The following is a 72089-nucleotide window of genomic DNA, read 5'->3' as shown; positions in this document are numbered from 1 at the left end:
GTGGGGAATTGCGAGGAATGAGCTGGGTATAGTAGGTGAGATGTGGCCCTGCGGTTTTGGCATTTTGTCTATGTTTATCGTGTTCCCACGCTGTTCCTCCTCATTGCCTCTCTGTAAGGCTCTCCCTGGTGGCCTTGTCACTCTAATTAGGTGACAGACGGCAGCAAACAATATCCCTCATTACTGCTGACATGGGCAACGCACAGTCACACACAATTGTTTTCCCTTCTTATATACACAAACACAGAAACACATACACATACACAGAAGAGGCTAAAACAAAGATATGCACAGTGACAAGCATCAATCTTGCGTAATGTCTCTCTCGTTCTCATCCTCAAACAATTGCCCAAGAAGCTGAGACCTGTCCTTAGCCAGGGTTAAGTAGATGTTGCAAAAGCTGCCTATTATTTTAGTGCGCGCACCAAAATAAATGTGAGAGGAAGGCTGTTCGTTCTCTTGTCACTATGCTGATTTGCAGCATCACAGCTACTGTGGTGCCTGTGGTATTTCAGGAAGCTACTTTTAACGTCACGTACATTAAAGGAATAGGTAAAATAATGAAAGTAATTATATAATATAATAATAATAATAATAATTGTTCTTCCAAACCTGAAGGATTAGTTTTTATCAATGCTCTTTGACATACAATGAAACTGACAGTGACAGTAACAGTGAAACCAAAAAATGTAAAGAAAAAATATAACACACACAAACGTAAGCTATTTTAAAGGATTTGTTTTCTTCCAGAATAAAAATGTCCTGATAATTTACTCACCTCCATGTCATCCAAGATCGTATCTAACCTTCTTCAGTCGAAGAAAATAAATAAAATTAAAACAAGGTTTTAAAGGAAAACATTCCAGGATTTTTCTCCAAATTGTGGACTTCAGTGTACTGTATATTATTTTTAACCACAAATGCTCATCTTGCACTAGCTCTGCGATGTGTGTCCATGACTTTACACATAGTAGTCAAATTGGAAAGGTCATGCATGATGCAGGCAGTAGTAGTAGTATCGAACTCTGATTTTCTATTCAAACTTCAAAGTCTTTATAAAGATTTTTTTTATTCATTCATTGCATGCTCGCTTTGTAAAAACTCATCGGTACTTCTGCCTATGTCATGTGTGACCAGTTTCCAACATGACTACGTAATGCATGAAGTTGCATGGCATGCAAAAGAAGCATTTGTGGTTAAAAAAAGTGTATACTTTTATTTTTAGAAAATGACAGATTGTTTCACTAGATAATATCGTTATTGCTCGGCTGGGATCATGTAGAGCCCTTTGAAGCTGCGTGGAATTTGCAATTTGGACCTTGAGCCCATTGGTCCCTGTTAAAGTCCACAATATTGAGAATTTATTTATTTTATTTATTTATTTTTTTGACTGAAGGAAGAAAGACATGAGGGTGAATAAATTGTCAGAAAAATTTTATTCTGGAAGTCTTTTGAAGACACAAAATAACTCTGTGTGAGGAAAAGAATCTCACCTCTCAAATGTTATTTGCACTTGCATTTAAATAAATACATTCAAGAGTCCCACGTCGCGTCATGTCAAAAGATATCCTATGCATCACAATGATGTTTAGTGTTAAACATGATACGTCAGTACAAGTGTGAATCAAATGGTTATTTTAAGGTGTGTATACAGCAGATAAGTTATGGTAAGCTTAACTAAACTAAAATATTATTAGCCTTGTTCTTGCCATTGCACAGTCTGTCAAAATAAAACAGAAAATACCATAATAACAACAAAAATAACCAAAATCATTTAATTTGAAAACAATGGTTATTATTAACATAATAACATCAGTAACAATAACAATAATAATGTTGTTGTTTTTACAATAGCATGCAGTCACTTTTTCTTCATGTGTCCGTCACACTCGTGCATTGAGGTATAATATGCTCTGACAGGCGATGCTTTTCCAGTCAGTCTGTCTCCTGTGCACACACACACATATCACATATGATAATAATCATCATCATATTTTCTTCCATGCAATTTGCAACTATTAACCTTGTGACAGAGAGTTGTCTGTTTATGAAAAGTGGCATAATTATAACCTATGCAAACAATCCTTTCCTATTGTTGCTGCCAATATTGCCCTTCCAGGAGTCCCTAACATGGGATACAGGGCATCCGTCATCGATGGTCATTTTGTCTTTTAAATTTATCCCATTTTTGTTCTGCGACAGATTGTACAATGTCAAGGTCATTTGTTTTGCCGTTTTACATGTAACATACATTCATTTTTCAGTTTATTAAAGAAAATTGGCAGTTGCTTCATAACACCTGGGTTTCCAAAGTCCACAGTGGATTTGGGAAAAAAAAGAGGCAGCATTCACAAAAGCCTCAGAAGATCAATACACTGAAAACACATTATCTTGCATTTCAGACCATAAAGATCAGGGAATGTGATTCATTTTTGTTTCATGCTGACTGACAATATGTCAATCATTTCAATCAGCCACAATAAGCTATATAAGAAGATTGTGAGTGTAGAATTTCTTCATTTCCCCTTTTGCATTGGCACATCGATTCGTTGATCAGAAGGCTCACAGACAACCACATTACAATAGATGAGACATTCATGTCATTCTACTTTAATAGGCAGACGGCTGGCTGGGAATCTGGAAAGTCGGAGCAAAGAAACACTGTAATCTAATAAAAGAACACTTCACCTTTTTTCCTAGTGAAACTACACGTCTGAGGAAAGAAAAGGAAGCATATCTCAGTCTCATGCTGCAATGCTTGTCCTTGCTCTTTGAATTCCTTTATTTTGGCCATGAAAGGAAAGTTGCAGAAAAGGTTTAGAAAGGAAGAATTGAAAGCCTCCAAAATCACAACCTCACCTGCTAAAAAAGATCTGTTATGAATTGGGTTCAGGGGCGGTTTGCTCCACAGACTGCATGTTTTGTTGAGGGTTGATAGTTGTGCCTTATAAGATGAAAAAAAAAAAAATGTCCTTCAGGGTTGTTATATCAGGTTGTTCTTATGGATCTGACATTAGTCTCCTTTGAAAAAACTCCATGAACAGAACAGCAGAATGTGTTAATTACAGGTACTAAATGCTTTTTGACATTGTCATCAAATGATTGTGTTGCCTCCTAAACCTTCAATGTATTTACGCATTTATGCAAATGTACACTACAGTTATAAATTTTGGGGTCGGACTTGGTATGATTTTTTTTTATTGTTTCTAAAGAAGTCTCACATATTTATATATATTTATATATATATATATATATATATATATATATATATATATATATATATATATATATATATATATATATATAATTGCATATATTTATACTAAATTGTGTGTGAGAGAGAGAGAGTGTGGGTGGGTCAAAGATGAAAAAGGGTTTAAGCATAAAAAGTGTAATACTGCTTTAAATTGTTGTTACCCATTTTCTGTTCGATTGCCATTTTGTTTTTGTTTTTCTGAGCAAAAATAAATATCATACACGTTCCCTGATTTACAGAGAAGACCCACTAAATTGTCATTCAATATAACAGTTTTGTCAGGCATATTTACAACAACAACAGAAAAAATTTATGACACATTAAAACTCTGATTACTTTCACCCCAAATACTCATTTTAAAATAGTAAAATTGAAATCATATCACTCCGCATGCAGTATTTCTTATAGCGAGTGTCATGGCGGATGCCCAAATCCAGTATAATTTTTTTGTATCAGTATCAGATTTTGTGTCACGGAATGCAGTTTTAAGAGGTTTTCAGGTGAGAATGTACTTGTTTTACAGTTCAGCTATGCAGTTTGTTAATAAATATAATGTCTATTTAAAAATTTGCATCACCGTTTTCAGATATGTGCGCTCCAGATGTCCCTGTAGTGGTTACAAATGAGGTATAATTTTCTTTTAGTGTAAATCTTGTCTTTGGTCTCAGTAATTTATTATTTGTTCCAGAGAATACAGTTTTGGCATAATTCGGCCAATATACAGCCAAAACTCACGTCTACTCAAAACACATTTCTTACCATCATTGTTGAAACTATTGTGCTTTCTTTTTTTTTTTTTTTTTAGAAATATTTGGGTAATATAAAGTTTTTTGTAACATTTTAAATGTCCTCTCTTCATGGTTACTTCTGATCAGTTTAATGCACCCCCTTTGAATGCACAGTCTGAGTAATGTTTTGGTAATGTACTACTCGCCATGAGATTATGCACATTATACACAGACCAAAAAAAAAAACACTTCCAGGCAGCTTCCTAGTCATGCCACAAAGCTTCTTATTCAGCTGCCAGGCCACACAAATCTTAATCTCAAAACTCTTATCCACCGGCATTATGAGTAAAACCTAGTCCTGTTAGACAAAACAAGGACTTACAACCAGAGAATATAATTCTTTTTTATCTTTTCTTCCTTCATAAAACTTTGTCTCAGCAGTATGATGTAAATCAAGGAGTGTAACGCTTTTCTGATTGACTGAACATGCTCAAGCAGATGGGAGGATGTGTGCTCTTGTGTGTGTGTGTGTGTGTGTGTGTGTGTGTGTGTGCACTTGTTCTCCAGACGGCTGTTCTGGTGGCATACGGGCCCTCAGGCCATGTGTGTGACCTTAATGGCTGCAGCATATGTCATCAGTAATCTGATTTGGAGATTGTGAAAGAAGAAATGGAAGGAAAAGCAGAAAGAGAGAGGAAGGGATAGAATGAAAGCTATTACTCTGAATCCTTCTCTCAAGGGATTTCCACATGTAGCATTCAGATCTAGGTCATGCTGAAGTCTAAAGTTTGTGCATTACATGAAGTAAATATGATGAGGGTATGCAGAAGGTCCGTTGTTTTATATCAACAATATTAGTTAAATGGGAGGTATAATGCTATTTCAGGCATTCAGACTTATTTACACTGTTTAACAGTTGGATTCTCATGCTAAACATGGCTAAAGTTTAAAAAAATGAGCTGGACATATAAGAGTATTTCTGTACCAAAAACCCTCCTTCAGGGTTTATATACATTTCGGGAAATATATATACTGTTGTGCTTAAAATTATTCATACTCTTGGTAAATATGATCAGAGAAGTTTGTGAAAATAAATCTGCATTGTTTATTCACTTGATCTTTTATTCAGTAATAATAATAATAATAATAATAATAAACAAACCTTTAATAAAATAAAAACAAAATTAAAAAAAATAAAAAGTGAAAGTGGGGGAAAATCACATTATGTTGTCCTAATGCATGGTGAGGAGGAGCGTTTGAGTGGCCAAAGACTCCAAGGATCAGAGCTGGAGAACTGCAGAAAATAGTTGAGACTTAAAAAAAATAAAAAAAATAAAAATAAATACTCCTCATCCAAAACCAGAGTCCAGCATATTTATTTGCCAGACAAAACCGGAATTTTATACGGATATTTGGTCAAATGGTCAAATGAAAAAAAAAGAAAAAAGACTGGTTTGGTGAATACAGGGATATAAAGAACCACAGTGTACAATGAAATATACTGCTGGATCTTTAATGTTGTGGGCCTATTTTCTGCCTGAGATCCTGGATATCTTGTTTAGATAGATGGCACAATGGATTCTATAAAATACCAATGTTTAAAAAATTTAAAACTGACTGTCCATGATAGAAATCTAATAATGGGCCATGGTTGGATCTTCAAATAGTGATCCACAAGCAAACATCAAAATCAAAACAAAAATGGGTCAATGAGAACAAAACCAAGCTTCTGCCCCGGCCAGCCCAGTTCCCTGAGCTGAACCCAATAGAAAATGAGTTTGGTGAACTGAAGAGGAGAAGAGTCAACATGCAGCTGTAAATCTGAAGGATCTGGAGTGATTCTGTATGAATGAATGGCCTCTGATCTCCTGTCAGATGTTCTCTAAACTCTTCAGGCATTATAGGTGAAGACTCCGAGCTGTTCTCTTGGCCAAATAAGATTGCAAAAAGTACTGGATAAAAGGATATGATTAATTGTGACCAATGTGTTAGAGAAAAAATATTTATTTCATATTGAGATTTCTCTCTCAATTTATATTCATATTTTCAAATGAAAGGTTATTTTTTTTTAATATATATATATATATATATATATATTTTTTTTTTTTAAATATCTAAAGGATTGATGATACGGATTAATTATCACAACCTTCTTTGATCATATTTACCAAAGATATAAGATATGAATAATTTTGAGCACAACTGCACAACACACATACATACAGTATAACATTAACAGTACTAATGGCATTGGCGTTGGATGCCACATATATTAGCCTATGAATATGCATTTTTAAACTATGATTCTCCCACTATTCTCAAAACAAGACAGACAGCCAAACAAAATATGTAATTTACTTGAGTTTCTGACTAAATGTTTTATTAATGTTATAAATAAGTCTATTAAATAAATAAATTTATATATATATATATACATAAATGTATATGCCGTGCAAACATTTTGGATCAGTAAAACATATATATATATATAAACAGCATTTATTCAACATAGAAATCTCAGTTTCCAAAAAAAAAGAAAAAAAGAAGGCAGCACAACTGTTTCCAGCGCTGATAATAAATCAGCATATTAGAATGATTTCTGAAGGATCATGTGACATATCATGTGACATATCATGTGATATATATATATTTATATATATATATTTATTTATTAAATGGGAGGTGCTCAAATTGGTTTCATAATCAATAGAAAACTGAGTGCTGAATGCAGTGCTGAATGAAAGTATCATACCTACACTAAAATGAGCATGTGTATAATTATTTATTTATTTAGCTTTTTTGAGGGTAAACATGATATGAATTTAATCTTTCTTGCCCATCAGCTTGTTTGAGTCCCTCTCTTTCTAACACTTACAATAAAATGTTGGTATTTGGCTTCTGATCAGCATGGCTCTGCCACCATGCAGCTTTGAATCCCACAGTGGAGAAGAAAAACGTAGGGTTTGCAATGAAGTCTTAGAAGCTCAAAGCTGTATTGTGAATATAATGATTATAAATAAAACATGAAAAAATAGAAATGTATTACTGAAAATTGCCATAGTTGTATCATGTGTATCGTAAAAAACATATATTTTTTGTTTTGTTAAGTTTAGTCATACACATACAGTGTTATATCATTATCCCCCGCTGCCTGTTGACCCATCAAAAGCGAGATTAAACTATGTACAAACAGAAAATCTAAAGAAAATCCCGCACATTAGATAGCATTCACCACCCCTTTCCCTTAAGCTAGCATTCAGTCACTGTACATAATAGCATCCTGTGGATTAAGAAGGCTAGCATTAAGCCATTTATTTCTTTTAAGACCATGTGACTGAAAAACAGCAAGTAAAGACCTACAAAAACACATGGTTGCAAGCAATGCAAGTTTAATGCAACATGATGAAAATATAGACATAAACAGCTAATAAACAAAAAACTGGAGCACACTAATGCTGCTGCCGTTATCTGTTAAAAGCAGAATGTGAACAGGAAGAAAGTGGCTTAACTAGACAAAGTGTTAACCATAAAAGCAACTTTTATCAAAGAACATATGGGCTAATACAATATCAAAACAACTGTTCACACATCTAACTGACCTTTGAGTGACATCTGCGACCCTGACAACTTCTCAAATCATCACAATTACAGAGGTCATGAAGACAGGCACCTCAATACCGTGCTGTTGCCTTGTGTGTGACTTCTGACACAGACACACCTGAGGCTGCTGGCACTGGAGTTGGGGTCAAGGCCAACTGCAAACAATCAGCAGCTGCCTTGAGTCCACTCCAGGCAATTTCCATCTGGGTATTGTAGTCTTAACAACTTGACCTCTGTAGTCCCGGGAAAGGAAGAGAAGTAAATGCATCTCATTAGTGGACCTGGATCACTGGTTTTCAATCCTGTTTCTCAGGGCACCCTTAACAGAATGTTTTTGTTCCAATCCTGGCCTTCCATGCCTCACTCAATTAATCAAGTGCTGACTGAAGACTACAGATTGAACCAATTGATTTAACTCTGTTAGTTTAACATCAGAGCTGAAAGCGATCTGTCGGGCTGGGCTTTCAATTTAAAAACCACAAAAAGCACTTCCTTCAAATGCCTACAAGTGGATATGTAAGAGTATTCTTAGGGCAACATGAAATCAGAATTGATCCAATTTACTCTCTTAATGTGAGTTCCTGTAGCTCAGGCAGTAAAGAATGGTGTTAGCAGAGCCAAGGTCATAGGTTATTTAGATAAAAGTTTAGCCAAATGCATAAACATAAAACAATTCTTAATGAAATATCTGAGATCAAATTTAAATTAATATATCACACTTAGACTTTAACTTCTACAAAATAAAAATCTGGTAAGATATCTGTAATTTTACTTGAGTGTCGCTTTCTGGTACTTGATACACATTTGCTAATTAGTGATCTCGTTTCAAATCATGAAACAGGTTTGGATTGCCTCATTTTGATGATGAGTATCTTCAGCAATGTTGAAGTACAGGCTGCAGTATTAATAATATTACTTAAAAAAAATATAATAATAATAATAATATATATAGTCTCTTAGAAATGCACATTTGACAGTGGCTTGAGTTAACAGTAGTAGCTTGACTTATTTAGGATACTGTAAATTTATATTCATTATCAAAAACAGTAAACATTTTAACAACCTCTTTATTATATAGTGAAATTTTAATTATTCTGAGTGTTTGAGTTTTATTAAAATTAGCCATTGGTCTCCCATAGTAGAATACATTTAGATCATATGTTTTTGTTTTGTTTTGTTTGTTTGTTTTTAAATCATACCGGCTGCGTAACCGGTATATCGCCCAGCACTAAATCAATCCCTGCTCTATATTCTATCCTGTTTCACAGGGAAATTACATTAATTAGATAGAATGTTAAAAGCTATTCACCTTGACTTTAAAAATTTCTAGTTCCTTTATGATGTCCTTGATTTTAAATGTGACTACACATATATGGTGCAAAAGCTTTGTCTGCTTTGAGCTGGCAACCCATTGTGCAACTCTCTGACACTGTAAACACTTACAGCAACTCATTTAAATCTCTGAGAAGTTTGTTTATGTCATGCCTTGCCCTCAACTTGTTAGGAATGTAACGTACTGAAAACATGCACTGAGGTCAGACAGTGACGCTTTAAGGACATCTCCATTTCCTCTCTTTCTCTTTCTCTCAATCCATCTGTCTCTCTAACTCACTTGGGCTTGCTCTTCCTCCCTCTCTGTCTTCGTATGTCTTGGACCCAAATATATATTGACAGCCTACAAATTGCTTCAGGACTAGGCAGTGAGGTGTTTTAGAAAGTCCTTTTATGAAGAACCACTGAAATTACTGCTGTGTGCAGATGACTGGTTTAGACCGTATTAAGACTTTCAGAAAAAAAAAAAAAAAAAATAAGAACACGTTATCCCCAGGACAAGCAGGATTAAGTGTGTGTGAGGGGGTCTTATTGTCATAATTGGCTTATTTCCATGCAATTTGCTGTTTTATTACTTGAATAGGTTGGTGAGAAACACGTCCCATACCCCTGGATTTCACCAGCTTTATTTGGAATTCAGCATTTGGGAGTTTAAAATCAAAGCTTACTCAAGGCTACAGTTCAATTGGCACTACTGATTTGATTTTATTGAAATCACAGATGCATCTGCTGCTCATTTATGACAACGTGGCACAGTTGGACCAGAATTTTCAACATTCTCTGAAGAAAAAATTGGATACCTAAATGAAAGCCCCGCCCCCCCGCCCCGCCGGTATTCAAACAGTTAAAACATTAACCTAACCTCTGAATACAAAATAAGAAAATGATCATCACAATACAGTGATGCAGTATTGCAGAGATGCATTGTTTCATTTTAATAACCTGTCATGAATGATTTTCAAGCTGAAAATTCAGACATTGTGTGTGAACAAATCTTTATCCTGTGAAAATGTGGGCGATTTGAGCTGCTGTTGAGATTTGTTCCATGTTCAATACAAGATAAACTTAAATGACTGTGTTTGTATAATAATGATTTCCAAACTGTATATAATGATAATAACATTAATTATAATGATAATGTACAACTTGACTATTGCTTGTATTATTGTATTAGCTTTGATAGCCAGATTTACACCGGTTTACATGTGACTGTAATGGATACAATGATAGAATCACTTACTTAACTATTTAAACTTACTGATACTTAAATATATATATATATATATATATATATATAATAATGACAATAACAAGCTTCATATTTCACAGCCACTGTTTACCTCCATTTTAAGTGCATTACTATAGTTATAAAAATAAAATAAGAATTAGAATTTAAATGATTTGTTGTGTATTCATTTCTCAACAAATGCTGCTGATTGAGCTTAATTTATATAGAACCTAGAAAGTCCAGATATTCAAATACATACATTAATAGGAAATATATAGGTAAAAGATATCATCTTCACGCAGGTGTAATTTCACATTTTCATTCAGTTAAGAACCACTGCACCCTTAGTACTACTTTTAAAAAACTAGATTTAGAATATATAAGCTTTTATCTGAGAATGTGAACTAATTATATACATTAAATCAGAATATGTGTGCTCAGTAGTGTAAAGCTGATATGTCACTGACACTGTCTAACTCTTTTTTGTCTTTCATCTTTACAACATGCCAGTTACTGGAACTGGGGAGGATCAAATTAGCCACTGAAAATCCTTTTGAAGTAGCTCTATCAAATATGAGGAGATTAAAGGAAAACAATTAAGTGTTTTTTTCCTCTCTCTCTTATGACATTTCGCATTGCCACAAGCCATTTATAGGAAAATGGACATAAAAGCCAGCAGAGATACTCCATCTAATATCACACAAGCCTGGACTGAATGGACAGAATAATGTGAAAAACTAAGAGGTGGGGAGATAAGAGGTGGGATGGATGGGCAGAATGCCCAAATTACAATAAATGGGAATATCTCATTTCCTGTGTTAAATTGAATTAGTGTGCCTAAGGTGTACACATTGCCAGACCACCTGTTTATGTCTTGTGTTTTACAAAGTTGGTTACTCTTCATAATAGGGCTGAAACGATTCCTTGAGTAACTCGATAACAAAAAATGATCGAGGCAAATTCCTCTGCTTCGAAGCCTCTTTTAATTTGTTTTAAATCTCACGTCAGGTTCTTTCGCAATGATTTTTTTTAATGTGACACAACGCGTTTACGTCACCCACAAAGCGGGAGGAGACACAATCGGCAATCCGCAATCGCATACTACAAGGAGTAAGCAGTGTTTTGATTTGAGGGCGCGGGCAAATGTAAAGAGAACGTCGTGGCATGTGTCCATTGCAAGATAGAGCCACTGATCTATAATATAGAACTGGATTGCTCATGACGTCATGAAAGTGAAGCTGCCGCACCACCATATTGGTAATCCCTAGTATGCGTAAACTTTCCATTGAATTAATAGGAATTTGTATGATTTTAATGAAAAAACATCACCAAACAAGTCAGCATTTATAAATATGAAGTAATCCTGTACATCATTACAATGCAAACACCCTAGGCATGTACGTAAACGGTTATTTAAATGTCGGGAATTTCCCCTACTTATTAAAAAGCTACGTTCATTATAGTAGTGGGCTTCATGAAAATGATAAACATCAGACGGACACGACCTCAACACATATAACAAACGACAAAGTGTTCGTTCTGAAATCTGATTTTATTCAGATAAATAACTGACTATATACATACAGTACGGATTTAAAAACATAAAGCTTTATTTCCCAGATTGTAATTTAAGCTTTTCATTTCATGATTGAGCAATATTATAAACATAATTGTATCATTCATTGTAATATATTAAAATCCATTTGTGTTTAATAATTCCAGAATAATTATGTTTATAAAGAAATAAGGAATATTTTCTGTTGGGATTCTGTTACCTGTCTCATCAGTGCGCAGCAGACACACCCACCTAAACGATTTAAATATATCGCTTATCCTGTCCCAAAAGACCATAAACACTCTAAACAGTCTATTTAAATATGAATCCTGCATGTTCTGCGTGTCTCTGTTAATGAATGGAGCAGAAGCGCAAGTTCCTTTATCACACAAACTGAAGCGCCCGTGACGCTCCGGTGATTTCAGCATTTTTACTCTCACTCAATAAAGACGTAAACACGAGGAACATCTCCAGAACTGCTCTGACAGTCCCTTCATGAGCATTTGACCGTTTGATTTGAGTAAAACTAGTGTCACATCACATACACAGCACTGTAAAGGTACGCCAACCCCTCAAAATAAAAGTACGGTTAAAGACTATTGTTCAGCAGAATGTACATAGCCTACTACTAAAAAAAAAAAAAAAAGAAAAAAAAAATCAAACATTTTTTTAAGGTTTAATCACACAACATTTCTTCCATGTTTTATTTTTAATAGTAAATCTCCTTTGTTTACCGAAAAGTTAAGTTAATTTTCAATAATTAAAAGATACATTAAATTAATGTTTTATGTGTTTAATGTTTAATGTGCATCTCAGAAAATGCTTTATTTAAAACCCCTACTGAATGGCACTTAAATGCACTTAATTCATCTGTAAATTGTATTGTCATTGTTCACAGTACAAGTACAGACTGAGAAACAATGGGTAATAATTTAATAATAATAATGATATAATAATAATAGTAATAATAATAAACAAAAATGTTTATTTTTGATGTATGCATTGCATTCTATGCATTGAATGTTTTTTTTTTCTAAAAACAGAAACTTAGTTGTTAATTTTAAGAGACCCAGGAGTCTTATTTTCTCTTGCATAATTAATATTGCACTTTAATTAAGCAAAAACACATTTTATCCGATTACTCGATTAATCTATGGAATTTTTGGTAGAATACTCGATAACTAAAATATTCGATAGCTACAGCCCTACTTCATAATAATTAAACAAAAACATATTTTGATAAGGCTGCAATAAGGACGTTGTCTTTGTGTGTAATTAATTAGTTAAAGGTAGTGTAAGTGATTTCTGGTAGCCAGTGTTGCTATTTCAAATAAAAAACAAACAAACATGCCCCTAACCCCAAAGGATCGCGCCCCATTTTGATAGCTCCGCCCCACACATACGTATGCAACCCAGGCAACGATTATGACACACGAGCATATTCAAGCAAAAGCCAGCATATTTTAGTTCTGTAATACAAAGCAAAGCCAATGTTACTCACTTATCAAAAAGAAACAAAGCAACCTCGACGTCCGATGGCAGAACTTCCGCTCCTTGAGTTCTCTCCAGAACTGGAAAGCTGATCCGATATTTATACGAGTCCTACTTCTTGCCTTATCGTAAGCCATTTTTTGTTCGGCAGACATTTTCATCTTTTGTTTTTTTATTCACTTTCTCTATCTTTCTGTTGTCGCAAAACTCGCCTCACGCCTAACGTGAGTAGACACGCCCCTTACTGCTGATTGGCTACAAGTTTGTTTTAGTACTCGGCCCAACTCAGTTTTCTAAAGCGTTAAACAAAACAAAACAAAAATATAAAAATACATACCCCACCTTTAATTGTGATTACTTTTTGCCACACTGTTTATAGAGCTTTATTATTGTTATTATTTAAATTAAAATAACTAATATTGGTATGTGTTTGTGTTGTTGCTGATCGATCTTTTATAAACAACATTTTCTAGCCTCCTTGTCTATCTTATCCTCCGTTTTTCATATGGTTCTCTTCATGACACATACACACAAAAAAAATAATAATAAAAATAATAATACAAAAAAAATTAAATAAAAAAAAAATACGAAGAAAGCATTTTTCTTTCATTTCAGCAAGAAGAAAAGCCTAGCATGCACGTCTTATAAACACTGAATCGAGAGGCACAGTATTCCCCTTCCCCACTAGCTCTCAGTTCACAGTTTACACTCATTACCCTTGACAACCTTGACATGGCTTCAGGACATATTAAACTCTGACATCTCACTGTAATCTTAATAACACAGGTTTTTTTTTTTTTTTTTTTTGTACTTTCCTTGTCTGGTGAGTAAAAACAAGGAGTCCCTCAACAGCTGAACATACAAGTTAATATCCCTTGAGGCTTAAACAAAGAGCTAGTACTTGAGGTGGGGCAGCACAAAGATGAAAACATAAACTCTTTCCTTTTATTGATGAACACAATGGGGGTCATTCTAGTTTACCTCAGGGCCCTCTATTGGGTTTATTTTTATTTTTTTTTTTTTTTTATTTTTTTTTTTTGTGAAATGGGATGAAAACACTTAAGGGACTCAGAAATCCACAAAACAGCCTTCTTATTCATTACTGAATTGCAGTGCTGCAGTGCAGCTAGGTAGTGATGACAGACTGAGAATTTTGTTTAAAGCTTTGACACCTGAAAGAATAATGAAGCATATCTTTCTAAAAACAAGAAAATTGCATATTACATTCAATGTGTCATCATTTGCTTAAATTAGAAAGCTTTAAATTTAAGTTTTAATATCAATCATTCTGCAACCTTGACTCTGTTATGGACCGTTCACAGAGCCCTCAACTGTAACTACAGTATGAGCTGTAAACTGCTCTTTATAATTTATATATTATAACATTATGCTAATCCCTACCATCCTCTTTAAAGTCTCCAGAGCCTATCACAGAATAATCAGTCATAACTAGCTCTTACAGCTAATCCTTCCCAGTGTATGAGCAACTGCCACTTACAATTAGCATGTTAGTTTAGCGTGTGTCCTTTGCCGTGGAATAAATATCCACCTCTTAGCATCTATACTCACAGTCTCGCAGCAATAGACATCCCATGCCAGTGTTATTTTAATAATTATAGTATTCATTAGTACTGTAAAATAAGAAAAATATTTGTTATGTTTTAAATTAAAGAAGTGTATTTTATAAGGTTTGTAAGGTGTAAGGTTTTATCTTTATTTACATTTTTTTTTTCTTGATACTGACTCATCCCTAGAATGGATATTTGTTGGGAAACATTTGGACACTGCATTTTGTTCATGTAAATTTGAAATCTAACCCTAAATCTAACCCATAACATTCAGGGAAAAAAATACATACACAATAGCTACTCAGACCCCCATCCCTTCTTATACGTTCACTTCCCTAGTCATCTTTGAGTAAACATTTCAACTGTGTCCTTAAGAGCCATCAACCATCATTATCTGCCTTCATCCTATCCAAGCCCTTTGCACCTGATTTGCTTTTAAGAGACACCAGACCACAAGAACAGATCAAAGCTCTAATATTATAAACCCTGCATATTCATATCTGACCATTACCATTGGAAGTAGAATAGAAGTAGAGAAAAAAATAAATAAAAAAAAATAAAAAAAATATTATATTTTATATATTATATATTATATTATATTATATTATATTATAATATAATATAATTATTGTATAACCTGTAACATGTCTCTGCTCTACCCAAATTATTCTTGAAACAAAATTAATGCTCAAGGTTGATTCAATATTACTCTTAATGAAACACACACACACACACACACACACACACACACTCACTCACACACACACACACACAACATCAGCAATGCAACAATGACAAAGTCGCTTATATTAAATGAAACTTTTATGAACATAACAAATAAAACTGATGTACCCATGTTGTAAAACAGATTGCAAGGTTTTTGGATTTTCCCTTTACTTTAAATGAATGCTTACGACTCATTATTATTGATCGAGAAAAAATGCTAATGGCTATACAGTAAAATAGCTCAACAACAAATTCACCTATATTAAACTTTGAACATATAATAACAAAATAAATAAGGATGTTTCATAAAAACAGATCAGCCATAAAACAGTACAATGTCAAATTCACAAAACCATTAAACATCTACCTTGTATTAACAAAATTAATAAGATGGATATAGCCATTGTAACCCGAATAAATAAGGTATTTTCCCTTATTTAAAATTAATGCTTAGTTTGGGGTTCATTGTTATTTTATTTAATGAAAACTCACAGCAACAAAGACACTCACTTATAGGCTATTACGTAAACAAAGAAATGAAAGTTTAATTAATAAAAGTTGCGCTTTGGATCCGCCATAATAGTGTCCATCTTCTCGCATTACTCTTGTAATGTGACCCCAACATACCCCCCCCCCCTTTTTTATTTCTCAGCCCCCCCAGCTCAAAATATGTTCTCGCGGCTATGTATCTGCCAGAGGGCGGCTCTCATAGGGCCCTGAAAAGCTTTTCTTGCCCTTTCTGTTTTAAGTTCCATTTTGTTCTAGCACCAGCAAAGCGCATCACAACTCTCTCTCTCTCTCTGTAAAAAAAAAAAAAAGAACAAAAAAAATGTCCATAAAGAGGACAGTATTTCCTCCATCCATTATTGCTGATTATCCTCTCTGGGCAGAGATGTCATCTCTAAAACCATCTAGACAGCTAAAAAGACCACCTCCCTATCTGTTCTGCACCATAACTGTTATCATATAACAGGGCAGCCTAGGCCGAATGGCTCAAATTGGAAATTGTAAGCAAGCACTGGCCTAAAGATAAATCCCAGACCACATGCATTAGATACAATATTAAAATAATGTGCATTACTACTGTGATGATATATTGTTTTGGGAAGAAGATGAACAATTCCCCTTTCCCTTTAGCCACAAATAGGAAAACAATAATGTATTATAAAAAAAAAAAAAAAAAAAAATCCTCTGTAAGCAACCTGAAATTACAAGGTCATTAAAGTGTTTTCCTCTGGTACATTTTTATGATTCACACTAAAATTAGCATGCTGCTAACAGTGAATTACTCATTAGCGCACTGTCTCACACCCTTGGTCAGTCAGACGGAGGTAGATTAGAGGGGGTCAAAGAGCAGTCTGATGTCCAGTCCTGGCTCTTCATCAAACGCTTAGCGTGGCCAGAGCAGTTTGACACCAACCAGCTGCTGTGTGTCATCTTTTCCTCTCTCTCTCACCATCTCCACTCATGGACATAGAAGGCTCCACTCAGATTACATTTACTTTGGCAAAACTTCATCCATCCAGAGCTGTTTAATATTTTCCAGTAGTGAATCTCCTGCAGCAGCTGCCTGTCCTGCACTACTTTGATCACTGGCGTGCACAGTGTCTGTCTCTCTCCCATTGCCTGATCACAGCTGTCTCTGCTGGATGTGTTCTCCAGCACTGTTGAAGAGCTTGGTCCTTAAAGACTGTCAAGTATACTCCATTCCAAATTCACACGACCTTTGGTGCGCTGTGTGCTGAACTTCATAAGGTGTGGACCTCACACCTTACTGTAACCTCTCAAACTTCAGTAGTGGACAAACATATATTTATTTTGTCTCATTTTCCAGTAAACAAAAAACAAAAAACAAAACAAAACAAAAAACATATATATATATATATATATATATATATATATATATATATATATATATATATATTTTTTTTTTTTTTTTTTTTTTTAAGTAATCTTTTTTGTATGATATAAAGAAGAGTATAAAGGTAAACTGTTTTAATTGATTTGTTTTCAAGAAATAGTTATTTTCCTGTTATGGGCATTAACTGTTGAATGGCTGATAATACACTTTAAAACTATGTTGCATAAATAATTGAGTAATTGAGTACAATTTTAAATGTTACAAATTATATTTTTTTAGTAAAAAAAAAATTGTTGATGTAACTGATATTAATTTTGAGACTTAAAAGATAATATTTTAATGTAATAAACTGTAATTACATTATAGTCTTGTTAAATTAATAATATTTTAGAGAGAAAACTCTTAATAATAATTATAATTAATAATTATAAAAAAAAAAGAATAATTATTATGGTGTCAATATATTGTACATCGCTAGTTTTGAGAAAATATACACTGCCAGTGGGGATCATTAAAAAAATTTCAGACAGAAATTAAGACTTTAAATAAACATGGATGCATTAAAATAATCAAAAGTGGCAGTAAATAATTACACATCATGGTTTGCTTGAAAAATTTAAATATTGATAGAAATCTTTTTATAAAATTAGCATATTACAATGATTTATGAATCATCATGTGACACTGCCAAAAATCCAGCTTTGTTATCAATGAATAAATAATAATAAGGTTAATTATATATATATAGATAAGATATTTTTACAAGAAAAAAAATGCTGTTAAGGAACAGAGATTTTTGCACTGGAAGTTGTTGGGGATTCTTTCCTAGAAGCAATATATCCACTCCTCAGCCTTCAAAGCCCTGGCTCAAAAGGGACTGACTTAGAGAGGAAAGCTATCGTGTGAGAATAGTCAGCTCAAAAGTATTACCTCTATCTGCTAAAGGCTCTCTTTATGTCTCCCCAAAGCCTTTTCCTGTCTCCCTGCACTGACCGTTGTGTCCAAACTAATCAGGCTACCTGTCGTCAGCTTGGCCAGTCTCGGTCTGTTCATTTGGCAGATACAGAGACTCCTCTGTCAGCCAAGTGACAAAAAAAAAAAAAAAAAAAAAGAAACAAACCCACCTCTTTCTCACTGACATCTGGCTCCTTGGCCCATTGCAAAGATAGAGCACCATGTCTGGTTTTCTGTCAATGAGGAAAGCAAGCAGAAAATCTGTAGTAAATAGTCATAAAAATACCAGGAATTAAATATTTATTTATTATTTATTTATTATTTTCCAGTTCTTATTTGTGCAGGTGTAACCAGCACTGAAATGATAAATGCTGCAAATATTTCTAATTGGAGAGACACCTGCATTGGCATCCAGTTGACTGCTAATTACTTTTTAAAAACAATTAAATAAATAAATGAGAAAACAGGCATTCTTTCCCCTATCTCATTTCCCAAAAATCACAGTTGCTAAAAGGCCACAGTATTATACACAAGCAGCACAGTGATCAGTCAGTGTCTGAGATCAAAACCAGGAACCCACATTTGTACATCTCCATATAAAGGTCAGCTGATGATTCATGGGAGCTATGTGATGGGAAGGACAGTTGTCTTGCCAAGAAGGCACAAACTACTGCCCAAAATATCCCCTATGTACTTCCAGTTTAGGATAAATCCATTATGAATGAAACACTGAGTTGAGAAACCATACTAGAAGAATTAATGAACCAAACCACTCAAATAAATACTTTTATGTAATTCCAAACCTTTATGCCTATCTTTTGTGGAACATAAAATATATTCTGAAGAATGTTGGTGATCGAATAGTTTTGGTTCCCATTTTTACTTTCAATGAAAATCAGTGGAGACCAAAACTATTTGATTACCAGGCTTATTAAAAATATCTTATTCTTTGTTCCACAAGGGAAAAGAAATGCATAAAAGTTTGAAATGATATAAGAGAAAGTAAATGAAGACTTTAGGGTGGACTATCCTTTTAAATATGGCAATACACTGACTAAGGACTACTGGAACTATTTATTTAATTTAATAAATAATATACAAATTAAAATTAAAATGATACATTACAAGTAGAAGCATGTTGGCTTTGAATACGCTTTAATTAAAGACTTTTTTTTAAAGCTTGAGAGAAAAGTTAGTAATAATGAAGAAAGATGTCACGTAAAAGAACAAGTAACAAGTCTATTCTTTTAGTCCCATCCATTGCTATAGTTATCAGTGCCAATCAGTGTCATTTTTCTCCCTTTGGATTCAGTCCCACATTTAAAAACAGTTCAATCATGACAACTCTCAGAAGATTTTAGCATTGTGATGGATATGACAGTATTAATGTATTTGGTCTTGGCGGAACAGATCTGCTACACTGCTGCTGAATTGCTGCTGTTGGTTATTGCTGTAGTTGTCGATTATTGTTGCTGCTGCAAGCAATTACAGGAACTTGCTACCGCCAATGCATATGGTGATACATTTCCATGAGTATTTAAGACATACTGCTGCTGTACAAATAGCTTATAAAATAACCCGTAGCAGATCTATACAGTTGGAGCTGGGGAAGGTGAAGGGTTTCAGAGAAACTCTGAAAGTGTGCTGTAGGAATCCCAAGTGTAAATCTCCTACTGTAAATATATCAAAATGTAATTTTTGATTAGTAGTTTGCAATGCCAAGAACTTCATTTGGAGTTCTTTAAAGGTGATTTTCTCAATATTTAGATTTTTTTGCACCCTCAGATTCCAGATTTTCAAATAGTTGTATCTCACATTATGTATAAATCTAAATTTCGAAAAATTTACAATTAAGACTGGTTTAGTGGTCCAGGGACACATATTTGTAATACTCAAAAAAAAAAAAAAAAAGAAACATGAGGTTAATAGGATATTCACAGATGCAATGGAGCAGGCCAAACAGCACAACTAATCCCTTTATTAAATAGTGTTTATATTTTGTTGGTTATATTGAATGAAAAAAAAAATGTAAATAGAAAGCCATGACACACACACAGTGGTCACACAAATACAAGAGTGTGAAAGAAGCCACCTATAAGCGGGTATCAAATTACAAGGAACATGATACTACTGGTGCTGCAGAAGGTATCATTTTTACATTTCAATATTAACTTTGTACCAAAGCACCAGTACTTTTGAAAACCCTGCTAGAATATATTAATAACATACAATACAGTTCTATAAAACTTATCCTAGTCTAGTCAAAAGTTTGCTATGACACGAGGGTGAGCAAATTACAGAATTTTCAACTGGCAGTGAATGATAGTGAGGAACCACTTTGTGTGAAAGGCCTTCAGTGTCTTTTATTTCATATTAAATATATGTTACTAGATTGCTTCTGTATCTTTCAGTCTCGCTCCTCCTTTCTTTCTTGTTCACTTGCTCTCTGAAATGAGGGATGGGTCACTTCCATTTATTTCGTTTTTCCAATGTTGCCCCTTCACACATTCCCCAACACTCCAAAGCAATTATATTAAAGACAGTCGATAAACTCGAGTAAGGTGTCCATTTGGGTCACAAATATATAAAAAAAAACAGCTGTAATTAGTTTTGAAATAATGAACGTTTGGCCCCTATGGCACTCCATAATTAACATTCACTTTGCATATCTTACTGTTTGCCAGCCAACCCTGACACTTCAAGCACTTCATGCTCCTTTCTGTGTGTGTGTGTGTTTAACAGGGTTTAAGAAGTTCTTCCTGAGCTTTAGAGCATTTGTCTCCACTTCCACTTCTCCCAGTGAGACCAGAGGGTCTGTGGAGGGTCTCCTTCCCCCTAAAATGCTGTCCAAGTGTCACAACCACTCATCAGGACAAGCTCCACCTGACATGTGAAATCAATTCAACTGATCATGCCTGTGTGCTAGTGTGCTGTTGATTCCTCTTCAGCTAGATATGGTTTTGCAAATTCATAAGTGTCTTTCTTTTTTTTTTTTTTTTTTTGGTATTCTTTCATAGTAAACAGTGAAGCAACTATGAAACACAGTGGTGGGGTACATACACAAATCATCACAGACTGTAGAAACTTAACACTGGACTTCAAGCAACTTGGGCTATGAGCTTCACCATCCTTCATCCAGACTCTAGGACCTTGGTTTCCAAATGAAATAAAAAAACTTGCTATCATCTGAAAAAAGACCACTGGCAACAGTCCATTTCTACTTCTCCTTAGCCCAGGTAAGATGCCTCTGACGTTGTCTGTGGTACAGTAGTGGCTTAACAAGAGGAATACGACAACTGTAGCAAAATTCCTTGACACTTCTGTGTGTGGTGGCTCTTGATGCCTTGACCCCAGCCTCAGTGCATTCCTTGTGAAGTTCTCTAAAATTCTTGGATCTAGTTTGCTTGACAAGCCTCATAATGCTGTGGTTCTCTCGGTTGGTTGTGCATCTTTTTCTTCCACAGTTTTTTGTTCCACTCAACTTTCTGTTAACATGGTTGGATACAGCACGCTGTGAACAGCCAGCTTATTGGCAATTAATTTTTGTGACTTACACTCCTTGTGAAGGGTGTCAATGATTGTCAGAGAATATTTTGAAGGCCAGAAAACCTTTGAAGGTGTTTTGAGTTGATTAGCTGATTGGCATGTCATCATATTCTAATTTGTTAAGAACGTGAATTGGTGGGTTTTTGTTAAATGTGAGCCAAAATCATCACACTTAAAAGAACCAAAGACTTAAACTACTTCAATCTGTGTGCATTGAATTTATTTAATTAATGAGTTTCACAATTTGAGTTGAATTACTGAAATGAACCTTTACACGACATTCTAATATATTGAGAAACACCTGTAGGTACAATCATTAAAAAGTTCTGGTATATACATAAACACACACACATACACAGATATTATATATTCTACAGTATGTATCTTTGTACCAATTAGCCCCAGTCTGCTACCAAAATGGAAAGAACATGTTTTATTCTTGCACAGACCGTTTGCATGTGTATCATCTAGCTATATTCCATTAGTTACATGGGAGTCATTAGCAGTCCATCAGTCTTGCATGCTATCCACAGTCATAACAATTCCAAATAACCATTATCATTTTGAATATGATCTTTACACGATTATTCTCTAAATGATTGCAGCCCCCTCCACCCCTCCCTCTTCTGTAGTTGTTGGAGTGACAATTCAATAAAAAGCAGCGCAAGTTATAAGAAATGCCACTCAATGCAAATAACACACACATAAAAAAAATAAATGGATCACTGTGGCGGGGGAGGCGTGGTTTAGCGGAGTCTGCAACGGGAGAGCGAGTGAGGAGACGAGCGGTGGTAAGTGGATCAGGTGAAAGACAATTAACACCTGGGTCTCGTTACAGTGATTGGCGTGGGGAACCGGCATTTAAGCCGGCGGAGGACCAGCAGAGAACGAGAGAGATGGGGACTCGTGGGAGTGACGAGCTGGAGAGCAGCCCAGCGCGAGAAACGAAGACTGCCAAAGTGAAACGTCGAAAGAGACTGTGAAGTGAGCGCACCTGCCGCATTTGTTTATTTTTGTATTATTAGAGTTTAAATAAAATATCCCACGAGCCCCGTACCCCGTACCGCACCTCAACGAGAGGGGAGCGAGGAGCCTTCTGCTGCTTCCCCACGCCAATCCCCTGACCCACTTCCTGCTACTAGGCGTTGCAGGGATCCGGGCCATTTTGTGGATAGGTGCCCGGTTATGGAGAATTTGCTTCAGGCCCAAGACAGACAAAGCCAGCTGTGTAACCGGGGGACTAAGCTACGGGAGATAAAGTGCTCGTATTACTGCCAACCTCTAGCTCCAAATTACTGGCCAAGTGGCAAGGACCCTTTGAGGTCACACGGCGGATAGGAGATCTCAACTATGAGGTAGTACGAACAGATAGAGGCGACTCACGGCAAATCTACCACCTCAACCTCCTTAAAAAATGGAGCGCGGAGGAGTCAGTGCTGCTAGCGACGGCAGTGAGGAGGAGGATTTCGGGCCAGAAGAAATTACTAAAGAGAAATCCCTCACAGCTCACTGACATTGCGCGTTTGCCGGTAGAATTTGCGGATGTGTTTTTGCCCCTACCTGGTCGTACGGACCTGATTCAGCACCACATTGAGACAGAGCCGGGTGTTGTAGTTTGCAGCCGGCCATAGATTGCCTGAACACAAGAAGAAAGTAGTTCAGACTGAATTAGAGGCAATGCTGGGGATGGGAGTAATTGAGGAGTCACACAGTGATTAGGCGAGCCCGATAGTTTGGGTGCCTAAAGCGGACGGCTCGGTGTGGATTTGTGTAGACTATCGCAGGGTGAATGCAGTTTCCAAGTTTGATGCTTATTCAATGCAGCGGATTGACGAGTTGCTCGATCGGTTAGGTACGGCTCGCTTTTACTCTACATTGGACTTGAAAAAGGGATATTGGCAGATCCCCTTATCTCCCATGTCCAAAGAAAAAACAGCCTTCACCACGCCGTTTGGATTACACCAATTTGTTACGCTTCCTTTCGGCTTGTTCGGGGCCCCAGCTACGTTTCAGCGCCTCATGGATCGAGTGCTGCGGCCCCATGCTGAATATGCCGCGGCCTACCTGGATGATATTTTCATCTATAGTGGGGACTGGCAGCGGCATATGGAGCATGTGAGGGCGGTCCTCAGGGCGCAGACACGGGCGGGACTAACGGCCAACCCGAAGAAGTGCACAGTTGGGCGGGTGGAGGTAAAGTATCTGGGCTTCCACTTGGGCCACGGGCAGGTGCGTCCCCAAATTGATAAGACGGCAGCAATTGCGACCTGCCCTAGGCCCAAGACCAAAAAGGAGGTGAGGCAGTTCTTGGGGCTGGCGGGATATTACAGGAGGTTTATTCCTCGTTATTCGGACCTCACCTGCCTGTTGACTGACCACACTAAAAGGCGGTCCAGGATACGGTTCAGTGGACGGAGCAGTGCCAACAGGCCTTTACCCGAGTTAAGGCTGCCCTGTGTGGTGGGCCACTCCTGCACTCTCCTAATTTTTCTCTCCCTTTTTTTTTGCAGACTGACGCGTCGGACAGGGGGCTGGGCACGGTCCTGTCCCAGGAGGTGGAGGGGGAGGACCGCCCGGTGCTGTACATTAGTCGGAAGCTCTCAAAGAGAGAGACTAAGTACAGCACCATAGAGAAGGAGTGTTTGGCCATCAGGTGGGCGGTTCTCACCCTTTGCTATTACCTCCTGGTCTGGGAGTTCACCCTCTGCTCGGACCACGCGCCCCTCCAGTGGCTCCACCGCATGAAGGATACCAACGCACGAATCACCCGTTGGTATCTAGCCTTACAGCCATTCACAGCCATTCACAGGTGATTCACATGCCGGGGGCGCAGATGGCTGTGGCCGACCTCTTCTCCAGGAATGGGGGGGGGGGCAGCAGGCCGGATGGCTCCCCGGCCTGAGTCGGGCGGTGGGGGTATGTGGCAGGGGAGGCGCGGTTTAGCGGAGTCTGCAACGGGAGAGCGAGTGAGGAGACGAGCGGTGGTAAGTGGATCAGGTGAAAGACAATTAACACCTGGGTCTCATTCCAGTGATTGGCATGGGGATCCGGCATTTAAGCCGGCGGAGGACCAGCAGAGGATGAGAGAGACGGGGACTCGTGGGAGTGACGAGCTGGAGAGCAGCCGAGCGCGAGAAACAAAGACTGCCAAAGTGAAACGTCGAAAGAGACTGTGAAGTGCGCGCACCTGCCGCGTTTGTTTATTTTTTTATTATTAGAGTTTAAATAAAATATCCCACGAGCCCCGTACGCCGACCCCGGTCTCCTTCCTCGTTATTGAACTGAACTCACTACAATCAAAGTGAAAGGAAAACCTTATTTCAGTGCCAGTAGTGGTAATACAGTACAACCGGTTAACAGGATATTATGGTACTGGTGGATGGGCTTTAGGCTTAATGGCAGTAGCAAGGTACATAGGAGAGCGAGACAGAGAGGAAAAGTTGGTTTTAATCTTGATGCTGAAGTGGTTTTGTGGTTTGTCTTGTAGGGCCTTTGGGCCAAAGATAGGCATTGTGGCATCTGCAGCATTGGAAATGTGTCGCAAGGTTCAAAGCTCTCTGCAGCTCATTAGATGAACACCTGGTTTCAAGCACAAAGCAGGTCACATTTAGGTGAACAAAGCACCGCTTTCACATTAAGTTTTTTGTTGTTTTTGTTGTTGTTGTTTAGTGATGAACTCAAACTGGCAAGTCTTTTCAGTTCATGCTACAGTCTGGGAAGAAATATGATTACGTTGTGACAGAACAACCTCCTCACATCAGCGTCACCCCATCCCTTCATTCCCCTACCTGGACAAAACTCCTCACTGACCTTCAACATTTCCAAGCATGGAGATCACACCCTTTTCAGATCTTCAGGCTCACTTATTTCCTACTTTTTAATATTTTAATTGTTAATTTGAATTCAAAATAAATGGCTCTCTAAAAAGTCTGTTTTTTGTTCATCACAGCACAACATTTAGCTCAGAACCTGGAGAAAGGAGTATCTGGATCTCAAGCAGATTTTTTTAGAAGAATCCCCATGCTGTTAAGTAAGTCCTCTTCTTGGCCTGTGGAAATGGGGAAATGATAGAGAGCAGGAGAGAGACAAAGAAATAAACAGAAATGCATGGTTACCATTTTAACTGGCTTCATTTGGTGTCATAAACAGTTTAAATGGGAAGTAAAACCGAACCAATGTGTGCCTTCTGGGCTCTGGCCAGCTAATAGCACATTACAGCTTCTAATTTAAAGAAAACTCCTCTGCTTTCTATAACATTAAAATAAATAAAAATAAATAAAAACCTATGGTTCATCGAGGGAGAGATAGTTTGAAAGAATATCTGTTGTTTTCATTTGTAGATTTTCTTTCTATACAAAAGGCAAAGAAGACTGTTGATCAAATGGGAAGACTGCTGAAGCTGGAACATCATTAAGGCCCATCCGGCATTCCATTGATCATCGGGGGCCTGGGAAAAATGAAATGCAAATTATGTGTTCATTACCAAAAGACTTCCTCATCACAACAGTGGCTAGCAGGTGAACGGGTAAAGGGGTGCAGGGAAAAAGGGAAGAGAGGTGGAAGCAAAATGACTGAAGTCATTGGTCTTTGATCCGTGACAATAATTAGCATACCATTAGTGTGGCATGTAAATATTAAAAATGGCAGAATGTGCCATATTCTTTTCGTCAATGCTCTAATGACTGTAATCCCGGCTACAAAACAAGCGCAAATGTGACTCGTAAAAAACACAAATCAAAGTGCCGATAAATCATAATTTCATTAGCCGGCTGCCAGACTCCGGCTTCATTGTGGAGGACGGCAGGCCACAAGAATCCTAATTAAAAGAATGTGCTGTGTTGCGTTAACGACATGGACTTTCGTTCATCATATTTTGCAGGCTAAAGTCATAAGTCTTCAGCCCCAAGCAAAGAGTAAATAAAGTTTGGAAAACTTCCTATGTTAGAAAAATGTCCTTCATAAAAACACATCTAGAGGCAGCCTGTCAGTTGTGTTGCTTATAAATATCTATTTGTGTGTGTGTGTGTGTGTGTGTGTGAAAGATATGAGCTGCAAAACAAGGGCACATAAAACCCCCAACAACTGATAAATAGGTTTACAAAACAAAATACTTCTACAACATTTCCACAATTCTATTGTGTACACATGCGAGAAAGTCGTCATTAATATTACAATTCTGGCTGATACCAATAAATATACTGATTAAATATACACGAAAGGCTACAAGTTAATTTATTCATCACAACATTATAATGTCCAATATCAAAAACTTATATATTTTTTGAGATTTGCAAAGGATTACATTTAACTGTGTTTTTAAAGTACTAGAATTTTAAAGAGTAAACAACAAAGATAATCTGAATTTTAAAAAGTGAAGTGATACATCAGAACTGTTAGAACACTATTTGAACAATCAGATTTAAGTACTTATTACAATATGTTTGTTGTTGTTTTGTTTTTTTGGTTTTTTTTTTTGCATATGTGTCTTTATGCAAGCTTACGCACTGCACTTGCCAAGCCCATGGTTGCCTTGTCACTTCTGCATACGTGCTCTAAAGCAAATCAGCTGTGTTCTTCTCATCCAAAACGCTCTGCATCTGTTAAGGCCAGCAATCTGTTACTACTACATGGATGGTTTGGCTACATGAACCAACAAGACAGATTAACTTACACATGGTTGCAAGTCATTTCTTTCAAGCTGTAATCAGGGTTAACTGGGGTTGTGTTTGACTCAGTCTCAGTATGCCAAAGGCCTGTATTTAATACAGCATGTAAAATAAATTCAGTCAAATAATACGATGTAAACACAATGCTGCGGTTTATATAACATTTAATCTCAGACATAAGCTTTGTCCAGAATGGAATAGTACTGCACTGTACTGTACTACTACTGCCTTCTATACTATGTATATTGCCGAAATGGTACATATAATGATACACATTAACAAAGTATTTTAAACAGTGATGACATACAACTACAATATTTACACCCCCCCCCCCACACACACACACAAAAAATGTATTTGTAATTTTGTATGTATACATGTATTTGCCCTTAGGCCAATATGTAGATGAGTTTATTTCTTTATCAGAATACATTTTGAGAAATTTAGAATTATTTCACTTGCTCACAGTGGATCCTCTGCAGTGAATAGGAAACATCAAAATAAGAGTCCTAACAGCTGATAAAAACAGCAACATGATTGCAGTCTAGCAATTAATGTCTTATGAAGTAAAAAGTTGTGTGTTTATAACAATAAATTAATTAATTAACAAATTATTAGTTAAGATGTTTTTAACTTTAAACTTTAAACCAGCTAAAATAAAAGTTCTCCATCGACAATACTGCTTTCACCAGTGTAAAATAAATAAATAAATAATCAGAAAAGAAATAAGCAAAAGGAAAAGTCCTTGTAAAAAAAAAAAAAAAAAAAAAAAAAAAAAAAAAAATATATATATATATATATATATATATATATATTGTTTAAAGTTAAACCACCTTAATAATTAGTTTTTTACAAACATGCATCTTTTCACTTCACAAGGTAATTGATGGATTGGAGTCATGATTACTATGATGTTTGGACTTATTATAACAGCACCCATTCACTGCAGAGGATCCATTGGTGAACTAGTGATATAATGCTAAATGTATCTAAATTTATATAAAGAAACAAACTCATTTGGCCTTAGGACGAGTAAATAAAAATTTTCTACAAATGTGTATTTTTGGGGGAACTATTATTTTAATATCTTTTTATATAAGGCTAAAATAACTTATTCCAGTCCTTAAAAATAACTTACTATTTGTCACTTTTAATATAGAAGTGCATTGTGGGATACTGTTTTCCACACAGTGTTCTCTTCAGTCTGCTGTAAATTTTAGGAAATGTCCTACAGGTATACAGAAAATTTGCATACGGCACTGTACAACCCTGCATATTTCTTAAATAGTAACGAGTAGTACTGTAATGTGCTATAGCAGCAGAAAATGCAGTGGACTGAACCAGGGTACCACAGCATGGGCTGAGAGCATTCAGCTGGTTGTGTTAGAGCAGAGAATATTAATGCCTGATTACTGTATGGGCACAGACAGAGAGCCCATGTTCTGTCTGATATCTGTCATGCTTAGCATCTGCCTGTCACACCTCTGTGATTGACATAAATAGTATCCGCTGCTTTGATGCCTGCTTGCTGTTGCCACGGAAACATGTCAAGCTGTTCGGATGGTTCTCAAGAGGTTTGTGAACCGCAGCAGATTGCAAGTGCAAACCTGGTGCTTAAGCTTTATTCTTCTTCACATTTCCATCCCATGTGTCTCTCTACCCATCTGTCTTGCTTCTGTATTTCTGTCAGTTTCCTGCATTTGGTTTTGTTTACGCCTGATCCTAAGATTTGCTTGGGGTGATTTGACAACAAGTGTAAAAACACAGTCCAAAACATTCAGTCAAACCATATTCAGTGTGATCACATTGCATTGCATTTGTAGTGTAAACTCCAGTCCAGTCACATATTTGAGACGCAACTATCAAGGGTGAACGATCACCTGAGACAGATGTAAAAATATGTTAAATATAACATCATCACTTGTGAAATGGTAGAAAAACACCCAGGGCTCCTAGCTTAACCTCTCAATACAACACATCACACAGGCTGCCATTCACAGTACCACATTATGTCAAAAAAAAAAAAAAAATATGTATGTATATATATATATATATATATATATATGTGTGTGTGTGTGTGTGTGTATATATATGCGCGTATATATAAATATGTTAAATATTATATTATATTATATTATATTATATTATATTATATTATATTATATTATATTATATTATATTATATTATATTATACACAATAAAAGTTCTGGAAAAACTATGTATGTTATTCTTTATACATGGTATGTACTGAGGTATAATTTAAACAACTTTAGGTAGATACAGTTTTTTGATTGTTGGCTAGTTTGTGTTTAAAAGTCTAGAAAAGTTTTCAGTTTTAAAATACACTTACCCTTTCTAGTTGAATATGCATAGACTACTATGAGTCATCAATCAATAGGCAGGGTCTCCAAGAAAATGCCAGATTCCTGTAATTTTGGGCAACATACACTTTCTGCCAGGATGGCACTGGTCAAGAATCCAATCAAGAATCCAATTCACTCAACCCTATCTATTCTCTGAAGTATGTTTTTGTTTTTTTCTCTCAATACACTAGCAGACAAGACACAATAGTAACTGTCACCTGCAGAGAAAATGATCTAAATCCTAACAAGCACTAATGACAAAACTTTTCTCTTGAACCACATTGTGCAGAATTGCACCATTTTGTTGCCTTGCTGTTCTTTAAATTACATAGACGGCAGGCAGAAAACACACACCCACACAGACGTCCACAAAAAGCGCTTGTCTGTGTCTGTTTCGTGGCAATTGAAGACAGGGCACTATCATTAGTCATTCTGTAACAGCGAGGTAATGGAATTTTCCATGGATGAGCAAGAGTTGTCACAGTATTCACAGTACAGCAGCCTATGAGAATCAATGGACAGCTAACTTAACGGAGACTGACAGTGCCGAGAGTCCTCAATCCACTCAGATTTCTAGTCTCTTTCTCCCTCTGCCTCTCACAACCCCTTCCCCTCAATGTAAAAAAAAAAAAATCTGAATGAATGTGTTCCTTCACACCAGCATCACTTCAATTATTATTTGACTATTTTATAACCTGTTTTATATGTCTCATTATGCTGCGGTGAACAGATGGTCTCTTGGGTGAATCTAGTCATTAACATGACTGTAACTAATTATTGGCAATCGACAGAAGTCATAAATTCACAGGAATGAAGGCCACGGTTTTGTGAAAGCCCTTTGCATTACCAAAGCTGTTAAAAGCAAGCTTATATATTTTATTGAACTCCTTTTTGTGTAGTGAGTCAGTCTAGAGGTCACGCGAAATGTCCCAAGCTTCTTAAAGACAGCATAGAATTGCTTTACTCGACTTACAGCAAACCACAGTTCCAATTAGCGTGGCTTCTGAGAAGCATGTGGAATATGTATGTGTGTGAGCGGGCACAGTCTGGTGGGTTCATCTCCCACCATGTGCAGGGTTAAAATTATCCAGAGCTTGTTAGCTAAAGTCTCCCAAGAGTTGGTTAATTATCACATAATAAGAAGTGGGCTGGGCTTCCACCCAGAGACTGTTATTTAAGAATAAAGTTCATTTGGCCACTCCAGTCATTCCTCGTCATAGAAATCAACCCCTAGCAATTAGCCACATTCATTAAAATGCTTAATTAAAAAGAAAGATTGGCCACTGCATACATATGTAGATTACCAATTATTATAGTTGGTCTATTATTTAAGTGGAATTCCTTAAATAAAAAGTTACTTTGTGTGTGTGTTTGTGTGTGTGTGTGTGTGTGCTCTTGTTTTTGTGACATATCAGGACACAACTCTGTATAATGACATGGGTATGACACAGGTATTACAGGGAGAGGGTGACTTATGAGGACATAACCCAAGAAAGTAAAAATGCACAAAGTTTCCTGTGAGGGTTAGGTTTAGGTGTTGGGTTGGGTTGGTGAAGGGGGATAGAATATAAAGTTTGTACAGTATAAAAACCATTACGCCTTTGGGATGTCCCCACTTTTCACAAAAACAAACGTGTGTGTGTATGTGTGTGTGTGGTGTGTTTGTCTATTTGAACCTTTGATTTCACCATAAAAGACCTCCTGTATACGCATTACCATGTCTTTTCTCGGAAAACTGCTTCTGTCTTTTCATTCTCACCTTTCCATGTCACTAAAGCCCAGTCTTCTTTCTTGGAAAAGCTTTCTTTGATTGTCCACTATGTAATGATAAGTCACAATGTTTAAGTAGTGCTCTTTTAAATAGCCCCAGGCTATTAAAAAAAAAATAATAATCTTCTTTTTGTGTTCAGTAGCAAAAAGAAACTTGTACAGATTTGGAACAAATTGAGGGTGAGTAAATGATGACAGAATTATAATTTTTGAGTGAACTAACCCTTTATCAGCAAAGTATGCAAAGTACATATACAGGTTTTGATATGTTTAGTGGTGGTGCTTTAGTCATCGTGCTGACATTTGCAAACTGTAGGTAAAGCTATAAACTTATGCATGCAATTTATTGAAATTTAATATACTGCACAACTTCACTCTCATCTTTTCTTTCATTGGTCTTCATTTCATTGTCTGTGTGCTATTTTTAGTATTTTGATTTTATCAAAAGTTTGAATATGTGCGCTTGCTCTCATAAAGAAAGAGCTGCTAGTTCACTTTGTATTCATTTCAGTGGGCTTAAATACCAGATGGTATCTTTAACAGGGCTCTACTCAATCGATAGAGCCGAATGTCAGGCATGAAAGCTAGGATTTCCATGGTTTTAACCTTTTGGCTCAGGATGTCATAGACAGTGATCATAAAGCTTCCCAGGGGTTGCCAATCTCTTATTCATTAATCTATAACCTAATGGGTAATACATGTAAATTGAAGAGAACAAAGCTTTTATGGACATGTGGACACACTGCCTCCTGTTCACCCATCAGCTCCTGTATACATACAATTTTCCTCCAGTGGCATTTTACCATAAATGTTTGTGAAACATATGACTGGGTCATGTCAAGTAATTGAATAGTTATTGATTTTGAGCCAGGCTTATTGATTGTGTGTGTGGCTGGGTAAAGTTAGGCTCTCCAAGGCCTATTACTTTGCACTATTCCATTTACAAAACCTATAAGTGCTTACTGTGACTTCAGAGCTCCTTAGACACCCAGGCCTCTTGTGCATTTTTCAGTGACAGCCCAAAAATGCACAAATAAATACAATTTATAACAATAATGTAACGGCTAATGCAACTCTGATTCAGCTTCAGCATTTCCAGGCCTTCCTTTCTTTTTAACTGGCTCTTACTGGCTAGACAAGTGCATCAATCACTTTTGATGGATAGGCGAATAAGCCAGTCATCTCCAGATCAATGCAATTGATTTTAACATTCTTTAGTGGATATGACATTTTCCAGTAAGATGTTGGTTGTTCATTGGTTAGAACACCTCTTCCCTGTTGGAAGACATGCAAGAAATCAATCATCCATCTATTCCTTTTCTTTTCTTTTTCTATTCTATCATAATTCTGTACTTTTCTTTTTAGTTTCTGTATAGCAAGATCATAATTAATAAGAAAGGTTAAGAATTTGCCAACATTAAAAATATTCCCCTTCTGCAGTTGTCTCGCTAGCAGTTAATAATAAATGTTGTTTTCAGTTAATTCTTAACACGAACAAGCTAAATGTTTAATGAACAACCACCAGCTTTACAACTAAACTGGTGGAGTGTCTGGATATACATTTTTTAAATCACTACTTTTATATAGTAAGGCCATGTTACATTGATTAAATATGACAGTAAAGACATTTATAATGTTATCAAAGGGTTCTGTTTCAAATTAATGCTTTTCTTTTAATCTTGCAATTCACCAAGGGAACCTGAAAAAAAATAAAAAATAAAACAAAATAAAAATCCTGCCAGTGTTTTTCTTTTAATCTCGTTAAATCATTTCCCTTTTCTCAAATAGAGCTGATCTCAGATGACATCACACAGACAGGCCCCTCCCACGATAGTTTTATTGACAGTAGTGTTTCAGCACATACCTGACTGGTGTCTTACCATAGACCTGCCCAAAGTGAGCTGTCATCATCAGTCCGTCATTATTTCACTGCCAGAGCAAATGTAGACAAGAATGTCTTCTAAGCGATTGTGGTGCTTGTTTGTTGGATGTAATAATGAAAATATAAGTCATCATTTACTCCTGACATCTGAGCCACTGAAGAAGCAGTGGATTACATTTGTTTTTGAAGGGAATGCTCCTCCGGTCTACTTAAATGCATTTATCTTCGGTGAATCATTCATGGTCCAGCTTCACCTACAGAAGACTTGAGTATATGGTTTTTTAATGAATATTTGCAAATCACCTTTCCTAATAATGTGCTAATTAGCAAGTTTCATGGCTAAATTTTACCATCTCTCAGAGAGTGACTTGGAAGCTAGGGGCAGGGTAAGTGGAGCTCATTTGGATTTAAAGTGATAAACAGTTTGCTGTTGATAGAACTGTTTTTGACAGGGTAAAAGCAGTGTTGTTTTACAGTACCATTGACAAATTATAATCAAACTATGATACAGACTTTTCATTAAGACCCTAAACAATCATATCACCTTGTGGAAAATAGGCATCTGATTACCCCTTTAAAATGGTTCCTCTTCAGGAACTAGAGCTGCGTCGGAGGAGGCTTTGGGAACACCATTCAGCGTGACCGACTCTGAACCACATGTGTAATCAGTCCAGTGGATGTGCGAGACATCACAGGCAGGTGACGTCAGACATCTTCTTCCTCAACCACCAGCTATGATGTGAATCTATCTACACTAGGACGTGTTTACTCGTCTGATTGTTTGACTACATTTAATTCTGAGGAATAAAATTAAATATTTATATGACAATGGGGCTCTTGGGATAAAAAGTTCTTGAGTGAGAGTACATGTTTACCTCTCTTCCTCTGAAAAGCAAGGGCTGCTGGGTGGGAGCAGTCCCAACCCTGCCGTGTTCCAGCCTGGTTCTGCAGACCGCCATTCTTGCTGGATACTCTTCGTCATAAATGTCCTGACGCCTAAGGCCTAGGAATTTTTTAGGGCCAGCTCCCTCTGGGGAAGAGTGGTGTACACTGCATTACACAGTAATACGGGCATGCAATAAGCCACACTTACTGTATGTAAGTATTACAATGGACATCATTCTTCCCAGACACTATCATTCAGACTTGTAGAGGAAATTTAGCAACATCTGATGATGTTTATTAATGATGCTGGCATGCAAAAGAATGTCTGGGATCCGTTAATGTTATGCAAAACTTGAACACACAGCCCTGGCCCCTACACAAAGAGAGAGTAGGCCACAAAGCAGCTGGCCGACTATCCATATTTAAATCAGCCTGCCCAAGGGCCCTCAGTTCCATTGCAATGATTTCCTTTCTATTTCCTTTTTCTTTCACTTTTTGTCATTACCTTCAGGGAAATGTCTCTACATCTCTAGATATAGCATGGAATTGTACAGATATAGACATACAGATATCGTACTGGGGACATTGGACAGGCTCATTTCACATTTTTTCCCCCCACTCTGGTGGTTTCTTTTAACAGAAAAGTGTAGAAAAGCAACACTCCAGAAAGGTGTATGATATAAATCATAAATTCCTAAAAAAAAAAAAAAAAAAAAAATATATATATATATATATATATATATATATATATATATATATATATATATTATTTTTTTATTTTTGCACATATTTATATAAATAACTGTATTTCCTTTTGAACAGTTAAATTGGTGTGCTTTCAATAGATATTATTGTAAAGAAATGAATAAGAATATATTTGTGAAAATAAAATAATAATAATAATTACAAAAAAAAAAAAAAACATTGAATTTGACTTATTTTCTGACTGGCATCACCACTGTCTCTGTATTTCTATGGTACTTTTCAAGAATTCACAAATTCAGCAGTGGCAACAAAATAATTAATAAAGCTTGTTAGAAATTATAAAGACACTCATTGAGCCAGGATATCAGAATATTTCATTATTATTCTTTGGAAATATAATTTAAAACTGATTAAAAAGTGAAAGTAATGGCAGTGTGTTATTGCTTGAAGAAAAAAAAAGGTGAAGCAACAGTAATTGGATCTTCTTTAGGTGTATCAAACTAGAACTTGTCTAGATTACGTTATCCCTTCAGGTAGCACTCACTCACAATAAGGTTGCAGACCCCTGCTATATACACAAATATCAAAGCACTGAGCTGATACTGTACCTCATTTGCATATATTTTCTATTGGCCAATTACAAGTACAAGTTCAACCTCCAGGAATAAATCCTATTTTCTTTCTATGTCTGTTTTATCTTTAACGTTTAATGAAGATTTAACATACTGAGAGCTGCAGTCAAGGTAACCACCTCGTTTTCCCTTTACAAGCAAATTGTGCTCACAGTTGCTTGAATTGTACTATGGATTTCTGCCATAAAATTTTTACAATAAAAGACAAACAGACACAAACAATGACGTTTTCAAGTCTGTACTGAACACACAGTGTAAACATTAACAGTTCAAAGTTTGCAAACTTGTGGTTTGATAACTGGTTGACCTTTTATAACCTTCATCGCAATAGCCTTCAGCAAAAATTTCCTGTAATTGTAGATCAAACCCACACAATAGTCAGGAAGAAAGCTCTATTCCTCTTACAAACAGCAATATTCTTGGGATGTGTGCCGTGAATCACTGTCTTGAGGTCGTGCCATAGCATCTCAAAAAGGTTGAGTTCTAGACTCTCACCGAAGGTGTATTTTCTTCTCAAGACATTCTGTTGTTGATTTACTCCCGAGTCTCGAGGCTTTTTTCTTTTCTTTTTTCTGAGCTTCAGTTGGTGGACAGATGTTCTTATATTCTCCTGTAAAATGCTCTGATAAACCTGATGCATGCTTCTTTTGAACAGTAAAATCAGTGGGTATTATAGGGTAGGGCAAGCCTGACCAGCACCTCTGTCTGTTGTCTTATTGATTTGACTAGAGGTTAGACTCCTGACACCAATTAGCTTCTGGAGAGGTCACTGGCCTAGGGGTTCGCATATTTTTTCCACCCTAGAATTTGAATGATTACAAGGTGTGTTCAGTAAAGGCAAGAACATTTGTTTTTGTGTGTGTGTATTGTTACGATGAGATAAAATTGTATGTCCGCTTATATATATATATATATTTATATATTTATTTTTTCTTTTTTTTTTTTTTTTTCTTTTAGTGGGATAAGACCACTTCAAACTATTGCCATTTCTGTATGTAACGCCACGGGAGAGTCACCTCTGTCACAGCTACAGCACTCTCACCTCATTATCAGTGACAGCAAGTATAACAGAAGAGGAAAGAACGGAAAAGTGTAAAATAAGATAACTATAATTGCATTTTTTTTTCCTCCCACAATCACCTGACACTGATTACTTCAGTTATTGCTTGCTCTTCACACTGCTTTGAGTCCTGAAATATTCAAAGGTGTTTGAATTTGCTTGGTTTATGTTTCATCTCAGAAAGCTAGTAAAAAGTTCATAGGCTCTTGTGGTTATGCATTTATATGTTATTCTGGGGTAAAACTGTGTTTTGTATCAAATATAGGTTTTTAAGTGCTTCAAGAATGTATGCATTTCATTATGTAAACTTATTGACATTGTAAATTAATTGATAATTGCTTTTTTTGTGTGCGTTAGTTCATATTGTAGACTTTCAGATGAACGTTTTGCTAGTCTTTAAAGCATCCAAGTACACTCTTGGGTACATTTCGCACTCTCTAATACATTTTTGGTGGTGGTGAACTTTGTTTTAGATGTGCTAGAACATATTGGGAGCTCTGGCAGCCAGAAACTCGTTGGAAAAACAGTGGAAAATACAGTTACATTATTTAGAGCATTACTATAGATAGCTTTTATTTGAACATTTAGATATACTGATATATCTCATTAACTGGTAATATTCTAATTCTAATCTTACAGTCTTATCATCATATAGATAGTAAAATAAGGCCACGTTATGACTTCATGAAAAAAATAAAATAAAATAAAAATAAAGACAAAATAAAATATTTCAGATAACACATATGAAACTAGAATGAATAATAAACAGTAAATAAACAACATAAAATATCACAATTACAAAAATCTTAATAAATGTTACTATTTACTATTTACTTTATATTTAAAAAATTTAATACAACTATTTTGTCACAAAAATCAGAATTTTAACAATTCTAATTTGCACTCACAACTGTAAGTTTTTTTCATACATTTTAAAAACACATTACTGCCTCTATAAAAAATGAAAAAAAAAAATTAATAAAAAGAATTAAGGTTTTCAGTCTAGCACTTAGTGTTTAAGTGTGTACTCTATAACAGTTTAGACTTGCTTTATTTGGTTTTAGCCCTTCTGAAAATTAAAGAAAGTAAAGATATTATGTGAAGACAGGAGGTCAAAAAGGGCTACATGTTGTGCTGAGACTTAAATAGCCATGGAGAGTGAACATAAGCTGAACAAATCTTCTCTTTGCAAACAAGAAAAAGAAAAAAAACAAAAAAAAACAAGCATAAGTCGCAGGTCATAAAAACCTGTTGGCTTTCTCTACCCCTCCTGCAGATGTTATTCCTGCACATCAACAAACCTGAGCAACAACAAACTAACAAATGGAACATAACTTATCCTAACAAACGTGGATGAATGGAAATTTAACAGGTGGTTGAATACAAAAGTGAACATATGTCTAGTGACAACAAATTAGACCTCAAAATGCGGACAATGTGCGGACAGTTAGATATGTTTTATTAGATCATTATGAGCTACACAGCTCCAACAGATAAAAAATATATTCCTATCCAGTTTATTCTTATTTTGTTCCAGTAGATGCATCCATGACAGGAGGTTAGGATGGATGAATGCTGGGTCATAGAAGCTGGGCGGGGCTTCATCTACTGTACAGCACCATCCTTTAGCCCACACGCTCTATCCTTTCACATAATGAGGCCCACGGGCTGGTAAAATGTAAATACAGCAATTACAACATTGGAGCTCTGGCCCAAGGGGTTGCCCTCTACACAAATCGCTGAACGGTGGGTGAGTTTGAGTCAGACTCTGAACCCTCTGACCTCACAGAGGATATAAACTAGTCACAGTTAGAATCAGAGGTTGGATGCAAACTTTAGCCATGGCTGTTTTTCAGTGCTATAGGGTATGCATAATTATACTAACTGTATTTGTTCGGTTTTATTTTGTTCTAGTTTAAACTCACTTTTCATATTGGACTATAGTATTTTTCCATGCACTTAAGCTGTTGATAATAAGGACAGTAGCTTGTTGTTAAATAATGTATATAAAATTATAATAATAAAGTTATTCTACAAATTTTCCCTGTTAATATTTTACTATACTTGCAATCAAGTCAGTGCTGTTTAGAATCAGATCAATGTCATTTTCCAAGTAGATAATTTGCCAACGCGAACAACAATATATATATATATATATATATATATATATATATATATATATATATATATATATATATAAATTAAATTTATTCCTGTAAAAAAAAAACTTTTTTTTTTTTCCTATTTAGTGCTCAACTCTGTAGATAAATTCATTCATTCATTCATAAAATGACTGAATTGTCACATTGTACAACTGAACAAAAATTGACTGTTATACTGTCTCAGTAATTCAGTGTGTTACTTGTCATTTCTTTATAATTATTTGTGAAATTAGTCATTTCTTTTTTTCAGTGAAAAAAAAAACTAAATGCACAAAATGAATGCATGTTTTGAATATGAAGCCACTTCAGATTCTAATCTCATAGATCAAGTCACTATTGTTTAAATGAACCGATAATATGTTTGTTTGTGGCTTCAACTCACATGCACTTACACAAATATTATGCGACAGCTCCACTGTACTCATGCATGTGTGCATGTTAGTGCCCTAATTGTGCCTAAACAACGCATGTTCACTGTCAGATTCTCCGTCCGTTTAGACCACATAACATTCCGCCCACAGGAAGCTGAGGTGGATGTGGCATCAACACACTATAGCTGAGCCGACTGAAATTTAGTTTCCAAAACTTGTACCCACGGGGCAGTGGCTCCAGTTCAAACACATGCTGATGTATTATTTAGTTCAGGCGAAGTGCTTATTTGCATGCCGACGGATTTACAAGACTACTGACATGTGCATGTCTAATGTCTAATGGGAAAAAGTCTGCTGTATATGTGAAGACTCCATAGGCCTTCCCTCTACCACAGCCTGTCCAATTCCTGATCATCAGGACTAGTGTCACTGCAGAGGCACAAAATAATAAGAAATGCAGCCTGGAGAAATCAAGCACTTGCACTGTGATTTATAAACACATACCTGCTTTATTAAGTCTGAACATTTTGTTTTTATTTCCCCTAGAAATGCAGAACGTCAACACCTTGTCAAAGTAATGATATGCAGTGTTATGGTGTATTAATATATAAAGCATACACACAAAAAAAACTGTTTTGAAATGACATGATTGTACTCAAAAATGCATTTAATCTGTGATTTTCAAATATTTTCATAGCCACTACCATGTAATTTGAGGTGCTTTCATAACCACACACTGTCTATTTTCTTCAGTGACAGCTATAATTTTTTTGCACATACTGCATACCCATTAAAATATTTTTTTTATTCAAAAGTAGTAGTTGGAATTCACTGCATGCACACTCGAATGATATTTTTTCGGTGCCCTCTCTTGGCTCTGATAACACACACATACACACAAATGCACACAAACATCAGTCCTCCCACTGCCTGTCACTGACCCATGTCACCCAGTCCTCTGTGAGGATGTCAATATTCTTTCCAAGCTGAGCCACTGGGCTCTGGGACTGCTGTAGTTGGGCTGCCAGCACTGCACCTCACGCCCTTTCGTACCCAGCATCCTGCCAGTCAGTCCTGCCTGCCCTAGACCGATAGCACCAGTTCTCTTCTCCTCTCCCCATATCTGCTCTCGGCTTTTGCAGCAACACCTCCCCTTCACGCTCTTCACCATCACTGCCACAATAAGCTCTGTAACTGCAAACAGCAGTTGCTGTGGTCAAAACTTTTCTCAAACATACATCCTTCTACAACCGTTTAGAGCTGCAATTCACATAGAAGGAACTAGTGCTGAAGAAGTGATGACATACTGAGTGAAAGTTGATTGACAGACAGACAGATAGAAAGATAGACAGACAGACAGACAGACAGATAGATAGATAGATAGATAGATAGATAGATAGATAGATAGATAGATAGATAGATAGATAGATAGATAGACAGACAGATTTGTAATTTTTCCCTGAGAAACTCCTTTCTGATATTGCTCCACTATTATTTCAATGATTTTTTATGAAGTTCAGCCCAATACTCACTTTGACATACAATGACAGTTTAAAATTTTTCAGCATACGATTCAGAATATCTAAAGTTTGGTTCCCCACACAAAAGAAAGTCATACATGTTTGTAACATACATGTATTAACTATTACTTTAAGGACAAATGATGTATATAGCCTGTGAGCAGATAGACACGAGCAGGTGGTAGAAGGGGTGCCGTTATAACAAGCTGTCCCTCCTCCCACTATATCTGGCATCCCTTTTCTCCTGCTCTGTTGGCAGTGGAGTAATTACCTAAGCCAACTCACTCAGAAGTGAGAGGGCAACCCAGGCTGCACACATAAATTGTAGAGGTGGCAGCAGATTGCTACTGCGCCTTTGAGTGGGAATTGGCAAACTAGAGAGTAAATACAAATGGCAAGCAGCCCCAGCGCCTTCCTACAGCGAAATCGATGAAAGGAGATCAATAGCGCAGGTTCATTTTCAGGTGTATGGAAATCCTGATGTGTTAGGACAACATGTCACCATTTAGGGCACTAGTATACTAACACTATTGGTAATGTGTTTGATTTAAACAACCCTAAAAGTCAGTAATTGGCTCATTTGTTGCTTGCTCTTGTTCATTTGGCCGGTTAAACTCTCCATTCCTCCACTCTTGAAGGGCAGTTAGTCTTTCTTTTATTTGCTTCCTCCTTGAGCTTTTTTTTTTCAGCCTCTGCGCTCTTCTAGCCCAGCTCGATGCACCCATGTTCATTTTAATTTCCCCTTTCATTTTCTTCCCTCAACCTCCCTTTCTGTTTCATTCCTTGGCAAGCTCATTCTCTGCCATCTTCCCTATATGTCCCGGTCTTGTTTATATCCTCTGTGTAAATGTCACATAAAAGGGCACCACCAATCCGGCACAACCTTTGGGAAACGTCTGTTTAAATGCACTCAGACTCTATTATACACCATCATCACGGTGTGCAGATGGCCAATGAAAACATTCCCAGAGTTTAATGAAAGCTGTGGTTTGAAAGGTACCCCATGAGAAGTACTATTTAAGCTGTCTCTGAAGTCTCTGAAATAGGAAATGTATGGCATTTTCCTTCAATTACACATAATAAATTCAAATATTCAATATCAGAAGCAAAATTACTTTATATAGCACGGAACAAGACCATACGCTGTTGTAAGTAGGAACCAGACTTTCTGAGTAAGAGAAGAAAAAACTGAATAGAGAGAGCGAGAGAAGGGTGTTTTTCACCTTTTATGGCTGTGCTTTTGTGTACATTTGTATTATTTGATGCTTAAATTATATTGTCAATAAAAAGAAACATCAATAAAGCAACAGATAAAATGAACCCATAGAGTAGGAAAAAAAGAAAAGGAAAATGAAAAAGCACTTACCGAACAGTTTTATGAGAAATCACAGCTGAGCAGGTCAAAGCTTTACATTCCATCTTGCTGGAAAGTGACTCTCCCACACACTCACACTGACTGTGAAGCACAAAGCGCTGTAGAGAAGCAACAGAGCCTTTAATGTTTCAGAGTTCTCTTTATTGAGTCAGTACAGTTAAATACACCTTCAAAACAAAAGTCGTCTCGGGTTACTTGACTGTAACCCTGTTCCCTGAAAAAGCGGGAACGAGATGCTGCACTCAATAGTGCTAGTGAGAACATTCTTTGTTTGACCGGTTGTGAAGCATGTGTGTCAAACACGCCAAGAATTGGCTTAAATAACCTCGGCAGGTGACGTCACTGATAACGTGCACCTGCAGGTTATAAATAGACGTGAAACAGAAACATCCTCAGGTTACCCCTTTGTCTGAAGAGACGTCCGGACACGTCGATAGTGCGGCATTGAGGCGCAGCATCTCGTTCCGGCTTTTTCAGGGAACAGGGTTACAGTCAAGTAACCCAAAACGTTCCCTATCAAAAGCTACTCTCGATGCTGCACTCAATAGCGCTAATGGGAACGAGAATACCAACGCCGCCGCACTGTAAGTATCTGGACCCCCAAGGTTGTGTAGTGTGTGCGCACAAACATCGAAGAGGTCTCAGACATGACTCTGGGATGTGGACTCAAGGGCATGCAAGCCCGGAGTAGCATCGACATCCAAACTATAGAATCTGACAAATGTGTGTGGAGAGGACCAACCTGCCGCATCACACACTTGCTGCAAGGGCGCACCTCTTGCTCAAGCTATTGAAGATGCAACCCCACTGGTTGAATGGGCACTAACTCCTAGAGGCGAAGTTTGACCACGCGCCTCGTAGGCTAGGGCAATAGCAACCTTCACCCAATGTAAAACTGTTTGCCTGGTGGCAGCCGCACCCCTGACTGCGGCCCCCACGGCATATGCTGCTCTGCTCTGACTTACGCCACTGGCTAGTGCGGATGGAGTAAATCTGAAGAGCACGTACTGGACAAAGTAAGTGAAGTCTTTCCTGCTCCAGTGTTGTAAATGGCGGAGGACAGAAGTCTTTGAAAATGAGTAGTATGGACATCCAAACTATAGAACCTGACAAATGTGTGCGGAGAGGACCAACCTGCCACATCACACACTTGATCAGGAGCATCCCTCACCCAATGTGAAACTTCTTGCCTGAAACTTTTTGCTAGTGCGGTGGACGCAAGTCTGAAGAGGAACATTCAGAAGATAATTAGGGTGAGGATGCAAAATAGCTTTGACTAGCCCAGGGGCAAAATCGGAACAGGATGGCGGGACTGACAAAGCCTGTAAATCCCCAATTCTCCTTAGAGAGGTAATGGCCATAAGAAAAACCATCATTAGAGTCAGAAGCCTGGAGGCGCTGATTCTAATGGTTCAAAAGGGGTGCCAGCCAGCCTTTCAAGCACTACGGCTAAATCCCCTGAAGGGGCCATAGCTCTAGTGGGTGCCTCAACCTCTGAGCCCCATGGATGAAGTGGGCGACTAGAGGGTGCTTTCCCACAGAAACCCAGTCAATAAAAACATGGCAAGCCAAACTAGCGACCATGTAAGTTCTGAGAGGACTAGGGCATGTGCCTGAGGACAATTTCTCTTGCAGGAACTCCAGTACTGAAACAATTTGGCAGTGAGCTGGGTCTGCCTGTCTGTCATGCACCAGCCCTCAAAAACACTCCATATGAGGACATAAGTTCTTCTAGTGAAATGAGTCCTAGCACTTAGAATAGTCTCTATTACTTTGGCTGGAAGGCCAGCATCTCTTAGTTGGTCCCCCTCAGGGGCCAGACGTGAAGGTTCCAGAGCTCAGGCCGTGGATGAAATACTGTCCCCTGTGCCTGAGAGAGAAGATCTCTCCTGACTGGAATTGCCCATGGCGAGCCATCGAGGAGGGATATTAGATCTGAGAACCAAACTCTGATCGGCCAACGGGTCGCTTTCAGTAAGAGGCGAGACCCCTGTTGACGGACCTTGGCCAGGACTCCCGGGAGCAGAGTAATCGGAGGAAAAGCATAAAGACACAGTCTGGGCCACGCATGGGCCATAGCGTCCAGGCCCAGGGGAGCTGGATGAGTCAGAGAGATGTAGAGGGGACATTGTGTCATCTCCTGTGAAGCACAGAGGTCCACTTCTGCTACTTAAAATCTCTCCCAGATTTGACTCACTACTTCGGGGTGGAGTTTCCATTTCCCGTGTTTCACAGCTTGTCTGGACAGCAAGTCCGCTTCCACATTCATATGCCCAGGATTGTAAATCACCCTGAGAGACAGGAACTTGTCCTGTGCCCAAAGCAGAATCTGGTGCGCTAACTCGTTCGAGCGGCGCGTCTGCAGTCCGCCCTGGCGATTTATGTTAGAGACTACAGATGTGTTGTCCACCCGCACTAGGACATGGTAGCCTCTCAACTGCTGGAGGAAGTATTTCAGGGCCAGAAATACAGTCTTCATTTCGAAGCAATTGATGTGCCAATTCGAGAAGATGACCTCTCAAGATCCCTTGGGCTGGACAGCCAACTAAGGCCGCTCCCCAGCCCATGAGGGAAGCGTCTGTCATTAACATCTTGCGATGACAGCACGGACCTAGAGTGGGACCCAAAGTCAGAAACCGGGGTCTGAACCACATAGATAGGGTGCGAAGCCCCTGGCGCGTAACCCTTAATTGTCACTGGGGATTGGCCCTTGGATGAAATCCCCTGGCTCTGAGCCACAACTGAAACGATCTCATGTGCAGGAGGCCCAAAGGTATCACCGTGGATGCAGCTGCCATGAGACCTAAAACCTTCTGAAAGTGATAAACAGTGACTTTCCGGCCTAGTTTGATGTTCTTTAGGGTGTTTAGAATGGATTCAACTAATGCAGGAGACAGCTGTGCCTGCATTGTGATCGAATCCCATACCACAACCAAATATGTTGTCCTCTGAGCCGGAGAGAGAACGCTTTTCTTGGCGTTGAGTCTCAACCCCAGAGATTTGAGATGAGCTAGGACGACATGCTGATGTCGAAGCGCAAGCTCTTGAGACTGGGTCAGATTCAGCCAGTCGTTTATATACATTTTAAATCTGGATGCCCTTGAGTCGTAGAGGAGCCAGAGCTGCATCCATGAATTTTGTGTAAGTGCGGGATAACAAAGCTAGGCCGAATGGAAGAAACTGATACTGGTAAGCTTCACCCCCGAAAGCGAACCTCAGGAATCTCCTGAGTTGTGGCAATATTTCAAAATGAAAATACACGTCCATAGATCTATGATTGGACGCAGCCCCCCGTCTTTCTTGGGAATCAAGAAATACCGACTGTAATAGCCTGACTCTCTGTCTGGCAGGGGAACACATTCTATGGCCCCTTTGACCAGCAGAGTCTTTGATTCCTGTGTCAACAGATATGCACGTGCCGGTTTCACAGAGGTGGAGACCACGCTGTTGAAACGCAGAAGACGATGTGCAAACTGAATCCTGTAGTCCTACAGTTCTACAGTTCTTTCGACTCATGGGGAGATATTTGGCAGTAGCTTCCACGCTGCCAGCTTCTCCAAAAAGGGCACTATTTGTGACACTTTGTTTGTTTTGTGGGGGGAGGGGGGTTAAGATGTCTGGTGTCCTGAAACGTGGCAGGAAGCAACAAATCATGTATCATTTCACTGGAGGCCACTGCCCCCTAAAACACCGGTGGTGGCAGAGGTTGTTCAGTGATCCCCTAAGGGTGCCAGGAAGGAGCCTTACACTTCTGATGGGCCACTTTCCAGGACCCTCCCTGAGGGGACACACCCTTTGTCCTGGGCACAGCTTAAGGCCCTTGCTTTGGTCGTGATGACCGTACTCTAGTCCAGCTCCATCTGCGGCTGCCAAGTGTTACAAGCTGCTCCCCAGTCTTATGAGGGGCTCACAACTCGCCACACTCTCTCTTTGAACCTCCTACCCCAGAGGAGCTGGATCGGGTCAGGACTGTTTATTTATTTATTTTTTGACAGCTCCGACACTTGAGCACAGTGAGTGAGAAACATATTAAAAGTCTCCTCCTGGCACTTAGATTTTTTTAGATCAGCCTGATACGCCTGCAGAACCTATGATACTTGCCATCAGTTTACATGTGCCACAGGTTCGGTGAGTAGATGTAAATTCGCTCTTTTTAATGCCTGTTATAAAATGTATTCTGTCTTCTTTATTAATCAGATTAGCGCTGTATTGTTTACTTGCTGTATTATATCAGTCATCCGAGGCTGTCTTTGAGTTTCATTGCGTTTAACTAAATGAACACACCTGCTAACTAGTGTGATTAAACTCTGTCGGTCACGTGATGTGCCATAGACTTTCAATATATTCATTTCAGGTTCAAAGATGTAAATTTGTAGTAAAATCATGGTAACCATGACACGTACAACAGTAACAAATTAAATTTGAAGTTAAAACCCAGGAACGGGCCAATTACCATGTTTTTACCACAGTAACTGTAGTTGTACTATGGTATATTAATAATCAATACAACAATACAATAATCATCAAACTAACTTTGTACAACTGTAATGGTCGTTTTTTGATGTGCTTTTATATGACAGATATCACAGTAATCACATTTACTGTACCATGCTTTTGATACCTTTTAATGTAAATCCAAAAAAAGTAAATAAATAAAAGGACACATTTTTCCCCTCTTGCAGTTCATACATATCAGTTTATATTTTAAATATTTTGCTCACAAAACATTATTAAAATTCTGTTTATAATTCTATTTTATTCTACCCCCCCCCCCTTCTTATTTTTATTATTATTATTATTATTATTATTTAGCTGAAAAGATGTAAAGGAAGCAGTCAGCCCTGTGGTGTTTTGAGGTGTTTTGAGAGGTATTCCTTCAGAAATGGAGAAGACAGAGAGTTGCGGAGGCAGACATTTGCAGCAGTAAGTCTGTGATAGTTTGACCTTTTTATCAAACTGCTGTTATAAATTGCACAGCATTTGTTGTTTCTTAAACTTTTGCACTGTCCAAATACCCACACTTGCCATCTTTGCACTTGACCACTTGATTATTTATTTGACGTATTTCCTGTGTTTAGCCCAAGTGTTCGAGTGAGCATGGTGACCAAAAGTGTGTGTCAACTTTTCATGACCTGATGACAGTGGTTCCCAATCCTGGTCCTGGAGAGCCCCAACACTGCATGGTTTTGGTGTCTCTCTTATCTGACAAACACACTTTTGAGGTCTTGGAGTCTACACTGATGAGCAGATGAGTTGAATCAGGTGTGTTTGATCAGGGAGACATATCAAATATGCAGTGTTGGGGTTCTCCAGGACCAGGATTGGGAGCCACTGCCTTATGGGACACACTTAAGTGTTTTAGTTTTTTTTTTTTTTTTTTTTCAACTTTGCATTTTAAAATAAATTCTAAATCTCTTTTTTATTAGTCCCTATTACAGAGGACAATTTAATTTTTGGTGCTTCTAATTAAGTGAAAAAAAGCAGTTGCAAATGATGTAGAAAATAAATATACTTTTCTGTGCACCAAGAAAACGTGCAACACTTTGTTTTACTACCAAAATATTCTCAATATCTTTATTATTATTATTATTATTAATATTTCACATACATTGGAAAGGTTTCTGTGACCAGATCAATTACACTACTGATAACAGTCCTTTAAGCATGTAATATTTTTTTTAAATAATTCATATGAATATAGCTTGCTATTATTGACTAGCTTTTAATAATAGATGCATTTAACATTTAATTATACAGCATCTTTACAGAGGCTGCTTTGATGGTCTAAAAAAAAGTTGCATGTAATTAAATAATATTTCCTTTCTGTCTTTCAGGATTGTTTGCAGATAATGCTGTTCTTCTCCATGATGCACAAGGACTCACCTCTTTAACTCTTTACCCCCCCCCCCCACACACACAGAAATGGTCCCTCGATCAGTGTTTAGACTTTGCAGTGGTTTGATTTTTGCAGAAAATGCAACTTTGTTTTAATTCTAAGCTTATAATGATTACATTGTGACTTTCCAGCAACCCATATACTGTATACAGAACCAGTGATCAAAACAATAGTTGAAAATAGTATTTTCATATTGATAAAGCATTGTGCTCTCTTTTTCAAGCTTCATACAGTAAACTTTGCTTTTGGTGCTTTTATCATAAAAAAAAAAAAAACATCAGTTCTCATCAGGAGTTTTCGTAAAGGACATATTCATGCACAGCCATCCCCTAGTTCCAGTCATAAAGTGAATGATGTTATTGTCGGTTTTGTTTCTGCATTTTTATGTAGCAGGTGTTTGTTTTCCTGAACACATTTTCTTTCTTCCATTGTACGGACAATCAGTGTTTATTTGATGCTGTGCTGATGGAGTTTTATAGATGATATTGCACACTTGACATGCATGTCTTCATGGTTTTTATTTTCTGAGTTTGAAACAGTGTGTTGTATCACTTTTTGGTAAATTAAATTCTCCAGTGTTCTCTGAAAGACTATCTGTTTATTTTTTTTTTTTTTTTAAATAAAAGTATTTGCAAAGTATTTTTATTCTTCATAGTGGCAAAAACAAGCTTATTGACAGAGGATGCAGTGCAGTTATATGGGCACTTTGTCTTTGAATTAGTTTTTTCTTTCTGTTTTTATTGCTAGAGTTCAAATGGTAGAGAATGGCAAATCACAGAAACACAAAAGTTAATAATTTTTATAACTTTAAAACACAACATAACATACAATGTAAATGTTAGAAGCTCATCATTTGATTAGAAAATGCACTTGTCTTTGAAAAAAAAATCTCATATTTAATGAGAGGAATCTGTTAGATAGAACTGCGAATGCTGGCCATGTGCTCATCAATATTGCCCAATTTTTGTCAAGCTGAACAACAATAATTGAGCATTTGCATTATTGTTGGAGGAAGGTGTATACGTTAATAAAACACAATCTAATAGGTAGCAAATGTTATTGATTGTTAACCAATCTATCCCTTCAGCCGAAAGACATCGGTCATAAATGGATAAGGAAGCGTGACGCCGCTGCTCAGCTTTGATATCATTGGCTGTCAATTTCCCTTGTCACCGCAGGACAGTCTGTGGTTGGACTATCTTTTAACCCATATTAAACAGCGCATCGTGTTACAAAAGTACGTTTTGCTGCTATTATCACATTAGTAATAGATTAAGTCAACAAGTAAGGGTTGCTATGTTGAGAAAAAGTTACCTCTTTAGCGAGATCCTAACCCTAAGCATAACTTCAAAGAACTACAAAAAACAGCGCCTAGTTTTCCCTTTCCATTGATAGAACGACGGAGGCTTGTGGGTAATGTAGTTTAAATAGTTTTATTGACGAAATTAAATAAATAAGATATTTAATGGAAAACTGGATTTCTAAGTATTTTCATTGTGTAAACCTCTATGATATAATTGAAAGACAGAGTGAAATTTGGTATTTTAGAGTGAGCAATATTTAAAATGCCTTTATGACACATTTCCATTCATTTCTGAAAACTGTGCCCGACATTATTTTATCAGCATAGCATAAGTAATAATCCTTCCGGTTTTCTCTTTGATTCGTTAATTGAACTCTGATTTACAGCCATTTGAAATGTACAGTTTTTGGCTCTTTCGGGGGGTGCTACTGGGCCCCTGGGGGTAGAAGGGCAGTAAAACCAACATATATGTATTCTCCTCATCATGGACAACAAACTGAGCAGAGTAACATTTATATCTGACAGTTTTCACAGTCCACACTTTTCTAATCTTAACATCATGGCTAGTAAAGCATTTGACAGGACATGGTGAGGCCATCTGATGAAACGTGGAAAAATTAGAAAGAAATAATTTAATAATAAACATAATAGATTATTTCTTAAAAGGGGTAAAAGGGGTTAAAGGGGTGGTTCGGGATTTTTGACAGCGGACCTTATTTTTAAGTCAGCCTGGTTGTTATTCATTAGTGGAGACATTTTTTTTTTTTTTAAATTATCCAGTCTTTATATTTGGATAGATAGCCGATGCTAGGCTAGCGCGAGTCAATGGGTATATGTTAGCCAGCCATTAAAAACCGTTTTACCCGCTCCACAGTGCACCAAACGCAAATCAATTATAACACTAGACTATCGATGCAAATGTCCGTTGATAGAATAATGTTAGAAATCAAACTTACCTTTCATCACATTGCATTAGTTATAATTTGTTCCCTGTAATCATAAGCCTTGTCGACAGCAGCAGCGAAGTGATATTTATTACCTAGGCAACCGAGTGAGCCGTTCCACACATGACGCAAGTGTATTTACCTGCCGCTGGCACACTGATTATCACTAACATCACATAAGCAGAGCAAAGTAGAGGCGGAGGAAAGTAAAATTCCGCAGCGGCTGAGAAACTAGTTCCTTTAGGATCATTGAGATGAAAGGTAAGTTTGATTTCTAACATTATTCTCTCAACGGACATTTGCATCGGTAGTCTAGTGATAGCAATTGATTTGCTTTTGGTGCACTGTGGAGTGGGTAAAATGGTTTTTAATGGCTGGCTAACATATACCCATTGACTCGCGCTAGCCTAGCATCGGCCAACTATCCAAATATAAGGACTGGATAATTTTAATAATTTTTCTATTCCCCACTGTTAAGCAGTAATCAAGGACAATGCATACACATTGTGATACTTCACTAATACACAAGGAAGAATTCATGGAGTACTAAGAATACTATATATATATATATACAGGTCCTTCTCAAAAAATTAGCATATTGTCATAAAGTTCATTATTTTCCATAATGTAATGATAAAAATTTAACTTTCATATATTTTAGATTCATTGCACACCAACTGAAATATTTCAAGTCTTTTATTGTTTTAGTACTGATGATTTTGGCATACAGCTCATGAAAACCCCAAATTCCTATCTCAAAAAATTAGCATATCATGAAAAGGTTCTCTAAACGAGCTATTAACCTAATCATCTGAATCAACTAATTAACTCTAAACACCTGCAAAAGATTCCTGAGGCTTTTAAAAACTCCCAGCCTGGTTCATTACTCAAAACCGCAATCATGGGTAAGACTGCCAACCTGACTGCTGTCCAGAAGGCCATCATTGACACCCTCAAGCGAGAGGGTAAGACACAAAAGAAATTTCTGAACGAATAGGCTGTTCCCAGAGTGCTCTATCAAGGCACCTCATTGGGAAGTCTGTTGGAAGGAAAAAGTGTGGCAAAAAACGCTGCACAACGAGAAGAGGTGGTCGGACCCTGAGGAAGATTGTGGAGAAGGACCGATTCCCGACCTTGGGGGACCTGCGGAAGCAGTGGACTGAGTCTGGAGTAGAAACATCCAGAGCCACCGTGCACAGGTGTGTGCAGGAAATGGGCTACAGGTGCCGCATTCCCCAGGTCAAGCCACTTTGGGCTACAGAGAAGCAGCACTGGACTGTTGCTCAGTGGTCCAAAGTACTTTTTTCGGATGTCCAGTGTCAAGTCCAGTGTCAAGTACCCACAGTCAGTGATGGTCTGGGGTGCCATGTCAGCTGCTGGTGTTGGTCCACTGTGTTTTATCAAGGGCAGGGTCAATGCAGCTAGCTATCAGGAGATTTTGGAGCACTTCATGCTTCCATCTGCTGAAAAGCTTTATGGAGATGAAGATTTAATTTTTCAACACGACCTGGCACCTGCTCACAGTGCCAAAACCACTGATAAATGGTTTACTGACCATGGTATTACTGTGCTCAATTGGCCTACCAACTCTCCTGACCTGAACCCCATAGAGAATCTGTGGGATATTGTGAAGAGAAAGTTGAGAGACGCAATACCCAACACTCTGGATGAGCTTAAGGCCACTATCGAAGCATCCTGGGCCTCCATAACACCTCAGCAGTGCCACAGGCTGATTGCCTCCATGCCACGCCGCATTGAAGCAGTCATTTCTGCAAAAGGATTCCCGACCAAGTATTGAGTGCATAACTGAACATAATTATTTGAAGGTTGCCTTTTTTTGTATTAAAAACACTTTTCTTTTATTGGTCGGATGAAATATGCTAATTCTTTGAGATAGGAATTTTGGGTTTTCATGAGCTGTATGCCAAAATCATCAGTATTAAAACAATAAAAGACCTGAAATATTTCAGTTGGTGTGCAATGAATCTAAAATATATGAAAGTTAAATTTTTATCATTACATTATGGAAAATAATTAACTTTATTACAATATGCTAATTTTTTGAGAAGGACCTGTATATGTATATATATATATATATATATATATATAAGAATACTTTATATATAAACTAATTAGCAACAATCACTGTAAAAATGTCCTCCTCACCCCCTTATCTTGCTCCTCAGGTGCTGGACATCTGTAATGTGCATGCTCTTGGTTTTAATGGAGTACAAGATCCACGTTGATCATTCATGCTACATTCTGTTATCCCTCAAGTGTTTGTAACAATAAAGCAAATGGCTTTTCAAAATAATTCATCTAGTAACTCCCTTTATATATAAATATATTTTAAAAAAGCCATATTTGTGATTAAATATATACAATAATAACTTTCTGGTGTATTGTTGTTCCAGATTTCATTAATCTGATGAAAAAAATGTTTATGTCTTAAGTAAAAAAAAATAATCCTGGTAATTAATAATATATAGTTTTTCAAGTGTAGAATAAACACATATGAGCCTACCTAGTAAAATGATGAATTTACCAAGAATTTTCAACACAATATTCAACATTTTAATTTTATTGAAACATATACTATGAAGTTGATAAAGTAGCATCAAGACAAACACGATTTAAGGAAAATAATAATGGATCAAAATTCATTAATATCATAAATGAATCAGTTCACAAAGAGGAGTGATGAAATGTCCTTAAAAGTAAAAAGATTCCATCCAGTCAACTGTGATACAGATCATGTGATACTTATAAGACATGTGATACTGTTTCAGAAAATGATTCCTTATCACATCTAAACTGGTTTCATCTCCATCATAATCTTCTTCTCTCGTGTCTGGAAACAGTTTGTGGTTGATATCCAGTGTAGCCTTTTCTCAGCCAGAGGATCTCTCAGTCCTAACATCCCATTTTCAGACAGTTCCCAGACCTGGTCAAAGTAAAACAAAAACACAAACAATCCAGATGAAGTTGTTTAATGGACAGAGAGCTCCGCTTACGTTCTGCGTGATTTTAGCAGTGTGAGCAACTATTACCCTTGTAGTACTGTACACTTACCATTCTTCAAGCTGTTTTAAGACCTTTTGAGAAGCTTTTTCTCTGAAGACAATTTACCACATCCTCTTCTTTCACTCCTTTCAAGAGCATCACTTGGTCAAAACCCCTCATTTGGCTGATGAGATCATCTGTACAAATTAAAATACTGCAATAAAAAATTTCATTCTGCAAGAATTAAGAAAAAGTTAGAGGCAAAGGACTTGCTCATGAGACACCCCTTAGCATGTGACAGACATTTTTGCCTCTATAATTCATCTATTGTTGCAGTAAATGTGTCTTTTTTTCCTCTAGAATATTTCTCCAAAGTTCCTGACTTCTCTCACAAATGTGTTTTAGTCTGTGCAGTGTAAGGCCTTGCTTCAAACTAATCAACTATCAATCCACAATTTATAACAAAACATGTATGAAACAATGAAATAATGTAAACCACTTTTATAAAACTTTTATTCTTTTATTTAAGACAAACAGGTGGTGTGTTTTTTTTTTTACTTAAAATTTAAAAACGTTCCTGTCACACTTTGCCAACATGCTATAATTGTAATAGCTGTATCAAAAAAAAAAAAAAAAAAACATATTAGAAAGAATAATCACGGCTGACATGACCAGTCCTGTGAGAGATCATCATATGTGCTGTAACACATAACACAGCATTGTTTCAACACACACATACCAGTGGACTTCTGTCTTTGTTTGAGCACAAGATGGCCTTCTTCATTCCTCATCCTGAGCAAATAATTTCCTTGGTCTTCCTTATCTTCTGAAAAACTAGATAATCTCTACTTAATCTGTGTGTAATTAATATTGCTCATTAAACATATAATTAAGATTCAGACCAGAGCATTCGATGAGTAAACGTTGATTCAAAAATATTCTAAACAAATGTACCTGGGAAGAGCTGATCATGGCAAGATTCGCTGAGACTCCGTAATAGCTCTTTTAATTTTTAGGAAGATTTGTGAGGGTTGGCTCACCAAAAACTTCTGAAAAAGAAGAACAGCATTATCTGCAAACAATCCTGTAAGACAGAAAGAAAAGAAATATTATTACATTACATGAAACTTATACATTACTGTGTGTATGTGTGTGTGTAATTATACCGCCTCTGTAAAGATGCTGTATAATTAAATGTTAAATGCATCCATTAATAAAAGCAAGTCATTAATAACAAGCTATATTATATAATATAACCTATAATAATAATATAAGCTATAATATAACCTTTCCAATGTATGTGAAATATGAATAATAATAATAATAATAATAATAATTAGATATTGAATTTTTTTTTCACTTAATTAGAAGCACCAAAAATTAAATTGTCCTCTGTAATAGGGACTAATGAAAAGGGATTTAGAATTTATTTTAAAATGCAAAGTTGAATAATAATAAAAAAGAAAAACAAAAAATCTCTGTAAACACTTAAGTGTGTCCCATAAGGCAGTGGCTCCCAATCCTGGTCCTGGAGAACCCCAACACTGCACATTTGAGATGTCTCCCTGTTCAAACACACCTGATTCAACTCATCAGCTCATCAGTGAAGACTCCAAGGCCTCAAAAGTGTGTGTTAGATAAGAGAGACACCAAAACTATGCTATAACAGCAGTTTGATAAAAAGGTCAAACTATCACAGACTTACTGCTGCAAATGTCTGCCTCCGCAACTTTCTGTCTTCTCCATTTCTGAAGGAATACCTCTCCAGAAACACCACAGGGCTGACTGCTTCCTTTACATCTTTTCAGCTAAAAAAAATAATAATAATAAAAATAAGAAGGGGGGGGGGGGGGGGGGGTAGCATAAAATAGAATTATAAACAGAATTTTAATAATGTTTTGTGAGCAATTAAAATATAAACTTATATGAATGAACTGCAAGAGGGGAAAAATGTGTCCTTTTATTTATTTGGATTTACATAAAAAGGTATCAAAAGCATGGTACAGTAAATGTGATTACTGTGATATCTGTCATATAAAAGCACATCAAAAACGACCATTACAGTTGTACAACCATAGTTAGTTTGAGGATTATTGTGTTGTTGTATTGATTATTAATATACCATAGTAAAACTACAGTTACTGTGGTAAAAACATGGTAAATGGCCCGTTCCTGGGTTTTAACTTCAAATTTAATTTGTTACTGTTGTACGTGTCGTGGTTACCATGATTTTACTACAAATTTACATCTTTGAACCTGAAATGAATATATTGAAAGTCTTTGGCACGTCACTTGACCGACAGAGTTTAATCACACTAGTTAGCAGGTGTGTTTATTTAGTTAAACGCAATGAAACTCAAAGACCGCCTCGGATGACTGATATAATACTGCGAGTAAACAATACGGCGCTAATCTGATTAATAAAGAAGAAAGAATACATTTTATAACAGGCATTAAAAGAGCGAATTTACATCTACTCACCGAACCTGTGGCACATGTAAACTGATGGCAAGTATCGCGATGTGTGCTGAATGAGACTTCTTGAACGTGATTTCATAGTGATAAACTATGAATAAGCGATAAGCGAGAATGGGTTGTAAGAAAACGGTTAAACTGCTTACTTGCACGCACCTTGGAGCGTTGTTAAACTCACCTTTTAATGCCGTTTTTCCTGCAGTTGAGCGTTGCTTTGGTCAAACTCACCGCTGAATGCTGTTTTACCTGCAGTTGAGTGTTGTTAAACTCACCGCTGATGAACGCGCTAAGCCTTTGCACAGAGCGCACTTTGATATCAGATTGCGAGGATTTTTAAACCTAAAAAACAAGTTGGAGGGCCAGATAAAACGATCTCTGTCATATATAATTTTTTGTAGCCTATTCTTTTTTATTTTTATTTATTTAGTCTCGTTGCGGTGTGCTGACCAAAGACGTCAAATTTAAACGCTGCTGAGTTCTATAGAAGTCTATCGGACTAACCTGCACGTTGAAAAATAACGCCAAAGGTATACCCAGTGCGTTAAAAAAGTGACGCCAGATCCCTTGACCATGGGTCAGACATTTGACGAGTAGGCCTAGAGAGTGAGACTGTGTTGTGCCACTCTAGAACGCGAAAGCAGCCCATTTTTTTTTTTAAACTCTCAACATACTTCCTTTTAAAATAATACTTTCATCAGCGTGACACACACACAATGCGGTCTCTGAAGACCAAAAAAAACCTGAGGATGTTTCCGTTTCACGTCTATTTATAACCTGCAGGTGCACGTTATCAGTGACGTCACCTGCCGAGGTTATTTAAGGCAATTCTTGGCGTGTTTGACATGCTTCACAACCGGTTGAACAAAGAATGTTCTCATCAGCGCTATTGAGCGCAGCATCGAGAGTAGGTTTTGATAGGGAACACACTTTCTAACTGTAAATATAAGAAGCACTGATTGATATAACTGATACAACTGCCAAAAAAAAAAAAAAAGATGAAAAAAGGTGAAAATGCACTCAGCTTGTAACTAAAAACAAATAAAATCTTACGTTTCAACACTTTCAGCTTATGCAGTACTCAGATTCATCAATAAAAACCCAAACTCTACAAATCACAGTTTGTATAAAAAAAAAAAAAGAGAGAGACTCGCTTCTTGATATTAAAGGGGTCATATGATGCAATTCAATTTTTTACAAGTGTTTTTCAAGTGTTACACGCTCTTGGTGCATAAAGAATGTCTGTAAAGTTGCAAAGACTAAAGTCTCAAATCCAAAGAGATATTCTTTATCAAATTAGGCCTCTGCCACGCCCCCTAAAACGGCTCATTCAAACATGCCCCCACATATCTACGTCACTACTGTATGTGGAAATATTACAATAATATTACAATAACATACTGTATTTGAAAAATAATGTTTTTTGAACATTAAAGCAAGTCAACATATTCTGTTGCACCAAATACACAAAATAATGATCTTTAAAAAAAGCATCATATGACCCCTTTAATGTTCAAAAAATACATTATTTTTCAAATACTGTATGTTACTGTAGGTATTGTAGGCAATGTTTGAATGAGCCTTTTTAGGGGGCATGGCAGAGTCTTAACTTTGATAAAGAATATCTCTTTGGATTTGAGACTTTAGTCTTACTTTAGTCTTTGCAACTTTACAGACCTTCTTTATGCACCAAGAGCTTTTAACACTTGAAAAACACTTGTAAAAATTTAAATTGCATCATATGACCCCTTTTTAAAACCTGTAGTTTTACACAGTTTTAAGATTACTGGCAGTAATCTAATAAGCATGTTAACATCTGCATCGCTTTGATGGTCACATTGCAAAGCAGATCTACCTAAGACACACACATACATATATATATACCAGGGGTGTAACGGTTCACAAAATTCACGGTTCGGTTCGATATAATACACTGGTGTCACGGTTTGGTTCGGTACGGTTCGGTACGTTTTAGATACAGCAAAAAGAAAAAATTGGCAGATAAATTTCCTTGATTTTTAAAACATGTTTTATTTATTAAAACTAATAAAGTATGTTTGTTTTTTTTTACATTGAACAATGATGGAGCTATTCTTTACCCATCTTCAATGGTGTTTTCTTAGCAGCATACTGTATAAAACAAAAACAGCTCCTTATAAAAAAAAAATGAAAATGTTATATTAGTTATGAACAAATACAAAGATATAACTTTTTATATGGAACTCTATAACTCTTTATATTGAGTGTGTTTTACTCAATTGGTTCTCTATAGGGCTTATGTTTTTTGGAACAAAGCAGGAATTACGTTCTGTCTGAAATTGGCTCATGAAGGAATATTGTAACGGGGCTCAATTACATTAAGCATGTTCTTAAAACCTACGTTTTCCACTACAGAGTAAGGCGCTCGCTCACTCAGTACGCGCTGAAGGCTCGTTGCAAAATGGCTAATGCGTTTAACAGACCAGAAATAGAAGATCCTCTAATAACCAACAGGTCTGGTGTTTGGGTGCACTTTGGATTCCCTGTAAGCTATAATGGTGATGATAGAATGAATGGTAAATAGTAAGGTCTCATATCCACGGCTATAACGTAAATGTAGCCTACCAAACGCCGTGGTGATGTATTTTGCCCTGTTTGAATCCGTTGGAAACATCTGTCTAAATGCTGCGGGGATAGTTTTCATGCATGTATGTTTCTCCTTTTTTCCGTCTTTTCCCAGATACTGACACACTAAGGTGATGTCAGCGTAAATGAGTTGACATGTTTCAAGTATTCCCGCTGGTGTTTTTTTTTTTTTTTTTTGTATTCCCGCTGGTGTAGGCTACCCTAGATGCAAACATATCGTTGTTTTTTTATCCACCACTCTCTTGCCATCACCATTATAGCTTACAGGGAATCCAAAGTGCACCCAAACACCAGACCTGTTGGTTATTGGAGGATCTTCTATTTCTGGTCTGTTAAATGCATTGGCCATTTTGCAACGAGCCTTCAGCGTGTATTACTGAGTGAGCGAGCGCCTGACTGAGTAGCCTAACATAAACATAAGTTGGTGTTTTTTTCTTCTTCGGGGGTGTCAGGGGCGTTGCCTGTTACGTCGTTTGGGTTATTGGGCTACCTTGTTGAACGCATATCATTATATTTCACAATTTTTTTTATTTTACAAATATAATTAATTAGTCCAACGAACCGAAACTACGAATACGCGTATCGTTACACCCCTAATATATACATATATATATATATATATATATATATATATATATATATATATATTAAAGTCTAAACAGCAACAGCTGGGCTCCTCCTCAAAGATTTTTCTCAAAAGGAAAGTGGATGAATTGATCGACAGCATGAAGACCATCACTTGCTGGTCCTCTGTCCAGAAACTCAGACAATGCAGGACGATAACAATAAAGAGCTCTTTACATAAAACATACAGGCTTAATCATGAAACATACCAATATTGCTTCCAGGTAAATACTTTTTCTCTTCTCTCTCCATAAAGTCAATAGCTGTGTTTTAAATCTAATCTAGGGTGATGTAGAGAACCCAGAGCCATTAATGCAAATACACACAAACTTTTTGATAAACAGAGACAGTAACAGAAAAGGACTCTACCATTAAAGGCTCTTTTGTATTTCAGCACATTTGGTTATTTGTTTTTAATTCAGAGCATTGTGCCCTGCTTTAAGTGTCATTGCAATAGATGGAATTATTTCCTCTGTTGCCTAGAAACATTTTTTTCTTGCATCTCATATAGTTTATCCTCTTGCTTTATCTTTTTCACCCTCTGAAAGTACATAAAATTACAAGCTTATTGTATATCACATATATCAGACATATCCACAGAGAAACAGGAAACATCTTATTAATAATATAATAAGCCAGTATTCCATTCATAACAATAACAATAACCACTCAGATAAGCAAAAATCAATCAATAATTAATTGAATTAATTCAAACGCAAACACATTCTGATGTCTGCTGATGGCAACTGCCATCTGGATACTGTAGCTCACTTAAACAGGAAATTATTTTGTGTCCAAAGAAGTGAGTCACTTCTCGCTTCACAACAAGGCTGAATAAAATGCTTGACCTTGAGAGGCAAAGTTCTCTGTATTCATGAAAATGAAAGTGAAAAGATATAGCTTAGCTCCTTTTCTATGTGTTTTGTTGTTTTTGTTTTTTACACACAAAAATAAACATGTTGAACCACAAAGACACAGTCTTGCACGTCTGGCTTGCTACCGGTTCTCAATTCATCAGGAGGGCTTATCCCATTTTTGGTGGTGGTTTCAGTCCAAGCAACTGCACAGTCATCTGGAAATTAAGGCTACCCATTGAGAGCCAATTATATATGTGAGGCAAGATATCTGACCTTCTTTCACATTTCTACCAAGCTCCTTTCATCAACTATATCACCCTTACCACTTCACTAGAGCAATTTCAAACTACATTTAATAGAACAATAACTTCCCTTATATGTAATAACTCCCTTTTATTTTCTTCCCAGCAAATATGCTGATAAACTCTATTTATATCAGTAAAGTGCATGTAATAGCCTTTTCTTTGAATAAATAATGCAATGAAACATCCATTATACTTTTAACAACCTGGAAGCAGCAAGCGAACATTCTCTGTCTTCTCACGCTTGACCTCTACAATCCATTAGGAAATGTACTTTTGCACAATTTCCATGAAACTGGAAATAATGCGAATGATTGTGTGCTTGATACATGTAGTTATAAATATTAAATGCACAAATGTTCTACACAGCTACTAAAATGATGAAACAAGCAGCCGAGATTTATAATAATATATGCATGTTTCAGCTTTATAATTTGTTTGTGTTAGCAAGTAATTTTTTAAGAGAGAAAGAGACACATATTGCAACAGAACCCTGTGTGAGTGGATTATTGCCTGATTAATCTACATATACTGTATGTGCTTCGCACTTAATAACAGAGTGTTGGATAAGTCCAGCCATTGACTTAAGAGAGAGTCTGTCGCTTCAGGACACAACACACTTCACATCTCCTCACAGACTTTCTGTTTTCTGTTTCTGTACCTCATGTTTCATAGTTACATTGATTGCCTGCCTTTGTTTTTGTGCCTCCCAATGCTTGAAAAAAACAACTCAACTTTCCTCAGACACTTCCCTTTCTAAATGTACCATGGGCTTTCCCATGATGGATGGAATCTTTGTTTTGTGATGTGGAGCTCATAACCATCTCAAAAGGGCTTTTAATATGGGGGTGGGATGTCTGTGTGGACCATCTCTAGAGCAGATGCATGGCCTAGGGCTGGCTGCTCTGGCATGCTCCCTTGTTGTCCCAGTGTGGACGGGACTAGCTTGGGATCAGGTCCAGTGCTGACTGAAAGGCCTGTATTGATCATGGAGGCATTAGAGAGAAGGTCATATCCCTGCCTTGGAGGCAAGTCTGCACTCTGTGCAGCCCAAATCCTTCTTCTCAAGGGTTATTAAAGCTCTATGGAATGTCATCTGGCTTCATTCTCTTCATTACATTTTTTTACTTCAGCAATGCACTATAGTTTTATTCTTCTGTCTCTTTGATTGTTTTCCATCTGTTGCATGGAAGTGGGTGCCAAAAAATTCCCACAGTTGTGCCAATGGAGGTGCAATTGCAAGTTCAAGAGAACTTCCACAGTATAAACCGCTGTTCAAAAGTTTGGCGATTTTTTTTTTTTTTTTTTTAAGAAATAAACTAATACTTTAATTCAGTGAAGATGCATTAATTTGATCAAAACGGACAGTAAAGACATGTATAATGTTATATTTCTAGTTCAAATAAATGCTTTTCTTTTGAACTTTCTATTTATCAAAGCATCTTGAAAATAATGTATAACGGTTTCCTCAAAAAAAAAAAAAAAACTAAGCAGCTTTCAACTTTGATAATATTACTTTATAAATCAGCATATTAGAATCATTTCTAAGGGATCATGCGACATTGAAGACTGGGGTAATGGCATGATTTGACATCACTGGAATAAACTGCATTTTAAAACATACTGAAATACAAAACATTTATTTTAAACTGTAACAATATTTCCCAGTATCACTGTTTTTGCTTGATCTAATAATCAAAAACTTGGTGAGCACAAAGGGGCTCCTTCAAAACATTAAAAAAAAACTTTTGAATAGTGGTGTGTAAATTCATGACTGACACTTGTGGGGGTTTTATTTATTTAATACATAAAAAATAAGATTTTCTGATGGTGAGTCTGAGAACTGAAATAAAAAGACTCCACATCTATCTTTGTGTTCAAGACGCTGTCAGTCTTGTGTGTCTTTGCCGCATCATTTAAATATGAACATAGCTCTTTTTGAAAAAGTCAATAGCGATAACTATGTTCTCTCAAACGTATTCACCAACCGCTGTATTCAGAACCAAAGCAATGAATTAACACATGGCATCTCTCAAATATCTAGCCGTCTCATCAATGCTTTTTGATGTTGTGATGTCAGCCAATTCAGTTTTAAGAAATCAATGCTATCTATTTTCCTCAAAGATCCCAGAACAAACATTTAACAGCCTCTTGTGGCCCCCCGCTAGTCCCCCTTTGCATCAGACCTATAGGGAAAGGAAACACTCTGGCATGGCATCGTCTTTTGAAAAGATCTGTTTTCTAAAGTGGAGGGCAAGTGTGCCGCTTCTCATTCACCAAAGAAAACACACTGAATAATGCGGATAGATTGAATCTTGTCATGTATTTGATATTTTGAGCTTCTTTCTCCTCAGCTATTCACAGTAAAATCATATAATTCAGCAGTGCTTTTTAAATATATGAAAGTGCACAGAATAGTTTGAGATGGTTGAAGCTAGAATTGGCATTGCTCTGAATTAGAGACTCACTCTGTAGAAAAGTATTAGTTAGTCTATGAAGTCAAAGTTCAAAAAATTTAAATTTATGTTGAATTAACAGAAGTTAAATTAAGTTGATGGATAAACCAGGCCCTAAAGCAGTGCTTTATTCCAACAGTGTATCACAGTTGTTTATTGTGCAAAAGTAAACAGAAAAGCTCTTAAAACATTTGCATTGCATAATATTATTAAATGAAGCCCACAGGTTGAGAACCACTTGCCTTAAATGACCTGCTTTAATGTAAACTTTTTTCAAACTATGAGAAACACATAATTGCTTAGTCATTATGTAACATATTTTGTGGAATATAACTAATTTAACCAAACATTCTACTGCCAAACTCTTTGCAGTTCTAATAATCCTTATACCTTTAGTCAATGTACACCATTCAAAAGTTGGGTTCCCTTTCAGTCGGTCACTCTCGACGCCACATCGGTGACGGACGAATATGGGATATCGCTTCGATAGACCAATCTACTTCGAGTGTAAACTAAATGATCCAATGCACATTGGCATGCAATTATTGCATCCAGCTGCCGCTGATCACTGCGTGAATATAAGAAGGCAGCAGGTGCAATGCATTCCAGCTTTTCGAAGAAGAGCAAGAGGCCCCGGGACGGGTGACCCAGAGAGAGGTAGCTGCTTTCTGGGGGATGGTGAAGGCACCTCTCCCTCCCCTGGAGGAGGGCCAGGCGGAGAATCTGGAAATCTCGACAGGAGAGCAGTTTTCTCCCTCTCTGGGTCCCAGGAGGGCACGGAGAGTTGCGGACGGCCAAGCTCCGGACCTCACTCATCCTCCTCCTTCGCCAGATGGCAGCAGCGGGCGGTTCGAGAGAGTCAACAAAGGCCCTACTCACGCACCCTCTGCCAACCCGTGGAACCAGGTGAGCCCTGCACCCCACACTCGCACCACACTCCGGCCTGCTCACAAGCCGCCCGAGTTGGGTCCCTGTGTTCCACCTCGCTGCCCCACTGCGGGTACGGCTGTGGTTCCGCTGGTCCCGCTTGTACGGTTTTTAAGCGCCTGGTCAGCGCTACCCAGCCCGTCTCGCTGGCTTCTGCGAACCATCAGCCTTGGCTATGCGATTCAGATCGCCCGGCATCCCCCCAAGCTCTGCGGTGTCCGCTTCACTACAGTGAAAGCGTCCGATGCCCCTGTCCTGCGGGAAGAGATCGCAGTCCTACTGGCGAAGGATGCGATTGAGCCGGTCCCTCCAGCCGATATGAGGACGGGGTTCTACAGCCCCTACTTCATTGTACCCAAGAAAGGCGGTGGGTTACGACTGATCTTGGATCTGCGAGTTTTGAATCGGGCCCTCCATTGGCTACCGTTCAAAATGTTGACACAGAAATGGATTTTCGGGTGCGTCAGTCCCCAAGATTGGTTTGCAGCGATCGACCTGAAGGACGTGTACTTTCATGTGTCCATCCTTCCGCGCCACAGACCTTTTCTGCGGTTTGCGTTCGAAGGACTGGCATATCAGTACAAGGTCCTGCCCTGCGGGCTGTCCCGGTCTCCCCGTGTCTTTACGTAAGTCACGGAGGCAGCCCTCGTTCCTCTCAGAGAGCAGGGTGTTCGCACTCTCGACTACTTAGACGATTGGCTGATACTAGCACAGTCTCGAGATCAGTTGTGCAAGCACAAGGATGTGGTGCTCCGACACCTGAGCCTGTTGGGCCTTCAGGTCAGCTCGGAAAAGAGCAAACTCCCGTGGCTTACACCGCTCGGCCTATTACATATGAGACCGCTCCAGCACTGGCTTTATGGCCGAGTCCCGAGGTGGGCGTGGAAACGCGGCACTCACCGGGTCCAAGTTACACCAGCCTGTCGCCAAACCCTCACTCCGTGGTCAGATCTTGCATTTCTTCGGGCAGGGGTGCCCCTAGAGCAGATCTCCAGGCATGCTGTGGTTTACACGGATGCCTCCACCACCGACTGGGGGGCCACGTACAATGGGCATGCAGTCTCAGGGGTTTGGACGGGCCCGCAGCTGCATTGGCACATCAATTGCCTAGAGTTGCTAGCAGTACACCTTGCCTTGAACCATCTCAAAGGTCTCTTATGAGGCAAGCATGTGCTGGTCCGAAAGGACAACACTGAGACCGTTGCGTACATCAACCGTCAAGGTGGTCTGCACTCCGGTCACATGTCGCAACTCGCTCGCCACATCCTCCTTTGGAGACAAAAAGTTCTGAGATCACTTCGTGCCGTTCACATTCCAGGCCTGCTCAATCGTACAGCCGACGAGTTGTCTCGAGCAATGCTCCAGAGAGAATGGCGACTCCATCCACTGACGGTCCAGCTGATTTGGAGACGGTTCGGAGCCGCTCAGGTATACCTGTTTGCTTCTCCAGAGACCTCTCACTGCCAGTTGTTCTACTCCCTGACCGAGGGAACTCTCGACACGGACGCACTGGCACACAGCTGGCCACGGGACCTACGCAAGTATGCGTTTCCCCCAGTGAGCCTTCTCGCACAGACACTGTGCAAAGTCCAGGTAGCGCCGTATTGGGCCACGTGGACCTGGTTCCCCGAACTAGTGCTCCTTGCGACAGCCGCTCCTTGGCCAATTCCTCGACGAAGGATCTACTGACTCAGAGATGGGGCACCATTTGGCACCCGCGTCCAGACCTTTGGGAACTCCATGTCTGGTCCCTGGACGGGACGCGGAAGTTCTATGTGACCTACCCCAAGAGGTAGTGAACACCATCACTTCGGCGAGAGCACCATCTACAAGACACGCTTATGCCTTGAAGTGGAACCTGTTTATTGAGTGGTGTTCTTCTTACCGAGAAGACCCCCGAAAATGCCCGATTGCGGTCGTGCTATCCTTTCTGCAGCAAGGGTTGGAGCGAAGGCTGTCTCCCTCCACCCTCAAAGTCCAGGTTGCCGCTATTGCTGTGTACCATGACCCCGTGAATGGGAAGTCTCTGGGTAAGCATGACCTCATCGTCAGGTTCCTTAGAGGGGCCAGGAGGTTAAATCCTTCCCAGCCCCCCTGTATACCCTCTTGGGACCTGTCTCTAGTGCTTAAATCCCTACAGCAGGGCCCATTCGAGCCTTTGCATTCAGTTGAGCTAAAGTTTCTTTCATTGAAAACTCTGCTCCTGCTTGCACTGGCCTCCATCAAGGGGGTAGGGGACCTGCATGCATTTTCGGTCGACAATTTGTGCCTAGAGTTTGGGCCGGCTGAATCCCAGGTAATCCTGAGGCCCCGGCCTGGCTACGTGCCCAAGGTTCCCACTACACCCTTCAAAGACCAAGTGGTGAACCTGCCAGCGCTGCCCCTGGAGGAGGCAGAACCAGCCCTGGCTTTGCTTTGTCCCGTCCGAGCATTAAGTTTCTACGTAGACCGGATACAAAGCTTCAGGACCTCGGACCAGCTCTTTGTCTGTTACGGAGGCTGGCAGAAGGGGAGTGCCGTCTCTAAGCAGAAGATGGCCCACTGGATTGTGGATGCCATAACCCTGGCTTATCAGGCTCAGGATGTGCCCTGCCCGTTCAGTTTGCAAGCTCACTCAACTAGAAGTGTTGCATCCTCCTGGGCGCTGGCTTGTGGCACCTCGCTGACAGATATTTGTAGAGTTGTGGGCTGGGCGACCCCTAACACATTCGCTAGGTTCTATAGCCTTCGTGTAGAGCCGGTATCCTCCTGTGTTCTCACCTCAAACGGGTAGTGGCACTGAGAGGCCCCGGTTAGTGTTGGCTTGCTTAAACCGCTCCAGAGTGTCCGTACTGTACACCCTAAGCAGCTGGACGCGGCGGAACGTCCGGCACCAGACCTTCATGATGAATCCGTGAGAACCATGGAAGGATGGGTTCCATATTGAGACCTAAGCGGTACTCATATGTGTATAGTCCACGGTATAGCCTTAGAGCCTGTATATCCCCGGCAGACTTCTGCCTTCCCAAGAGGGTTTTAATCACCTCAAATTTCTCTGTATACTCCTAAATGGATGCTATATGTGTATTTGCCTCCGAAGCCTCCTTCGGGAAGGATGGGGCTTCCGCAGCATCCCGGCTCCAAGCGGACCGGGTACGTTTTCCCAGTGTTATCCAATCTCACCCAGTGAGGTAGTGCTTTGACAACGGTGAGTGGAGCTACTTGTTCTGAGCCCCGGCCTACACCTAATGGGGGCGCAGGTGGCTCGCACAGGGCACTGGAAGGGGCAGCACCCATGGCATTTTGATAGGGATCCCATATTCGTCGGTCACCGACATGGCGTCGAGAGTGACCGACTAAAAGGGAACATCTCGGTTATGTATGGTAACCCTCGTTCCCTGAAGGAGGGAACGGAGACGCCACGTCCCGTCGCCATGGTGGCTGAGCTGAAAAACTGGAATGCATTGCACCTGCTGCCTTCTTATACTCACGCAGTGATCAGCAGCAGCTGGATGCAATAATTGCATGCCAATGTGCATTGGCTCTTTAGTTTACACTCGAAGTAGATTGGTCTATCGAAGCGATATCCCATATTCGTCGGTCACCGACGTGGCATCTCCATTCCCTCCTTCAGGGAACGAGGGTTACCATACGTAACCGAGACATTTTGTAGTAAGGTTTGTTTTTTTTTGTTTGTTTTTTTTTTTCTTTTTGATAGAAGTCACTTACATTCTCACAAAAGTCATTTATTTGGTCAAAAATACAGTGAAACAGGAATATTGTGAAATATTATTACAATTCAAACTGTTTTCCATTTTAATTGATTTTAAAATGCAATTCATTTCTTTGAGGACAGTGCCTAATTTCTAGCAGCCATGACTCTAGTCTTCAGTATTAAGTAATCCATAAAAAAATATATTAGAATATTCCAATTATTAACAATGAACACAATTGCACTATATATATATATATATATATATATATATATATATATATATATATCGTAACAGCGTAAAAGTCTTTACTATCTAATTTCAATTTAATGCATCATTCCTGAATAAAGGTATTTATTTCTTTAAAAAAAAAATAATAAAATACTCTTGGATCCTATACTTTTTTTTTCAACTTATTTAAAATTTCACTTTCGAAGCTGAATTTTCATACAATAAAAAATACCATACTGTGTCTATCACTGGCAATAAAATAATAGACATTGTCTGTGGCCTTACTCATTGACTCACTCTCTTTCACACATACCGTCCCTCTGATTCATTTATTCAGCGCGTCTCTCATTCTATCCCTTGTTCCCTATGGCGAGAGTCTCAAATGTGAGTCACTGCAGCCTGCCAGCTTATTGTATCTGTCAATGAGGGCTCTGAAGTGACAATTAAGCCTCCTGAAATAGCTCCAGCTCACTCTGTGGTTATGAATCGGGTATACACTTAAGCTCACCTACTGCACGGATCAAAGTCTCATATTGATTTGAATTTGCTGGACAATAATAGGCCATGTGTTTGAGGCTAATGGCTGTATGTATTTCTCTTATTTACTATTTTAAGTGTTCAAAATAGGAACATTGCATTGTAACAGCCAATATATATATATATATATATATATATATATATATATATATATATATATATATATATATATATATATATATATATATGTGTGTGTGTAGAGTTTGTTTCCAAAATGCAGGTTGGTTGATTTTTTTATATATATATATATTTTATATATATAACAAAAACATAAATGGCATTAATAAAAACACTAACACTGACAAGCTATGCAATATCGCGTTCATAATCAAATGCAATTCTTCTAATGAATGTGATATGCAGCAAAATGCTATATTTGAAGATTTATTAGGTCATGTTTTCTACCTATTTTTCCAAACAGTGACAAACGCCAGTCTCCCTTTATCGCAGAATGCGATACATCCCCTCAACCAATCACAGCGCACCATTCCACACAATCTAGCCAGTAATGGTGGTGCACTGAATACACGTGATCATAGTTTTCCTCATCTACTCTGTAATTGATAAAACAAGGGCTGCACGATAAATCACATGTGATTCCCATGCACATATTGTCAGTAAAGCTGGTTCTGTGATTAACAGTACCAATAAAAAATCCATAACGTGCTTTCAGATGGAAATTATTCAGATGCATTTAATACACAGAGCTGTAGATCACAGACAAGCTACGCTATATCACATTCATTAGAAGAATTGCATTTGATTATGAACGCGATATTGCATAGCTTGTCAGTGTTAGTGTTTTTATTAATGCCATTTATGTTTTTGTTAATACAGCACATAGCACTAGTCAACTAAATGAATGTACACATGGCAAAGATTAATGCACATTTGGAAGTTGAATGTAAGGGAAATGTCATTTTGGAATTTTTTGTTGTCTAATCTGATATTGTTGTTCATGATGAAATTGTATTTTATTGCTGTAATTCATTTATAGCTTTATTAAGATGACCTGTTGAATTAATTTTGGAAGTGATGACTGATGAATGTATTTTTAGTCCAGTGCCTGTATACAAGATTAGCATTGACCAGGTTCAGAGGCTGTCATATGTGGGTTCATTAACTATGTTGTGTATTTTCATCAGTTTCAATATGAAAAAAAAATAACTTGCATATTGATTCAGTGGATTTCTTGCATTTTGAAAAAGTATTATAATAATAATAATAATAATAATAATAATAATAATAATTATTATTATTATTATTATTATTAAGGATTTATTGCATTTTGGGGAAAAAAATAACATTTATAGTACATCTTTGAAAATCAAAACCTGGAATAGAATTATGTTATTATAAAGAAGCTATGTGAAAGTTTGAAACATAAAGTAGTGGTTTTCATCTTGCCATTTTCTTGGTAAAGAAAATACATTTTTACTCAAATGAATCAAAATTTATTGCATTTTGAAACCAAACTCTTCATATGAAAACAATCACTACTTTAGATGCAGTGATTTGTTAGAGTGCATTTAATTTGTTAGAGTCACAGAAATTACTTACTTCTGCTTTAATGCTACAGAATTATCGTAGTTCATTTAAGCAATATTACATAAGTAATATCGAGACCAACAGAATAACTGCGATATAATTTACAGTAACTGCTGATCAACTGTGTGATATAATTTCATTATAATTATGTTTTCTTTCAAAATGAACCAGTGTCTTTGAACGAATCGATTGAACGAATCGATTAAATTTATGATTTAATTTCCTAGGTCTTCAACCATGCTCCTGGGGACCCACTGACATGTGATATGTAACACATTAACTTTTTTACACTGATACTGTAAAATTGCTTACCTATTTAATCTTTGCGGATATTTTATTTTCATATTTCAATGGGAATCCAATCAGGAATTTCAATAACAAAATCGCGAAACATTTACCCAGTGCAGGTTTTGGAATGGTTTCGGTTGTGTAAGTCATTCAAGCAAATTCTACGCAATAACCAGTAGAGGACACTTCTGTGAGCTGTGCTTCATAATATTGACTGCACCTTTAGATTTATCTTCCAGACTGCTTTTGTATTGAACCATTTGAATGTTTGAGGTTTGAAAGAAGCAGGCAGGTGCAACTCCTAAATGTATAATCTAGCAGAAAGAACAAACTAACACATAAAATTACACAGTCGACGTGAAATAACAAAACAAAAAAACACTACGAGAGATCTTTTAAGATCAATACCATAAGCAAGATTAAACATCAATGTTTTGGGGAGCTTGGCATACCTTAACATTGGGTTGCTATTGGTGGAAATACATTGCAATTGTTGTGTCCCCTTCTGTGATTGGTTGAACATTTAGGGACTCTGGTGAAATCAAAGATTTAGGTCAGCCGTGGGCTGCTTGCCTGTTTGTGTGGTGTTCATATACAGGATTTGGTTGCCGTAGGCTAACTCTTACTTCAGCTGTTTGACTCCGACTTGCCTGGTATCCCACCTCCACCCCCTTATCAAGGCAGGCCATTGTGTTGCCCTTTTTCCTTTCTTTGTCCCCCTCCTTTCTCTCTCTTCCACTCTCTTAAGGCTTATAGCTCACATATCCATGGGAATCCCAAATTTCTAATTTATTCTTGTGCAAGCCCACTCTCTCCTTCTCTTTCCATTGATTTTATTTCATTTTTTTTCCCCCTCTTTGCTCCCACACTTTCTCTTTTTGCTTCTCTTGTAGCCTCGTTGCAAAATTACAGCCTGTTATTGATGACTAAAGCACAGTTTTAAAGCCAACGTTCCCCCTGGGTCACCCTCCTTTAGTTAAATCTATCTATCATGTACACACACTGACAGTGTGACTTGCCAGAAGCAGAAATTTTGAAGTGAACGAGCGACTGCACTCGACTTACAAACCACAAACCACAGTGGAAGAAACACCTATGAGTACACAGAAGAACAAAGTAATGATTAAAGCAAAGCCAGGAACTCTTAGAAAAGGAGAGACACCTCAAAACCGCATACAGCCCGAGGCTCATGTACTTACAATGATCTCTAACAGCTCAAATCTCTACCAACGCTTTGCAATTGCCTGTCCTCATGAACTCATTTCACAAACAGCGAAGACAATCGCTCATGTTTTTCCTTTCCCCCTCGACTTCTCTTTGTTGGAGGAACCCTGCTGAAATGAGATTACTGTGGTTGGTGTTGGTGGATTTTGCCTACAGGGGGCCAGGGTTTGTGAGAGAAGACACAAGGAGAAAGACGAAGATGCCAGGGGAAGGCGAGCACAATCGCTTTCCTGCACCGTGTAGCACCGATTGGACACGGCCCTTTGTAAGTGGGCAGAAATGACGACTCATAGAGAATCCGGTATTATTACACTTTTACAATCAAGCAGACCGACTCACCGCAAATGGTTTCGACACAATATCAAGATGTCTTCATTTGCCTCCAGTCCCTGAAACCAATCCAGAAACACTCCATAGTACCTTCATAAATAAGCAAAAGCACAAATAACACAGATAACATGAATTATTCAATGTTCTACCGGCAATACAGAGAGGCAACCTAACAGACTTTGACAGAGGACTCAAGATGCACAAGTGGGTGGGGGAAAAGTAATAAAGATTCAAATAACCTTGCTTAGGCTACAATCAGCTCAGCTAAACCAAAAGATGTTGTGTTTTTTACCGACTACTGACAAGTACTGTATGAGACTTTAAATTAGTGCCATGTAGCACCCTGAATTTTTAAAAGGCTGTTTGTGTGTAGTGCGGCAGGCCATGCATCAATCCAATAAGGCTGCACTAGTCTCCCTCAGCACTTTTAAATCACTTAGTGTTGCTCCATCCCATTATGTCTCCTATATGTGCTATTCATAAAGGATATATCAAAGAAGTCTGATGCAAACTCCCTGCTGGATCGGGAGCCTCCTGAAGGTGCTCGCATTATGATCTACAGCCTGGTTACTAAAGGCAACCTTTTGGCTTTC

Source organism: Carassius carassius, chromosome 29 (genome assembly GCF_963082965.1).
Source record: "Carassius carassius chromosome 29, fCarCar2.1, whole genome shotgun sequence".
Taxonomy (NCBI): domain Eukaryota; kingdom Metazoa; phylum Chordata; class Actinopteri; order Cypriniformes; family Cyprinidae; genus Carassius; species Carassius carassius.
The sequence above is the reverse complement of the archived record's forward strand: the minus strand, read 5'-3'. Positions refer to the sequence as shown.